The 70,966-nt window shown below is 51.7% G+C and overlaps 1 protein-coding gene and 2 long non-coding RNA genes across 4 annotated transcripts in view; all 3 read left to right on the forward strand.

The window, feature by feature from the left end:
- The first annotated feature begins 6,868 nt into the window (after positions 1 to 6,868).
- Positions 6,869 to 10,113, forward strand: LOC119564981. The gene is made up of 3 exons (XR_005223723.2): positions 6,869 to 7,823; positions 8,527 to 8,645; positions 8,977 to 10,113. It is a non-coding gene; the product is annotated as an uncharacterized LOC119564981 (long non-coding RNA).
- A 5,866-nt stretch (positions 10,114 to 15,979) lies between these two features.
- On the forward strand, positions 15,980 to 21,297 carry LOC119564979. 2 transcript variants are annotated; one of them, XR_005223722.2, is made up of 4 exons: positions 15,980 to 16,083; positions 16,569 to 16,634; positions 18,362 to 18,484; positions 18,985 to 21,297. XR_005223722.2 is itself a non-coding variant. In XM_037888733.2 (2 exons), exons 1-2 carry the CDS (start codon positions 18,232 to 18,234, stop codon positions 19,335 to 19,337), a joined length of 606 nt encoding a protein of 201 aa, XP_037744661.1. In that variant the 5' UTR covers positions 18,018 to 18,231; the 3' UTR covers positions 19,338 to 19,783. The 2 variants fall into 2 exon arrangements, 1 of the variants encoding a protein (XP_037744661.1); XM_037888733.2 differs by lacking the exons at positions 15,980 to 16,083; positions 16,569 to 16,634 and having other exon boundaries at positions 18,018 to 18,484; positions 18,985 to 19,783.
- Positions 21,298 to 70,625: 49,328 nt separating this feature from the next.
- LOC122463680 overlaps positions 70,626 to 70,966 on the forward strand; it is a 4,243-nt gene continuing 3,902 nt past the window's right edge. Inside the window, exon 1 of the long non-coding RNA XR_006287265.1 lies at positions 70,626 to 70,966. This exon is cut by the window's right edge and continues 508 nt beyond it. This is a non-coding gene — a long non-coding RNA (uncharacterized LOC122463680).

A 70,966-nucleotide genomic window follows, 5' to 3' on the forward strand; every position in this document is an offset into this window, starting at 1 on the left:
TAACAAATTTATCTGAGCATAAGCTTTCGTGAGCTACAGCTCACTTCATCAGATGCAATGCCTAGCCTGCTTGATGGCCGATTAAGGACCATCAGCTACACAATTGACCCATTTCAGAGTAACAGCCGTGTTAGTCTGTATTCGCAAAAAGAAAAGGAGGACTTGTGGCACCTTAGAGACTAACCAATTTATTTGAGCATGAGCTTTCGTGAGCTACAGCTCACTTCATCGGATGCAAACTGTGGAAATTGCAGAAGACATTATATACACAGACACCATGAAACAATACCTCCTCCCACCCCACTCTCCTGCTGGTAATAGCTTATCTAAAGTGATCGTCAAGTTGGGCCATTTCCAGCACAAATCCAGGTTTTCTCACCCTCCGCCCCCCCACAGACCAACTCACTCTCTTGCTGGTAATAGCCCATCCAAAGTGACTACTGTCTTCACAATGTGTATGATAATCAAGGTGGGCCATTTCCTGCAGAAATCCAGGTTCTCTCACCCCCTCACCCCCCTCCAAAAACCACACACACAAATTGAGAGAAGGCAGACAAGCCTTGAGACTCAGCACGGTGTGCAGGGACCTGCCTATGGACAGACCTTGGAGGTTTTTCCAGGCCACGTGGTGGACAGCTTGTCTTGGGACAAAGAAAGAAAGACCACATGGCAAGAGAATATAAAAAGCTGCTGCAGCTCCTCCATCTTGTCTTCAGTCCTGCTTCATCCCTCCGGAAGGACTTTGCTACACTGAAGCTTTGAACCAAGAACTGAAAGACGCATCCCAGCTGTGGATGTTCTCCAAAGACTTGATTTGAACCTGCAGTTTATTCTGTCGCTGCCGCACGCCTGAACCAAGAACTTGGCCATGACTGTATGTCATTGATTCCATTTCACCAATTCTAGCTCTCATCTGTATCTTTTTCCTTTTATGACTAAACCTTTAGATTTTAGATTCTAAAGGATTGGCAACAGCATGATTTGGGACAAGATCTGATTTGTATATTGACCTGGGTCTGGGGCTTGGTCCTTTGGGATCGAGAGAAACTTTTTTCTTTTCCTGGGGTATTGGTTTTCATAACCATTTATCCCCATAACAAGTGGTACTGTTGGTGATACTGGGAAATTGGAGTGTCTGAGGGAATTGCTTGTGTGACTTGTGGTGAGCCAGTGGGGTGAGACCAAAGTCTGCTCTGTTTAGCTGGTTTGGTTTGCCTCAGAGGTGGAAAACCCCCAGCCTTCGGCTGTAACTGCCCTGCTTGAAGCAGTTTGTCCTGAACTGGCACTCTCAGTTGGGTCCCGCCAGAACCAGCATCATTACACCTACGGACAGATTTCACGATGCATGACAGAAAGGGGCGATGACCGGGACACACGGCAGTTTAGGATCAAAGTGAAGGAGCTGCGGAACGCCGACCACAGGGCGCGGGAGGCAAACCGCCACTCCGGTGCTGTGCCTATGAGCTGCCGGTTCTCCAAAGAGCTGGACATGATACTCCGCGGCGACCCCACCTCCATTGCTAACACCACTGTGGATACTTCGGTGGCTCGCATGTCAGTTGAGAGCGGACCGAGCCAGGAGGAGGAAATCTTGGAGGAGGATGTGGAGGGGGACCCAGAGGCAGAAGATGACTCGGAGGTCAGAGATGAATGCAGCCAGGAGCTCTTTTCTACCCCGGATGTTGGCGAAGCGCAAAGAGGAGAGGAGGCCCCTGGTAAGTGGATTTGATTTTGGGACTCGCTGAAGTGGGTTGTTGGGGGCAGGAGGGTTGCAGAAAGCAGGCTTGTCTCCCACCGCATGCCCCCCTGCCGGAAGCAGAGGGGCAGGACAGGAAGCGGAACTATAAAAGGCCGCCCCTCCAGCTGAGCTGGGAGAGAGCTGCTGGAGGAGCAGGACGTCTCTTCCCTGCTCCCCTAATGGAGAGCGCTATCCTGACAGAGAGCCAGAGGGGCTGCCGGAGCTGCCAGACGCCGGGGACTCCAAGGAGCTGGTGGGGCTGCCACTAGCCGTCTACCCCAGTGAAGCGAACAACAACCCTGGAACCCATGTACACACGGAATGGGTGTGTAGCAAGGAGCCCAGGGCAGCCGAATCGGGTTCAGCTGTGTTACTGACTACAAGCCGGCCAGCGTGTTGTGATCGGATTTTCTCCTCTGACCCAGTGGCAGACCACTCCGCTGCTGTTTAGGGCCCTGGGTGGGGACGCAGTGGAGCGGGAAGGCCTGGGTTCCCCTACCACCGCCACGCCACCGACAGGAGTGGCAGGCTCCCCACCTGGTTGCCAGGAGGCCTGATTGGTCTGGCACCCGCCTGAATCAGGACGCCAGATGGTTGTGCTGACTCTCCCACCAGAGAGCTAACCTCCCCTAGACGGCGACGGCTCTGCCGGACTATAGGCCAGAGCCCCCCTACTTGATTGCTGCCCCGCCCTGATCAAGGGCCAAGCAAATGGACCTTCTGCTGCTCTGCCTGCCTGACTGTAGGCCAGAGCCCCTACTTGACTGCAGCCCTGCCCTGAATGAGGGCCCCGGGCAAACAGACTCTCTACCGTTGGTCGGCCTGACTGCAGGCCTGAAACATTAACACTGGGCTAATTTTCCCCTGAACCAAGGTACCCCGGAAGTATCGTAGCAAGGAGCGTGGTCTCCCACCCTGATGGATAGGGAGGGAGACGCCAACCCATTACAGCCTTTCTTTCTACTTGTTCATACTTTTTCTCTAAATATGTCAAAACACAAGAACACAACCTTCCCCCGGCCAAACACAGAAAACAATACAAAATAAATGTTCAAAAGGGCCGACGGCGCCAAAAACGTACATGACCGGAAACGGGGACGGAGGGCGGGACGTAAACCCTACACGGGGCGCGGAAACCTGTCAGAAAGTACACGGTGATGAAAGCTCTCGAGCAGTTAACTAGTCACGTGCAATCCCCCCTGTACATAGCAATCCCCCCTGTACATAGCAATCCTCTGTTTCATTTTGATGCTGTTTGATGTATTGTTCTGCTTTTATTCGATATATTAAATAACTGTATTTACAGTGATACATTGAGGTATAAACGATCTACACGCCTTGTCCTGTACAGAGCACACAGACGGCTCCCCTGGATCCCACAACCCACACAGGGAGAAAGCTGTCGCTAGCATCGGCATCTCCAAAATCGTATCAGGGCAAGAAAAGGCACCTGCTATTTCCCACCCTTGTACAGTGTAGACATGGGGTGAGGGCGAGACTCAGTGACCCCGGTTAGTCCTGCTCCATCTCTGCCGTGTGGGTTTCCATCGACAGCTGTTCACACTCGAAACGCAGGGCGGGGTGAGGTTCGCCCATCAGCCAAAGAACCTTAATGTAAACCAGCGTTCTCCTGCCAGTGCCCGTGGCAGATCCCCCATTCGAAGGGTGTGATCATTTCCGCCCTGAGACGGACGAGACCTCGTGTCCTGGTGTTAGGGGACGCTGTGCTCTGTACCCCCACATATCCCCCCTCTCCCTGCCCCCCAGCCTGGTGTTAGGGGATGCTGTGCTCCGGATCCTACATATTCCCCCAGCTTCCAGGCCCCCTGGCCGGCGTTAGGGGGCGCTGTGCTCTGTACCCTACACCCTCCATCTCTCAGCCCCCCGGCCAGGTGTTAGAGGGCGCTGTGCTCTGTATCATATGCATTTCCCAGCCCTCCTGCCCGGCCTTAGGGGGTGCTGTGCTCTGTACCCTACACATCCCCAGCCCCCAGCCTGGTGTTAGGCAGTTTCTAGTGTCTGTGAACTTACTGCATGTACCGGAGTCTATCAGCGCATGCTGGGTGCCACACGCTGTGGGTATGGACAGGGCCAGACGCTGGAACCTGACCTGAAGGTGGGATTGGCCACTGTCCTGGTGGTTAGGACACAGGCAGGTAGTAGAGGGGCTCTGTGCGGGGACCCGATTCTGTCTTTCTGTCTGGCCGATTCCTTCTAATGAGGCTCAACCTGCCCATCTCCCCAGACTCAGCATAGCACAGGACTTGCGGGGCACCTGCTGGCAAAGTGGCCTCAGTCCCCACCGTACAGGCAGGGGTCATTCAGCTGGTGATAGCCCTTCTCTCAAGCCCCCAAGCACCTGTGTGTCATGGCTGCCTGCAGGAGTTCAGGGCCAACAACTGCCTGGGGGGAGGGAACAGGGCCTGGCTAGGCAGGGGCTCAAACCGGGGAGCGTCAGTTTGGAACCCCAGCTAGCCGTAGGGGTGCAACATGCGGCGGGGGCGGGGGAGATCAACTCCAGCCAGTTCATCATAAACCCTGTCCCTGAGGCCTCAGTAGAAATGGGGATGTTCCCCTGGCAGTATGCAGGTGCGAAAGACTTGAGAGGGAGGTGGCAGACGTACCCTTTTGATGGTGGTCCCTGAGCACACGGGGAGAGCAGGGGGCAAACGTCTGTTGGCAAATGTTCCTTGGCAAACGTCTGCGACTCACGGGCCCTGGGTGCACACACCCCTACAGGGGAACATGTACAGGCCCAGCCCAGCCTGAAGAACACCAGCTCCTGTGTAAGCGAAGTCACCGCTTTTTTCTCAAGAGCGGGAAACTGACGTTGGATAAGCCAGGAACTCCTGATGGGCACTTTCGTCCCTCCGGGAGACCAACCCATCTAGCACAGAGAACGGGGGGACATAAAGGCTGAGCTGAAGCTAGATTCATGCTCTCCAGGATGCTGGGGTGCCCTCATGCTTGAGCTGAAGACGGCCTGGGGGTTCCCAGCATTGCCCTCCTGCCGTTTCTCGCTGGGAGCCCTCGCCCTGCACCTTGGCCTGTGTGTTCTCAGGAGGCTGCATGCTGCCAGGTGCACATCCCTCCTCCCCATACTGTGTTGCCCAGTGCAGCAGTCTGGGAGCTGAACTTGTCTGTGAAGACTGAGGCAAATAAAGCATTGAGTACTTCACCTTCTTGCACATCATGTGTCACTAGGCTGCCTCCCACTTTCAGTAAGGGGCCCACACATTCCCTGACCTTCTTCTTGTTGCTAACATACCCGTAGAAACCCTTCTTCTTACCCTTCACATCCCTTGCTAGCTGCAACTCCAGTTGTGCCTTGGCCTTCCTGATTACACCCCTGCATACCCAAGCAATATTTTTATACTCCTCCCTAGTCTTCTGTCCAAATTTCCACTGCTTGTAAGCTTCCTTTTGGAGTTTAAGCACCAGCGCATGGGGGCAGCCCAAGCAGAAATCCCCTCCCCCCCGACACACATGAGAGAGGTGCTGGGGGCCGTGCTGGGGGAGATGACAATGGGGTCAGGCATCAGGGCACGTGGCTGTTGGGTGCGTTGCTGGATTCTGGAGAGACCTCCCCTTCTGCCACCAACCTGCCCCACTGGAGCCCAGCACAGCGCCCTCTGCTACCCATGTCTGCCACCATCTCCTGCTCCACAAAGCTCCCACGACCTGCCTGGGGCAGCGACAGACCCTCTTGCTCCCCAGTTATAACACCTGGTCCTGAGCTAGCCCCTTTCTCCAGCAGATCTCAACGCCCTTCACAAAGGAAGTTGGCCTCACTATCCCCACTTTATAGATGGGGAAACTGAGGCACACAAGGGGGACGTGACTCAACCAAGGTCACTCCACAGGCCGGCCATGTCTGTATGCAAAAGCCTGAGGACTTTAACTGGACCGGTCTAGTTAAAACATTACAACACCCCCCAACCCCATCCATGGGGATGCCATTATACCAGTACAAAGGTTTGTTGACTGGTAGAAGCCAAATTACTATCAGACCTCAGGCCAACTGGTGACCCAGACTCCCAAGATGCTTTGGGAATGCTGCTAAACTCTCACAAGCTGTGAAAAATGCCAGTTTGCTAAAACTTGTAGCCTAGCGCCCTGTTCTTTGCGTTGCCACGCAACTGTGCGAGAAATGTACTAACCACAAACAAATGGAAATGTATAAATAACATAGTGATGGTAAAAGTTTCTGCTTAAGCAGCAGATGTGTGATTGTGTGCTGGGAAGTCTATGATATTTACCAGACACAAATTTTGCAGGCCACAGACTGATCCCCGTGATGTCTTTTGCCACGGCTTGCATACAGCTTGGACTACTTATAGGTAACTTAGTTCCAGCTTATCTCTTCCTCTTTCCCAATGCAAGGCTGTATGCAAGCCGTGGCAAAAGACATCACGGGGATCAGTCTGTCGTTTACGTCAACGGCTGCAAAATTTGGTTCAGCAGACTTGGTAATGGATCTGCCTTTCTGTTTGAGCGCTGTACTAATAACTAATAAATACTGGCCGGGGCTTGGGTCCTTGAGGTCTCTTTAAGTAGGAAGTAAGATCGAAGCTGAATTGGTAATAAATCTGCTTCCCTGGGGGATCCTCCGACCCAAGTTTACTGGCTGGAACCGGACTGGGCAGGGTCACAACCTCTGTGTCGGGAGTAAAGACCTAGCCGTGTGTGGAGACTCTGGCTGGGACGGTCTAGGGGCCTACAGGGGAGGGGGAAAGTTTGAAGAAGAGATGTAAGACTAGATCCAGCAAAACGTTAACTCCATCAAGAGGAAAATGCGGGCGAAGAATGGCCGAAATAGTAAAGGAGGGCTTGGATTGTTTGTAAAGAAATGTGCTGTTATGCATGGAGGATCTGGGGCCGCACAGCGTCCGGCCTGCCCGTGGGATCACACGTGTGCGCTGCTTGTCTCTGAGGCTGACCAGAGAGTGGAGGGGAAAGCGTGACCCGGGGCGGCAGCTCAGCATCGGGCGCACGAGGCTTTTAATCAGAAGCTTAAGGAAGTGACAGAAAATGCTCAGAAAGGGAAGCCGCAGAATGGGGAAGTCAACGGGCGGCTGGCGAGCGCCGCAAGGAAAGGGGAAGGCGGGCGAGGGGAAGGAGCCGAGGAGACAGTGCAGACTTGGGGTTGTCAGAAACGGGTGGAGGACGGTGGAAGTGCTCATCGGCCAGCACAGGAGCAATTGGCTGCGGAGACACTGGGAGCACCGGGGAAGCCGGCTGAGTGCAAGGAGGACCCGGAGGATGTGATGGAGCAGGACAAGCCTCATCGTTAATAATGCAGCTGAGCCGTGTCGGAAGTTAAGAAAATGAACTGCGTGCTGGAAGGAAAAGGTTTGGGGGCACCCCGAGTAAGGAGGGGCGTGGGAGAGATCGGCCCAGGGGCTCTAGAGAGAACTGGGGTAGGAGGCTGCCAGCCGACCGGGCGGGTTTGTGAAGGCCGGGTGCTGGCGTGATGGCAGAATGCTTCTTAAATGCAACGTCAAAACGTGACATTGTGACAGGCCATAGCAGAAATGGCAGGCAGAGGAGAAACCTGTCCAGGCACTAAGTCAATGGGTTCCCCAAGGGTGCCGGACAGCACTTGGTTCCACCCATTTCTGTAGGGGGAAATGGGCCAGAGACGGCAGTTCCCTCCCAGACCCTGCACAAAGCTAGTTGGACGAAGTGTGGGTATTTCCGGAGTTCATTGTATTACAAATGCAAATGGGTCTGGAGTCTGGGGGGATGGGACGTGATTCTTCTGGGGGAGACGTGACTCCAGCAAACCCTGGGAAGGGTCAGGACCATCACAGGACACTTGTAAAACGACCGACCAGCCAAGGCGGGGATGCAAATTCCCACCTCTGCCCCCAGCCTTTCGAAGCGACACCCTGGGGAGCGAGACACTGGCTGCGAATGACCTGTTCCCAGATCGAGGGACCGGCCTGCGGCACTCACAGATTCCCAGGGGTCATGTTCGCAGCAGAAGCTGTGCTGAGCTTGGAAGCACTGAAAAGCCCGTGGGTGGGTTTGACGGGCTGCACCCCGGCCGGAGCCCTGGCTGGAGTCAGGGGAGGGATCCCTGGTAAGCCCAGTAGCAGGCGGGTGGGTTCGCTGATTGCTTTAACTTGTGTTCTCGGCAGTGCTGTCACCGTAAGCACCGAGGATTGTACCCCCACCGGGGCTGTAATGTGTTAACTAGCCTGGTATAGTTACACTCCTACAGCATTTGTGGGTGGGGCTGGAGCCGTGGCAATGGGGTGGGGTGGGGGCCAGCAAAGGCCTCTGTGACACCGCCCCATGCCGGCGTTATTGACACGTTTCCCTGCAGCCGGCCTGACGCCCCGCAACGAAAACCTGGCCAGAGATTTTGCTCCGTGAAATGTTTTGAGATGGTGCTGTCGGGAGATGGAAACCCAGCTGGGAATTTCCAGCAGGGCAGCGGCTCCCAGTGCTGTTCTCCTGCCCCACATCTGGGCCCGCTACAGCCCTCACTCCACCCCCAGCTCTGTCCAGGTGGGGCCCTTGGTGCCTTCCATAAGGGGCGTTACACACAGCGCCACCTAATGGCCAAACAGTGCAATACAGGTTAGGGCCCCTCCATTCCAGTCCTTTTCCTCAGTGGGTCTTTAGCTCCATGGCAGAGGATTGAGCTTCTAGCTCTGATGGTCCCAGGTTCAAACCCGGGCCGGGCCAGCCACGACCCTGGGGGAGCTGCCAAGAGCGATGGGGAGGGGAGGGTGCGGCCGACATGCCTGTGCAGATCTCACACTGCGCTCTGCCTGCAGCTTCCTGATCGGCGAAGATGACAGAGTCTAGGAGGGCAGAGGTTGGAGCACCATGGGGGCCCATGCCAAGAACTGGAAAAATAAGTCACTGGGAATCAGCTTCCTGGGCAGCTTCTCCAGTACGTGGTTCCCGTCTGTACGGATTTCCCTGCTAGGCCCCCAGGGAACTAGGAAGTTCACAGCTGCTCTTGGTTCCACCACGGTGGGGCACTGGGCTGGGGCACAGGGTCAGGAAAGGGAGGGGGAGGGGGAGCGTGGCGAAGCAAATGTGTGTGTGGAGGCGGGGAGACGCATTACCAAACACAATGGTGGGGGGGAGACACTGACATGGCCAATCAAGAACGTGGCTAGAGAGTGTTTATTTACTCAGGCCACAGTCACATCCCCTGAGCAGCAGAGAGGGGCCAGGGGCATGTGTGAAAGTAACAGGGGGCTGCTGGTGTCCTGCAGAAACAGCCCCTGACAACACCACCCTGACCGTTGCCAAGAGCCTGATCCAATGTGCTGTCTCCGGGGGCTTCCTGAGTGAAAGCTACACCCTGAAGGGGCATCGCGACGTGAAGTCAACCCAATGCCCTGGGGACGCCCTCTACGAGGCCATAAGCCAGTGGCCTGAGTTTGAAGCCTGAGTCCCTGCAGCCTCGGGGCAGCCCCTGCACCCATCGCTGACCCTGCCCACAGCTTCTGCCTGCTCGAGCAACACCTCTGCCCCCCAGCAGGGGGCAGCCTCCCGCTTCTCGCCCACCTGCTGCCTCCTAGGGCCCGGAGAGCAGGGCTCTGAGAGTTGGGGTTACGCTCCCGTCTCCCCTGGGCTCTGCTGCCCCCCCCCCCCCGGGGCTCAGATTTCTAATGGCACCTGGGAGCCACCTGCCTCCCCCAGGCTGCTTCCTTTGGCAGATGCCAGGCCTAGCCCCTCGCTCCTGCCCGCAATGGGCATGTCAGCTTAGCCCAGGTCCACACACAGCCAGGCCCAGGGTCTTACAGCGTCCAGGGGGGTGGGGCCAAGCCTCAGCCAAGCTCTGTGGCGACGGCCCTGCCAATCCTTGGCCAGCTCAGGAAACGTCGCCTCCATTCCCGTGTGAAACGTCTGAGCAATTATCAATTCCAGAGTCAAATCCGCCTCTGCCCCCAGCCCCCCTGAGATCTGCAGCGAAGGTTTCATCTGGAATCCCCCAGAAATCGGTCGCTATTTAACCCCCCCACAAAGGGAACCCAAGTGTCCCCAAGCCCTGACACTCGGCTCTGCCTGGCCCCCGCAGGGTCTGGCTATCAAAGCTTTCAGCCCTCGCCCCTTTCGCCCCAACAATCCATTCCCGTGAGCCTCTCTCACCGAGGGGGGCAAAGTGTTTGGATCTTCACACAGCAGGTGCCTGGGAAGTAGCCGTCGGGTGGGTCACAGAGTCCCACAAAGGGGTTTTTAATTCAAGTGCAATTTGCCTTTAACCCAGTGCCCCTGCGGCTTAGCGCTTGCTTTGCTTGGGAGCTACTGAGCAGTGAAAATAAACCAGCTTCTAGCACATGAAAAGTTGAAGCGCCGGGAATCATTTCATCTCCTGTTAAACCATAACCACCACCACCCTGCCGCTGGGCTGGGCTGGGCGAGCTGAGAGGGTGTGATTATGGTCTGTCAGATTAGCACTAAGAGGCCCCCTTGGGCTAGGTGCTGGACACACAGAACATGAGACAGACAGTCCCTGCCCTAAAGAGCTCACAGTCTAATTAGACAAAGGATGGGAGGGGAAACTGAGGCACAGGGAGGGGAAAAGGGTTTTACCCAGACTCACAGGGCCAGTTAGTGGCAGAGCGTGGAACAGATCCCATGGGTGCAGTCAAGTGCTCTGCCCACTAGGCTGTGCTGCCTCTCAATCCAGAGGGAGGAGGTGGAGAGAAACCAAGGGGGCGCTGGTTCCGCATGGGTCACACACAGTCAGGCCCGGCAGCCCTGAGCTGAAGGAAGGGGAGGGGAGCTGGGGTTTGCGCCTGCTGATGGCAGCTGGGGCTGCGGCTGGAGACTGGCAGGAGGGGCCGGAGCGGAGGGAACAGCCATGCCAGGAGCAGTGTCCCAGCCCCACAGTGCCCAGGGCTGCCCAGCATGTGGGAAGGGGGCAGCAGCACTGACGGGGCAGCTCTTTGTTACAAGAGTCGCTGTGGAGCAGCCCCCGAGCGAGGCTGGGAGCCCAGCACCCCAGGGCTGGACGGGCCCTGTAAACAGGAGCAACCCCTGGTGGGCTGGCAGCTGGAGGCCGTGCTGCAGAGAGTGCAGGTCTGGCCCCCCCGCAACCCCCGGTGTCCTGCCCCTGGCACAGTCCAGGTTCAGCCCAGTTATTTCTGCTTCTGAGCCGTGGACCCCGGGGGACGCGACCATCTGGGATCCAGACTCCCCGTTGGGAAGAGGCTAGTCCAGGCCCTGGCGGCTGGAGCTCTGGAGGGCATGTAAAGCCCAGGAAGGGGCTCAAGGGGTTCAAGCAAGAGGTTTCACTTCTGGGCCGGCCACAGCCCTGCTGCAGCCCCGGAAAAGACTCAGCACAATCTCCCTTCCCATCCTCCCAGCATTGTAACACCTCCCCAAGACCCTGCGGGGCTGCCACAGCGCGGGCCCCCCAAGCCACTTTGCCTGGTCCCTAGGGTGTTTTGGCTGCTGGCCCCATGGAGCTCGGCCCAGGAAGGGTAAAGGATCCTGTAAGGCCCAGGGAGGGGTTGGTTCCCTCGCCAGGGGAGGCTCTGGGTAGTCACAGCCACAGGTACTCGGCCAGGAAGGCAGCCAGGATCTTGCAGAGGTTCTCCACAGTCGGGGGGTGCAGGTTCTGCTCCGTGTCCTCCATCGTGTGCCAGACCCACGGGAAGAGGGTGGCGATGAGGTGCAGCACTGGCACTCCTACGGCCAGATAGATACATGGATAGTCAGCAGGGATCCAACCCAGGATCTGCATCACTGCAAGCACCAGCCTCTACTGCTGGAGCTACAAGAGTAATTCCACTATTGTCAGCAGTAGTAGACTATTAGCCCCATGTGGCCCAGCCACTAGTGGGCGACGTGCGACATTCTAAATGCGCACACTGTCTCAGTAGATGGAGCCAGGCCCTCAGGCACGACCTGACCTTACATCTAGGAGCCATGTGCTCCCCTGACCTAGCAATGAGCAGCTGGCCAGGTGCATTATGGGAAGCAGATTGGCCAGAGACATCAAGCGAGTCAGGGCCAAGTGACTAGATAGCAATGATATGTTTATAAAGTCTTTCACCCCCAAGGATCCCAGAGCCTAAGTTCAAAATGCAGCCACCTCTGGGGTGAAGTGTGCCAGGCAGGCAAACATCATCTATAAAGCATTTTACCCCTTTAAATAACACCTAGCTCTTGCATAGCCCTTGTCCTCAGGGGATCCCAAAGCACTTTACAAAGGGGGTCAGAGTGATTCCCCCCACTTCACAGATGGGGAAACTGAGGAAGACAGCGCCAAGGGGACATTAGACAAGGAGAGGCACCAGAATACCCCTCTGTGGGACAGAAGGACAGACTGAGGGACAGGGTTTGTGTCTCCCGCTTTGAAGTCCTGTGTCTTTGTGCATGCAGAGCTCTGTGCAAAACCCACCATCTCTGTGAGCCCCAGGGCGGATGATGGCCCTGGGAGGAGCTGTGACCATCCTTTGAAAGAGTCGGTGCCAGGGCATAAGGGTTGTTCTGTACAAAGGAGGAGATTAAACTCCTCTGCAATACATATGTAACCCTTCTTCCAGTTCCAGCTCTGGCTTCAATATATAGGGGTTCCTCTCAAAATTACAACACAACACTGGCTTGAGCTCCCACCCAGAAATCTGGGAAAACTGAACACCAGCCCTGGGTGTTTCTAAGAAGCAATACTTCCTGTCTTGCAAGCACTGAGTCTGTGTGCGACAAAAGAAATATTTTATTAAGGGGAGAAGGAAGAATGGCATTAATTTGAGAAAACATGACAACAATGACTCAAACGTGTGCAAACAACAAGTAAATCCCTGGCCCCAGGTGGAGCAGTGGCTTTGCCTCAGTTTCCCCCTTTCTGAAAGACCAGCGGACAAATGTCCCGTTAACACACCACTCCCCTTTCTGTCCATGACACCGCACTCTTAGTTTCTGTCCACCATAAGTGAAGTCCTAGGGTCTAGGGGTGCCGTTAGGTGCATTCAGCTCCAGCCTTAGGGGAGGAATGCAGGAAAATCAAATGATGCCTCTGCCCACTCCGGTCACTGCCCACTCTGCCACTGCACACTGCTGTCACCTTCTGAAGTTTCTGCACTGGTCCAGCCCCAAGTGTTCGCAGCTCTTAGGTTATGGCTACATTGCAAAAAATACCAGCAGCCACAAATCTCAAAGCCCAGGTCTACAGACTGGGGCTCTCATTATGGTACTAAAAATAGCCATGTAGTTGTTCCTACTGGGACTGGAGCCCAGGTTTCGGAGCCTCAGTAGGAATGTCTACACAGCCATTGTTAGGGCCGAAGCACAAGCCTGAGTCTGTAGACAAACCCTCAGTGATTTCACTGGGTAGTGCAGAGCTCCAGCTGCTGCTGCCGTTTCTGCACTGTCTGGACAGCAATTCTGTCCAACAATAACGAAGGCTCAGCCCTTAATCTAGCTTCTCTCAGACCAAATCATCACTGAGCAAAACCAAAAGCCCCGTTGATCACTATCAAGTGTTTCTCAAAACACCAGAGGAAAAGAATCACAATTTTCCAAAACCCTAGAAGGAGGGATCACACCACCACACTGACGGAGCGAATTAGGTTCATCTTAAGGTGACCACATCTCTTAGGGAATGTTACATACAGTGCTGCTGGCCTCTAGTCACACTGTGTATTGTGGGCCAAGCATAGTCGTGGATTAGAAACACAGACACGTGCGCACAGTGACTGATTCTGCACTGCATAGAGAAAAAACGTAACCCCATATAACTGCAAATTCAACATAAGCAACTGCTTAGGTGTAACCCTTCTGCCGGGGGGAGTCAGCAGCAACCAGGGCTGGGTTCCTTTTGACAACACAACACAGAACCAGCTCGAGCCCCCACCCAGTAATCTGAAAAAAATTACACCCCCTACTTGGTACCTCTAAGAGCCAGTACTTCTCCTCTCACAAGCACTAAGTACATGTATAGAAGAGAAAACTTTGAATAAAAGGGGAAAGGAACCTGGCATTACTTGGGAAAACACCACAAGCATGATTTGAAAACATCAGACCATGAATAAACACCCACCCCAGAGTACATTGGCAGCATCCGTTTCCTCAGTCTCTCACCTTGCAGTGTGACAGTCCGACAAACAAATGTCCCTTTAACACGCCAGTCCTCTCTCCCTCCACCGCACCCCACTCACAGTTGTCCTTGGTCAGTGAAAACCCAGTGTTTGGAGGTGTGTTTGCGTGAGTTAACCTCCCACCCCGGAGGGAGCGGGGGGGGCAGCACTGAGCAGTGATTCAGCAGCCGTCGCTGTGCCGCTGTTCACTCTGCATCGCTGTCTGCCTTTGTTCACTCCATAGCCGGCCACTCCACCATCATTGACTGCACCGCCAGCCACCCCCCAGTGTTCCCTCTGCCACTCTCCGGCGCTCTGCCACCAGTCACCCTGCCACGGCCCTCTCCACTGCAACCTCTGGGATGCTTTGAACTTCCACCACTTAACTCAGCTCTCAGCAATTCCAATGCTCAGTGATTCCAGCAGTTAGCGAGGCAACCTCGTTCACCAGAGACACTGTCCCACAACGGACCTAAGGCTTCATATTTAGACTGGGCTATCAGTGATGTCAGCTCGAGTGATCCAAACCAAGACACTCTCAACTGGGCCTTAAGAAGCTCTGTTATTAAACAGTGCAGAGTCAAATGGCACGTAAAGCCAGATGGGCACAAATACCCTCTCACATCTCCACTGGCCTTTGGCACCCCTACCTCCTGCTTATTGAATGCAGTTAACTTGAGAGTGACCCCCTCATTCATGGCATACCAAGGCCAGTTCTGCTCCCTTTGATTCACAAAAGGATAACCACACTTTATTACCTCTGCCTCCTCAATAACAAAGTGATTTGCCATCCAACACCAGATAAAAGTGATCATTTGGGCAAAGCAGCCCCATCATGTTGCTCACCTAGGCAGAGTGGGTGTGTCTATTCAAACATGGTCTGTTCCTGATGTCTTCTCCCCAGCTCATCACTAGGTGTTGGGAAAGCTCATTCAGAGCCTGCTTACTTAAGAACCTATAACTGCAATTTCACATAAACAGATTGAACACTCTGCGCAATGCGTTCAAATGCATCACACATCCAATGAGGCTAACAACATTTCCTTATCCCTGGATCCAAGGGGATGCCTAGCTAGGCATGAGATAATATGATGGGTGACTTGTCCAATGAAGGGGGAGCAATAGCTGTTGATTTGGCAGAGGCAGGGGGGAACCCTTCCCCCAGGGGGAGCTGCAGAGCTTCCCAGGAGGATGCTCCTTCTCTGGGGACACACACAGAGGTCAGGCCCCGGTGACTACAGCATCGGCACTGCACCCTCCCTGGAGATTACAGTGACCATAAATCTTGAGCTGTGGGGGGAGAGTCCCAATTGCTGAGTCATTGTTTCCACCTTGTCACTCCCCCTGGGTGCCCATTTCACCCCCTGCCCCAACAGACTCTCATTCTAATCCCACAGGTAGAAACTACTCCAGTGGGCTTGAAACATCATCGACTCCAGCCAGCCCGGGGACCCCACACACAGGTAAAGTGGGGCCTCAATGGCGACTTTGTGGAATCACAGACTAATGGGGTACCTTATAGATTTGGGGGGGAGAGGGAGGATCCCTGCCCCTGGGAGTGCCGCAGAGCAGGGAGGCCTTTCATAGGGGGATGCTTTCCTTGGCTGCTCCTGATCTGGGGATGCACAGAGGAGTCGGGACTTAGGGGCTGCCCAGCCAGCTCCTACCTTGTCAGAGTTGCAATCATTAATAGATCAATAGGTAGGTAGGTAGAGAGATAGATAGATATGGGGCAATGAATCAGAACCCATCTCTGACCCCACTGCAGTCACGAGGTAACTCCAGATTTATACTGGCAGAACTGAGATCAGAATCCAGCCCAGATACTTCCAAGAACTCCACAGACCTGTGCTGTTGCTGGGTTTATAATGCAGGGAACATTAGACAAGGGGAGGCAGCTGAATGCCCTCGGGCTGGGCACAGAGAGATCAAATGACAGACAGACAGACTGAGGAGTAAGGGTATATGTCTCCCCCATAGAAGTCCTGTGTCTTTGTGCATGCAGAGTTCTATCCCAAACCCTCCATCTCTGTGAGCCCCAGGGAGGTAATGGCCATGGGGTGCACCGTGACCATCCAGCGTGAGTGTAGGTACCAGGGCTGAGGGTTGTTCTGTACAAAGGAGGAGACCACGCCATGCTGCATCACATGGAAAGTCCTGCAGACATGACTGCGTTTCCCATCCGCAGTGTTATACAGGATGATAACAGGAGCTACACCTGACGTTATGGCAGCACATCACAAGCCTTCATCTGGTCAGATCCCAGTGACCCTGTGGAGCTGGTGGTGAGAGGTGAGGGGCCTGGTTTGGAGTCCCCGCTCTCAGCCCTGTACCCAGCCCAGCCTTCACAGAGTCTATGCCCCAAGGAGATGCTCACAGCCAGGATCTGCCTGGGGCCTTACAGAGGGGATGCCCAGTGTGGGATCAGGAAATCAATGGATTTGTCATGCAGCCGGGGGAAGCTGCAGCAGCAGCTGTTGATGTAAGGCAGAGGGAAGGGGGTGCCCTGCCCCCAGGGCAAGCTGCAGAACAGTGAGGCCTTTCCCAGGGGGATGCTCCCTCTCAGAGTATGCCCAGAGAAGTCAGGGCCAGCAGCTGCAGAACCAGTCCCTTCCCCAGCTGATCAAATCCACTAACCCCCTGGAGGTTAGAGTGACCATAAAGGCGGAGTCGAGGGGGGAGGGGCCCAACTGCTGAGTCGCTTTTTCTACCTCTTAGCTCCCCCTGATTGCCCATTTCATCCCCTGCCCTGACAGGCTCTCATTCTAAACCTACAGGTGGAAACAACCTCACTGGGCTTGAAACATCACCATATCCAATCAGCCCAGGGACCACACGGACAGGTACCTGAGTGGGCAAATCATGCCTCGGGAATCTACTACAATGCTTTGAAGGGGTCCACAAGATGTGGACAAGGGTGATCCAGTGGGTATAGTGTACTTAGATTTTGAGAAAGCCTTTCACAAGTTCCCTCACCAAAGACTTTTAAGCAAAGTAAGTTCTCATGGGATAAGAGGGAAGGTCCTCTCCTGGATCAGTAACTGGTTAAGAGATAGGAAACAAAGGGTAGGAATAAATGGTCAATTATCAGAATGGAGAGAGTAAATAGTGGTGTCTCCCAGGGATGTGTACTGGGACCAATATTATTCAACATATTCATCAATGATTTGGGAAAAGGGGTAAACAGTGAGGTGGCAAAATTTGAAGATGACACAAAACGACTCAAGATAGTTAAGTCCCAAGCGGACCATTAAGAGTTACAAAGGGATCTCACAAAACTGGGTGTCTGGGCAACAAAATGGCAGATGAAATTCCATGTTGAGAAATGCAAAGTAATGCTCATTGGAAAACATAATCCAAACTATACATATAAAATGGTGGGGTCTAAATTAACTGTTATCATTCAGGAAAGAGATCGTAGAGTCATTGTGGATAGTTCTTTGAAAATATCCACTCAATGTGCAGCGGCAGTCAAAAATGTGAACAGAATTTAGGGAATCATTAAGAAAGGGATAGATAATAGAACAGAAAATATCATATTGCCCCTCTATAAATCCATGGTATGCCCACATCTTGAATACTGTGTGCAGATGTCGTTGCCCCATATCAAAAAAGATATGCTGGAATTGGAAAAGGTACAGAAAAGGGCAACAAAAATGATTGGGGGGCATGGAACAGTTCCATATGAGGGAAGATTAATAAGACAGGGACTTTTTAGCTTGGAAAAGGGACAACTAAGGGGGGGGGATGGTAGAGGTCTGTAAAATCATGACTGGTGTGGAGAAAGTAAATAAGGCAGTGTTATTTACTCCTTCTCATAACACAAGAACCAGGGGTCACCAAATGACATTAGTAGGCAGCGGGTTTAAAACAAACGAAAGGAAGTACTTCTTCACACAACACACAGCCAACCTGTGGAACTCTTTGCCAGATGATGTTGTGAAGGCCAAGACTATAACAGGGTTCCAAAAAAAAACCCAGATAAATTGATGGAGGATAGGTCCATCCATGGCTATTAGCCAAGATGGGCAGGAATGGTGTCCCTAGCCTCTGTTTGCCAGAAGCTGGGAATGGGTGACATGGGATGGGTCACTTGTTGATTACCTGTTCTGTTCATTCCCTCTGGGGCACCTGGCATTGGCCACTGTCCGAAGACAGGTTACTGGGCTAGATGGACCTTTGGTCTTACATAGTATGGCCACTCTTATGTTCTTATGGGATGGGGACTCTGTGGAATCACAGATTAAAGGGGCAACTCTAGATCTGAGGGAGGCGGAGGCAGGATCCCTGACCCCAGGGTTAGCTGCAGAGCAGAGAGGTCTTTCAGGTCTGTTCCTGTTCTGGGGGCGCACAGAGGAGTTGAGGCTCAGAGGCTGCCCAGCTGGCCTCTTCCATCTATCCTTCATTAAATAGCTAGATGGGTAGCTAGATCCAGGGGTAATGGATCAGAATCCGGCCCTCAACCCATTGCTGTCAGAGGGTGACTCTGGATTAACCCTGGAGGAGCTGAGTTCAGAATCCAGCCCTGATACTTCCAAGAACTCCACAGACCTGTGCTGTCCTTTCACAGCCCTCACGAGGCGCCTGGATTTCAGCTGGGGCAACATCCTCCGTCTGGGTCTGGTCTCCGGGGTTCTGCTGGCCCTGGTGCTGATCATGGCCGAGGCTGGTTACTGCTGGAAGGAGACTCCAGGTGACATGACCCCCCTCTCTTATCCCTTCCCCCACCCCAGGACAAGGCCCCCCAAGTCTGCCAAGCCCCTCTGAACATGGGGGTACCTCATCTGCACATAACCCTTGGGCAGCTGGCCCAGCTCCTGTTCCACCTGTCAGTGGGGGGAAGAGTCACACCAGGGTGTCCCCTGCACACACTGAGGCTGCTATGAAGGGTGTGTGATGTCCAGAGATGCCCCTTCCCACTGTGAGCTGGAGCCACCCCAATGCCTGGCCCTACCCCACTCTGAGTGCCCCAGGTGGGTAGGTCTGTGGTGGCGGGTGGGGGGGTGGGGAGCAGTGCACACAGACACTAGGTCTCTTTCTGGCCAGCAGCTCCCACCTCTCCAGCCCCTGGAAACCTACCCACCCTGGGCTGCTGTCTTGTGCTCCCCTCCCCTCAATCCCATCCCAGTCAGGGGGCTTGGGCCTGTGGGGTGACACTGGCCCCTCTAACCCGCCGTCTCTCTGTGCTTACAGGGGAGCCTGGATCCAGCCATGCAGAGACGAAGATCTCCCTAGGGAAAGAGCCCTATCTGCTTGGAGGGCTCCACAGGGCAGAAAAGCCACTCTCCCTTCCCCCAGGAAATCCCTGCTTCAGGGAATCTCACATTTATTCCATGGTGCTCCCAACTCAACAGCTGGACCCTTGGGAGCAAACTCTCGACCCCCGGCACCGAGCACACCAGTCCCTGCGTCACCAGCTAAGGGAGCACCTGCCAGGGCCCCAGGGGGTGGGGAAGCAGGGCCGTAGCAGAGCCCCGTGCAGGGAAGGTGCTGCCTATGTCTGTGGGAAGCCCAGGGTGGGGTGTGGGGGGCTGGGCGCTGTATAGGGCCCCCTCAATAAATAACCCCTTCCCTGCCAGATTCCCTGCTCCTCCTGCTCCCTGCTGGGGATATGACCTGAGAAGATGAGGGAAGGCCGTTAGTGCTTCCTTAGCCAGAGCATTTGCTTCCCGACCTCAGGGGATGAGCCGGATCCCTGAGTATGCCCCGGAGCCAAGGTCAGACTAGGGGGGTGGAGCAGAGCGAGATTCCCTGATCATAAGAATGGCCATACTGGGTCTGTTCAGCCCAGTGTCCTGTCTGCTGGGGGGAGCGTGGGGCAGGGGATCTGGGTGCAGGGAGAAGGGGACAGGAGACACCTCGGGGACATGTTAATGCCGGGGCCATTTCTCCCCAGACTCAGGAATCGCTCTGATACCAGAAAAAAGAAAAGGAGTACTTGTGGCACCTTAGAGACTAACCAATTTATTTAAGCATAAGCATCCGATGAAGTGAGCTGTAGCTCACAAAAATTTATGCTCAAATAAATTGGTTAGTCTCTAAGGTGCCACAAGTCCTCCTTTTCTTTTTGCAGACACCGACTGACACGGCTGCTACTCTGAAATCTGATACCAGAAGGGATCTGCTGGCCTGAGCCCGGCACCGTCCAGCCCAACATGTGGCTCTCCGTGCACATGCAGCCAATCTGTCACCTCCAGGGAAAACAGCCACCTCGGCCAATGTGTGAGCACGACCCAGCACCCACTTGGGAATGGGATGGGGCAAAGAAGAGCCGGAGACAGCCCTTCCTGGATGGGCACCGACACTGCCATTGCAGTGCAGGGATCCCAGCACACAACCTGTCCCGCACACAGAGCACCCCAGAACCCTGCAATCCCTCCCTCCGCATTGCCAGGCTGGGCTGGGAGCCAGGACCCCAACCCCCAGGGGAGAAAAGAGCCAGGAGCCTCTGTGTACAGGGGAATTGTCTCCCCCAAAGCAGAGCAGGGTCCCAGCCAGAAGGGGTGGCTCAGAGATGTTATCTCCCAGCAGGGCAAGGCTCCCGAGGACCCCATCCTGCAGAATCCCAGCTCCTGAGATAGAGTGACCGGCCCCCTGTGCATGGAGACATGAGGTCTGGCCCCTGGCACGGAAATAAAGTCATTTACTGCTCCCCCAACCCCGGGGTGTCTGTCCTGGTCTCTCTCTGGAGCTTCAGTTCTCTGTTGCCTCAGTCCCTGCAGTAGGATCCCCCACTCTATACATCACCCGGCTCCCTCCCCCAGCTCTCACCCCCTCCCCAGTAGCTGATCCCATCTCTGTAGGGATGGACCCTACTGTCCTGGGTCCCATCTGCCCCCTTGGACCTTCTCCCCAGCTCTCCTGGGCCCTGCTGGGTCACCAGGAGGATTTTTCTCCACCCCGCCTCCATCACCCCTCCTCAGCCTGGGGTGGGGGGAGTGTCTCCCAGCACCCCAGTCTCTGAAGAGCCCCCAGAATCCTCCCAGAATTTCCAGAGCATTCTCTGCCCTATATATCCCCTGGGTGGCTCCTGCCCCTACCTATGGAGCTGCCCCTCAGGCCATCGGGGGCAGAATTGTTCTTCCCAACCCTGCTGAGCCATGGCAGCATGAGCTGGTGTGTGTGTGGGGGGGTGATGCTCCGTACCTCGGGGGAACATCCTACACCCCCATGTTCATCCTTGTAAAATGACTGTGTGGTATCCAATCCAAAGTTTGTCAGGTCGGCTGTCTTCGGATGGGGAATCCAGTATGTCCTTTGGTCCATTGTTCCTGTGTTAATTTCTCTCTCTCTTAACAAATTGTTGCTGTATTTTCAGTCTGAATTTGTTTGGCTTCAACTTCCAGCCAATGCATCTTGTTATAACTTTAAAAAGCGTTGCATTCTAATAGTTGATGTTTAACATCCTCGCTAGGTGCAACTGGAATAGAAAGTATTTCACTATTACTGTAGGATATGGATACGTCATTCCACTTCTTCCCAAATACAGAACAGAAATATTTGTAATACTTCTCCTTTTTCTGCATCATGATTTACAGTTGTACCATCCCTCATCTCCAACTGCACAAAACTGATTGCTAGGATATTTTGTTTTCCATATGTTTCAAGAACTCCTTATTGTCCTTATCTTAAAATGCCATAGATTTTTCATTGATATTATTAGATTTTTCTTATCAAGTGTCTACAATTCCTAACTCCTCAGTTGCACCTATTGAGATGAAGTTCCCCATTTCCTAGTTGTTTAATATTATCATTTGTTATTTCTGCTTTCACTTCACTGATAACCAGGATGGGGGTTTAGCTGAAGAAGCCACTTTCCCAATTTGCTGAATTTTGTGTTTTGGGGGCATCTGATACATCTTAAACCACGCCCCAGCATTGGTCACATTTAGGGTTGCCAACTTTCTATTTGCAGACAACCGGACCTCCCTTCCCTGCCTCTTTCCCAAAGTCCCTGCCCCTTTCCCGCCGCTTTTCACAAGACCCCGCCCCTGCCCCATCCTTTCCCTCAAGCCCCTACCCCTGTTCGCTCCTCTCCTCCCCATCCCCCCCCTCGCTGCTCTCTCTCCTCCCCCTTCCTTGTAGCTGGCTCCTCTCCTCTCCACTTCCCTTCTCCACTCCCACTGGGATCCCTCTGTCACCGAGCTGCAGCCTGACATGAAGTCTCCTGCCTGCCCAGATGCAGGTAGGAGGCGGCCCCAGCTGAGCGGGGTCTGGCTCGGGTTGATGACCCGGCACCTCTCCCTTCCCGCCCGCAGTAACCAGACTATTGGTGTCTGGTCAGTACATCTGACTGGACACTGCCAAGTCCCCTTTTTGACCGGACTTTCTGGTTGAAAATTGGGTACCTGGCAACCCTAGTCACATTTTAATCGGTCAAAACAAGGTCTAATATCCAATTACCTTGACTAGGTTGCAATATTTATTTTTATTTACTCTGGGATGAAAGAAGCGAATGTAGCCGTCAGGGACTCCAGAATGACCTGAGGGGAGCTAAAAGAAAAGGAGTACTTGTGGATGCATCCGATGAAGTGAGCTGTAGCTCACGAAAGCATATGCTCAAATAAATTGGTTAGTCTCTAAGATGCCACAAGTACTCCTTTTCTTTTTGTGAATACAGACTAACACGGCTGTTACTCTGAAACCTGAGGGGAGCTGGGATCAGAATCTAGCCCTGTTGCCTTTGCAGGCGATGGGTGACTCTGGCTTGATCCCGGGCAACCTGATCAGGGTGCAGGATATTGTTTCCATTTTGGAGTGAAGGTTCAGGTCTCAGCTCCTCTTTTCCCTGACTCAGCTCCCCATTATTAATACAAACGTTCCCCCAGCCCTCTGGCCCCTTTGGTACTCAGCGCCCAGCCTCTCACGCTGCCTGAACAGGCAACTCACCCTTGTCTCCGATCCTGCCCCACTGACACAAGTGCTGGCCTCAGACCCTCGCCCCCAGGCACAAGCTGGCACTCATGGAGAAAAAGGGCAGTGAGCTCACACCACATGATGGGACAGCGAGGGACCCCTCAGTGCTGCTCCAAATACCCCAGTCCCCAGCTCCACGGAGCCTGATGCCCCAGGAGCTCAAATGAAGAACTGAGCAGGGGGCTGCAGGCACAGGGAGCCTGTGATGCTCAGTGAGAGCAAACCAAGGTCCCTGCCACTCCCAACAAACCACATCCCCATAAACTGCTGCCCACGTCTCTGTGCTGCACAGGGGACACCCAGGGGAACTGGGGGGATGAGCTGTGTTAATTCCACCAATCTGACCAGACCAGAATCTGGGTGCAAGCTGTTACCCCCAACTCTGCTGGATCTGGGACTGTAGGGGTCTGGTGGTCAGAGCATGTGTTACACTGCCAGACCAGGGATGGTTTTAAAAATGGAATTTTATTAAACTTAATGTCCAACTCCCCAAACAAACAAACAACTCTCCCGCTGGGCCCCCCGGAGAACAACAGAAACCCTCCTGGGGGTGCAGCTTGCATCCCCACTGTTCCTCTTTAGCCTCGCTAGCAGATCTCCAAACCCTTAAAGGGACAGGGCACAGCCTTAGAGATACAGGATGCAGGTATGTAGAACCCTGACATTCCCATATCAGTGCTACACTCCTCCTGTGGAAATATAATATCCCCCAAATACTCCCATTAACAAAATATAAAACGTTCCGTCCAGCCATTTGGCTTATTAGCAGACACCTACGACTTCCACAAGCTCGTGCTTTCGGTCTCAGATGAGCTTTTGTCTTGCTCCTTTTTCATCAGATCTGGAAACTTTTGCATCTCTCTTTGGTTTAATTCACATTAAGCAGGAAATGTCTGTGTCAAGGCTTGTTCCATTGCCCAACCAAATCGCCAGTTCTGAACAGTTTAAATCCCCAGAGATCCTCAGATCTTATGAAATACCAGCTCCCACATGGTAAGTGGTATAACCATGTAACACAAAGTCATTAGACATAAAAAACATCTACTCAAGAAACATAAAACTAACTACGTAGCGCTATCGACCCCTTTTGTAGAGCAATATCCAACACCAGAACCCAATGTCTCTTCATTTACAATAATCTTGGAGAGAATGCAGGATAAGATACAGGAATAGGTACTAGGTACAGCATGTAAACACAAGGATAAACCCATGGTGCATGCACCAGTAGCTGGAATTAGACACTGATGAGTAGGTTCATAGGTCAGTGTCTGGGGGGCTCTTCCCTCTCTAGTCAGAGGACCTCATGTGACAATGGGTTGTTCTCGAGATCTGTCCTCTTGTGCACTGATGGTTTCCGGGTCCATGGTCACATTTTGCCATTCATGTCTTTCATTGGCTGATGTGGATGTCACATCAGACTAGTCATCTGTCTTCAAGTTTACAAGATCAACAACACCCCATTTCCCAGCCGTGGAAGGAATGTTTCTGCCTCTGAATTCAGAGTCACCACGCCATGGGTACCATGTTGTTTGTCTTTGCTCTCACTATCAGAATCACTGGAGTCCAAATTCTGTCCTTAGAGAGGCTTGGTCTACACTACAGCCTACTTCAGTATCACTTACGTCGCTCAGGGGTGTGATTAATCCACACCCTCTGAGTGACATAGTTATACCGACCTTAACCCCCTGTGTAGACAGTGCTCTCCCGCCAACATAGCTACTGCCTCTCGCGGGGTGGACTTATTATGCTGACAGGAGAGCGCTCTCCCATCAGCATAGAGCATCTTCACCAGATGCGCTACAGTGGAGCAGCTGCATCGGTGCATCTGTGCCGCTGTAGCGCTTCTAGCAGAGACTCGCCCTTAGATTTCCAGTTTTGCTTATTTCCCTTGATCTCTGTATCTTCTGCCGTGGTGCTGTGCAGCACAGTGTCATATCCAAGGGCAAGAAAACCCAGAGAAGCAAAAACTTGTGGTGACAAACTCTATCACCTCCTTCTCCACCTTCTGCCGTTACTCTGTGAACTCTCCCCTTTCCTTTCAGGTTCTAACATGAATTTTATCTTCCCAATAGGATGTTAGTTTGCCTGGTCCCCTTCCTGACAAGTACTCCTGTCCCCTGGCCAGAGGGCAGCACCGTACACTTTCTGACCATAATGATTCTTACCACGAATAGCAGAGTTTTGAGAACATATTGAGGCCAGTTCATAAACGTCTTTCAATTGCTGTTTCTGTGTCTCAGCATATTCTTTATGGTTCCTAGGTACAGAGTTCATAGGTAGAGCAAATGCAATGACAATAGACAAATGTGATTATCTTCAAGATAATAAATAGAAGGGTGGGAACTCGTAGCATCATTTTGTGTACAGTTATAGGCATAGATGGTCTTATGGTCTTATTAAGGGAGTCCTTCCAGTCTGATTTTTGTTCTTCTGGCAAGGTTATCAATGTAGCCAGCAGAATTTGATTCAGCCTTTCCACTTGCCCATTGCCCTGTGGGTGGTATGGGGTTATGGGAGAAGTTTAAATCTTACTGTAGTACTCTACCCTTTGGAGAAAAAAAAACTATTTTCAAACTCTGCTCCTTATTGATGATGGATTCTTTTGGGGAAATCAAATCTTAAAACAAACTAATTGAAGATCTTGTCTGTCACTGTCTTTCCTGAGTTTTTGGTGGTAGGGTAGACTTTGACAAACCAAGTAAAGTGATCCACCGAGGCTCAGATGTATTCCTATCTTTCTTTGCTTCTTCCTAGATGGAAGAAGCCTATGGATACAAGTACAAATGCTTCTGTTGTAACTAAGTGAGTAAGGTGCCACCAGACTCCTGGTTGTTTCTGTGGCTACAGGCTAACACGGCTACCCCCTGGTACTTGTTGTAACTATGGTAGTTAGATGAAATCTGGTACGCTGGTGAGGTTTCTTTTGCTTGGTGCACACACAAACTCTAGTGACACAATGTTCGATGTACAACATCCTCCTGTGTTCTCTTGGTTATTTGGTTTGTGCCCCAAAAACTTATACTGAAGCATTTTAGCAATAGCTGGATCTTTCTTCTGAGTTGCCAAAATGTCTTCTCCTGGAATAAGTTTTATGGTGGATGTAATGCCCATGAAGGAGACTTCTACTGTCAAAGGATTGGTAGTAAAAACTACTAACCTGGACACCTTGCCATCAGTTTGTATATCCAAGGAGTTTGACTGCTTTAACAACACCTGTGCTCTCCTCTCTTCTGTGCATCCTGTCACTATCAAGGGGAATTCCTGATAAAGCGTTAGATTTCCCTAGATGATATTTAACTACAGTAGAACCTCAGAGTTACGAACACCTTGGGAAAGGAGGTTGTTCGTAACTCTGAAATGTTCGTAATGCTGAACAAAATGTTATGGTTGTTCTTTCAAAAGTTTACAACTGAGCATTGACTTAATATAGCTTTGAAACTTTACCATGCAGAAGAAAAATCCTGCTTTCCCTTTATTTTTTTAGCAGTTTATGTTTAATACACTACTGTACTGTATTTGTTTTTTCTCTCTCTGTTGCTGCTGCCTGATTGTGTATTTCAGGTTCCAAATAAGGTGCATGGTTGGCTGGTCAGTTCATAACTCTGATGTTCATAACTCAGGTTTTCTACCGTATGAAGTTAAAGTCAGCTAATTCTGCAACCCACCGGTGCTCTATGGGGTTCAGCCTGGCAGTGGTGGAGATGTAGGTTAGCACATTATTATCTCTGTTAACTGTGAAGGATTGTGCATCGCAGATTTAGTCTACTAAATAAATAAATGGTCAGTTTTCGGAGTGGAGAGAGGTAAATAGCAAGGTCCCCAGGGATCTGTACTGGGACCGCTGCTGTTCAACATATTCATCAATGATCTGGGAAAGGGGGTACACAATTTTGGCAGGCTCAGCTTAGTTTTTCACTCCAGCTAGCTCCTGAAGCTCAATCCTGGGCAAACTGCCCTGATGACAGTTTCCATTCTCTCTGTCTCAGTGGTCTCCTTGGGAACACCATTTGCAATTTGATCAGCCAAACTGCTTTGGTTTAGCCTGTCCTTTTGCAGGGAGTTCCTAAACTGTCCTGTTATTTTAAAGTCTTTCTTTAACACTGGTTTTCTTTTCTGGGATGGGATTGACAGATCTTTTGCTCCTCTTTTGCTGTAGCAATGGCTTGTAAAATCTTCTCTCTTAATGCCAGCAATGTAAGACAATCCCTGATTTTCCAGCGGGTTTGGCTCTTCACTATTGAAATGAATTCTTGTATATTTGGGTAAGGTCAAAGAGCTTTTGGCTGCAGTTTCACTGTGATGTGTCCCAGAAATGCCCAGGGAGTCACAGACTTCTCTTAAATGCTCATCCTTTAGCTGGTATCAGAGTCCTCCTACCTCCACTACTGGTCTTTTAACTCTCTCCCAGCCATAGCGCTTGCAACCAATGAAATCTTCCCTGGCAGCTTTCTCTGGAGCAGTCTGCAGCAGTTTAGTGGGTTCATCTCTTGGAGAGGTCAGATCATTGCAATTCAGCCCCTCCTGTCTGGGCTCACCAAATCTTACAATCCCGGAGCAGGGGCGGTTTGAATAGTGGAGTCTTATTAAACTTAGTATCCACAGAACAAACAAGAGCTTCAAGCCTTTTCTGGTTCCCTTGGGAGTGCTACACTGCAGCTGAATTGAGCCGAGGCGAACGTATGGCTCCTCTCAGAGAGTGCACAAAAGACACGAAGTGATGGGGCTTGTTTCCCTTCTGGGGAGCTGCATTCACTCAGCTGGCGGGGGAGGGATAGCTCAGTAGTTTGAGCATTGGTCTGCTAAACCCAGGATTGTGAGTTCAATCCTTGAGGGAGCCATTTAGGGATCTGGGGCAAAAACTGGGGATTGGCCCTGCTTTGAGCAGGGGGTTGGACTAGATGGCCTCCCGAGGTCCCTTCCAACCCTGATATTCTATGATGCTAGAACAGGCCAGCAGGGGAGCATCTCCTCTTGTGCAGGGAGTCATCTCAGGAGAAGCACAAGGAACAGAACAGCCTTTGGACTGTACACATCTGTCCTAGACTACACAACACCTCTTCTCTCCTCCTCGCTTCATCTTCAGTGAGCAGTATTTTCCTGCACACCGTCTGCTCTGACCCCTTCTGTTGATACACAAAAAGTGTTCATGGGAACATTGCTGGCGCCAGGACTGCCAGGGCACTAGCGCGTGTGCACACTTAATCACCTTTGCCAGCGCTGGGCGTTTCCACAGCAACAGGCTGCGTCGGCAAGAGGTGTGTGGCTCCGGGGTCGTCATCCCAGCATCCCTCATGCCGCCACCAGGCACGTTGTCTTGTGTGGGCTTTTTGCAGTGCATCGTGGGATACGAGCACCCCTCTCAGGGAATTTTAGCATTTAGGGTGCGGGACAGATATGGCAATGTCCTGGCACATCCTGGGCGAACCTACCTGAATTAAGTGTAAGTCACTTTGGAGTCCATTGTATTAAAAATGCAAAGTTTCTGTATTATTGGGGGTTGTACAAAATTTCTCTAGGGGGGAGGCGTGGCCAGTGTAAACCTCCAGAAGCATTATGAGCTTCAAAGGACTATTTCAAACAACTCGCCAGACAAACAAAGTTACATGGGGTTCTGGGGAAATACCTGGGGGAGGCAAATGCACGTTACTAGGCATGGCAGGGTGTAGAGGATTCATGCATGAGTCCCCACTGACAAAAAAAACAACCACTTTGTTGGGAGCTGTTCTTCGTTTGGTCCCTGTAAGAGTTGCTTTGGCAGGAAGGGGCAGAAGAGGAATGGAGGAAGGACCCAATAGCCATCACAGCCAAAACATGGAGTAAAAACAAAGGACAGATTTGTACCCACACATTCAGAACACACGAGATTACCAGTCCATTGCTTTAATGACTTGGCTAACTCATCATGCGAAAGGACCCCATTGCCACCAGCTGTCCTTTGATCAGCCAAAGTCAGGAATAGAAGACATGGCCGTTAAAGCCTACGGTGGTGCAGAGATATCTAGTAAGAGTCCCTGTGATAAATGAAGGTGGGGGGAGCTCCCTTTTATGGACACCCAGCCAGCCAGTTAGCTATGAAGTCCCTCTTGGTGGCTGTTCTCTGCTTGCTTTACCTGTAAAGGCTTAAAAAGTCCCCCAGATAAAAGAAAGGGAGTGGGCACCTGACCAAAAGAGCCAATGGGAAAGCTAGAACTTTTTAAAATGGGGAAAAAACGTCTGATGTTGTTCTCCAGGAAAGAGGGGGACGGGGAGCAGTTATGCTATGAGAAGCTCTAAGCCAGATATGATCATAGAGCATCAGATCATACCTAGAACAACTTATTTGGAACCCCCAGATGTGTAAGTAGATCAGGAATGTTTAGAAAGACACAATTAGGTTTATTTCTGTTTATTTCTTATGGCTAGTGGACTCTTCTGTGCTAACCCCAGGTGCTTTTGTTTGCTTGTAACCTTTAAGCTGAACCCCCAAGAAAGCTATTTTGGGTGCTTAATTTTTGGAATTGCTCTTTTAAAATCTAGCAAAAGCCTAAGTTCCAGATGTATTTTCTTTCTTTTTGTTTCTAATAAAATTGACTTTTTTTAAGAACAGGATTGCGTTTTTGGTGTCCTAAGAGGTTTGTGCATGTTTTTTAATTAGCTGGGGGCAACAACTAGTTTCCTTTGTTTTCTTTCTCAACTCTTCTCCGGAGTGGGTGGGGGTGAAAGGGCTTGAGGGTACCCCACAGGAAGGAATTCACAAGTGCGCCTTCCTGGGCTCTCAAAGGGGTTCTGCACTTGGGTGGTGGCAGCATCTATCCATCCAAGGTCAGAGAGAAGCTGTAACCTTGGGAGTTTAATACAAGCCTGGAGTGGCCAGTATTAATTTTTTGAATCCTAGCAGGCCCCCACCTTGTGCCAGAGTGGGGAATCAGCCTTGACAATCCCAGTCTTTCAAGCAGGATTCAAGTTCCGCTTAGTACAAGCCATGCTATGGCATCCGTTTTGTTGGAAGTTTTTCTTCTGCTGTTTATTGTAAGAGTTGCTTTGGCAGGAAGGACCAGAAGAGCAATGGAGGAATAACCCAGCCATGGCCAAGATAAGAAGCAAAGGCCAATGACCACAAGGGGGGTTCGAACGCAGCCATACAGAGCACAACGGATTAGCAGTCCATCGCCTTAACCAGTCAGCCAGGCCATCAGTTAAAAGGGCTCTGGTGTCACCAGCTGATCTGCTGAAGACAGTGCTGAAGCCTGTAATCATGCTAGTGTTGGGGAAGCCTCCTGCAAGATTCCCATTCTCGAGAGGTGGTTGTGAGTCCTGGCGGGTGAAAGACATGCTACGGCAATTGCTCCCTAGCTGCTGCCACCAGAACAAGGAGGAAAGGCCAAAGATAAATGTGGTGTTTGAAATCACATGGACAGATCACAATGGAAGTGCTGGGACATCAGTTGGGGTCTGTGTGTGTGTGTGTGTGTGTGTGTGTGGCTGAGTCACATGACTGACCCCATAACATGTGCTGTGTCTGTTTCTGGAGGATGCCCCAGGGTGGCTCCCGCAGGTCCCAGCCCTGGGTTATAAATAGGCTTCATAGAACTCAATTTTTAATTTTTTTTCTTTATAATTTTGACAATGTCAGTGTTGATTTTTAAGGGTTTTTAAATTTTTGTTATCAGTTTAAATGTCCACTATTGGTTAAAATCATGGGTTTTCAGCAACGTTTTTATATTTATTGATTTATATTTCACAGTGGAGGGAATTAAAGGGGGGGTGTCAGACAATAATTATTTAATGGCAGTAGATGTTGAGATGCAAAAAGTTAAAGCTTTCTAACCATTAAGACACAAATTGGCATAATCACATGTCAAAATATACAGTAAATATCCCAAAATCAACCTCTAACAATGTCTCAAGCAGCATTTCTCTTACCTTGCTTATCTGCAAATGTATGATTATTATCGATGGAAATATTTTCTTGTGGGTTTGTGTGCATGCAGGGAACTTGATGTTTACTGATATTTACCAATAACAATCTCATCCATCCAAGCCTAGTTCTAAACAGAGCCCCGCGCTATGCTTGAGATGAGCACGAAGCGTGGTCTGTGGTTGCAGGCTATGGCCCCTGTTCCCAGCACAGGAGTGTCTCCTCCCCCAACCCCAACCCCATCCCCTCGGCCCTGGCAGTATTTATAGACACACAGCCCCAGGGAGGGCAAGCAAACAGCACCCTCTGGGACAGGCCCACAGCTCTCTCCTGCTGGATCCGGCTCCCTCTCCCCAGGCCAGGCCCTGCAGGAATGAAAATTAAACCCTTTTGAAGTGAATGTGTCACTGCTCACACACGGGGCCGGACTCTGTCCTGGGGACAGGAGCATGATCCCAGAATGACACTGCTGCAAGCCGTGGGGTTCCTCTGTATTTACACACACACACAGAGCAGTGTGACTGAAGAGCATGGGCTGGGGTGTGTGCGGGAGGGCCATTTTACATAGTCTCCTCGCAGTCTCTCCAGGACATGGGCACAGAGAGCGGGAGCTGCCATAGCAATGTTCCCTCTAATTTTTTCCATCCATGTGCAGAATAAATTTTGTTATGTGCACCGAGGTATGTGCCTATGCGTGCCATCAGTAGAAACAAAAAAACTAGATATAATATATATTTTTAAAAAGTTACCATAGGGATAATTACTCCAGCCAGGACAGGTTAGGCATTTTAGAACTCACTACTCAAAGCATTAAATTTAAGGGTAAGAGAAATGAAAAATATGACATGCACAAACCAGTCAAAACACTAAAATAACACACTTTGAAAGAATAAAATTACAGAGAATATATGTGCATTACAGGAAGTACGAAGAAGTAACAACAACAATAATGTGTTGGGAGGTGAGTGTGAAAGAGACAGTGTGTGTCTGTGTGTGTGTGTGTGTGTGTGAGAGCGAGAGACAATGTGAGCTGGCTGCTGGGGAAATCTCAGAAACAGTGCACTGTCCCTTTAAGAAAGGCACTCAGTCACACTCACCGTTCAGGGCTCTGTCTTTAAGGGCTTGTCCACACTGGTACTTTACAGCGCTGCAACTGTCTCCCTCAGGGGTGTGAAAAAACACCCCCCTGAGCACTGCAAGTTTCAGCGCTGTAAAGTGCCAGTGTAGACAGTGCACCAGCGCTGGGAGCCGTGCTCCTCCATGCTATTCCCCTCGTGGAGGTGGGTTTTTTAGAGCGCTTTAACGTTGCCAGTGAAGACACGCCCTCAGATAAAGTTCAGATCTCACCACAGAGGAGCGCCTGCGGGCTGCTTCTTGGAGCTACTTCTTGTTGCCCCATGTTTATCAGTTACACCCCCCCCCCCCATCTATTCTCATTAGTGAGTTACTCCCCTTGGCCCCGAGTCTCATGGACACGTCGCTGCACAATTACGCAGCCCACAGACCCCTCTCTAATCCCAGCCGCCCTCTGGTCTGCCCCGGTGACCCAGGAACTTCTTGGTGCCAACTGACCGAGGGCAGAGGGGTGCAGAGAGTTTTATGGGATCCCCTGGGTGAGATATATGCACAATAGCTCACCAAAGGGTGGCCTGAGAGGTCTCTACCAAGAGCCCGTAGCCCACTGGGCATCATCATTGCTGCAAGGTGTTTGTATGGGACATAGCTTAAGAGAGATGTGAAAAGTAAGAGATTAGGCTCCAGAAGTGTTGAAGAAAAGCTCGTCTCCTGCGCCATGGCAATCCCTTCGGCTGAGCCAATCATTACACAGAACAAAGCACAGCTGTGGAGACAGGTTATATGCACTGTCTGGGCCAGATGCGGGCTTGAGAATCTACAAAGGGCTTATAGATCATAGAATATCAGGGTTGGAAGGGACCTCAGGAGGTCATCTAGTCCAACCCCCTGCTCAAAGCTGGACCAATCCCCAATTTTTGCCCCAGATTCCTAAATGGCCCCCTCAAGGATTGAACTCACAACCCTGGGTTTAGCAGGCCAGTGCTCAAACCACTGAGCTATCCCTCCCCCCAGCTACACTTATAGTGGCTTGGCTACACTTACAGTGCTGCTTAGTGAAGACGCTACCTATGAGAGAGCTCAGCGTAGGTATTCCACCTCCATGAGAGGTGGTAGCTAGGCCAAAGGGAGAAGCCCTCCTGTCGACACAGTGCTGTCTGCACTGTGGGATAGGTCAGTATAACTGCGTAGCTCAGGGATGTGGATTTTCCCCACCCTTGATCGATGTAGTTAGACTGACATACACTGATAGTGTAGACCAAGCCTAGGACAAAGGACCCCCAGGATAAGTCTCCGAAAAGAGACCTCCTCTGGGAAGAGACAATGGTCTCTACCTAAAAAGAAAGAGGAGAGGGGACAAGAGCTCCCTTTCACCCAGGAGGCGGCTGACAGTGTTTGTCTCAGGAACAGGAGATCACAGCCAAGCCTGGAGTAAAACCCTGGAAGGACTGTGGGGTGAGCGTTGCTCTACCAGACAGAAAAGTATCTCGTTCAGTGAGTCTAGGCTCTAGTCAAGGTGGTTTGATTTTATTGGCCATGGAACCATTTCTTTCCAACCCTTCTCTTTGCTACTCCTCGAATCTCTACACTCTGTGAAATCACTTGTCTTTGGTCACTATGAAGGGATCTAGAGCTGTGCGTTGATCGGGGTGGTGATTGGAGGTGGAGCTGGTCAGCTGGGGGCCCTGTTCCTTTGGGAGCAGCGGATCTATGACTGCTGTGAGTGCCCTGTGGGACAGGGGCTGGGTGCTGCAGGGGGATGCTCAGAGGGCTGGGGGCTGGAGTGTGCCTATTGCCAACCTGGAGAGAGGCCACCCCACGAGGCCTAGAGGGCACGGCTTGTGTGGCCTGTAGCCAGGGGAGTCGGAAAGCTGATCCCTGGCGGGCACAGACAAGGCTTCCTCATGCCAGGGGCAGCTGGTAGTGAAGTGCCTCACTGCCCCGGGTCCCCCCAGGGACCATCACGGGCCCCCAGAACCTCCAGCCTCCTCTTCTTTCTCCTCCTCCCCACCATTGCCCTCAATATATGGGGGCTCTCCCCTGCCCTTCCCCGCAGGCCTCTCCTGTCGCTCCAGGTCAGGCTGAGCGACGGCTCTTTTCTCCATGATGCAGGTGATGATCGGGGCAGACGTCACGAGGAGCAGGACCAGGGTGGAGCGCAGGATCCAGACCCAGAGCTGAACAGCAGGTGCTGGAACATGGGAGAGAGCAGGGTGAGAGGTCACGTGCCATGGGGCTGAGTGTGGGAGCAAATGCACAAGACAAGCCTCACTCCCTGCCTGGATGGAGGGGTCTTTGTTGAGTGCTTCCTCCCCACACCACACACACTGGGCGTGTGTTGGGAAATTTCACCCAGCAATGACACATCCTGGACAAGCCAGGGGGAGGCCTTTGACTGACCCTGGTCTTACTGGTTAGAGACCTCATGTAATCCTGCCTGGCCCCGCTCCTGCGAGGATCTTCCTCACTGCTGCCTCTTTGCCCCCGGGTGTCCAGCCCTAGTACCTGGTCAGCTGGTGTCAGCCCCCTGCTCTGCACCCTTGGGGCCCTTTCTGAGACGTGCCCGCAACTGGAATCTGGGCTGATACATTGGGGACTGAACTGGGGACGTCCAGAGCCGAAAACATCAGCTGCCGTTTCATGAACTAAAGAACCAAGCCTCTGACATCGTCAGCTGTAACAAGCCACAGCCTCTGTGGCTAGGCAGTGAGAGAAACTTGTAACACACTCACCACTGGGTTAGGCTGTCTCCCTGGGGCTGCTCCCAATTAGGACAGGCCAAAATTGTCTAATCTCAGTGCAAGGCTTCCCCCTTCTTACAGAGAAATCACACAGAACTAAAGAAAACCGGTTACCTTTGGCAGAAGCTTCCCCTCCAGAGTTACTGGCCCCAAGTATATCTGTAGGGTAGATGTACAGTAGATTATGGTTCCCTTCAATAATCTGAAACCTGTATATAAATCAGAAGCAAAATGTCAGAAATTACCACAGAAGTACGTGGGCGTGAAAGCAATAGACTGGGGTTTCTTTCTAGGACACAGGCTTCGTAAAATCACCCCATAAATCTTAGATTCTATTCCTCAGTGTCTGACTTAAGGAACATTGACATCACACAAAATGTCAGGTGTATATGCCTCCCCCCCCCCAAAAAAACCTGAAACTTTGTGTCATGTCAATGTATTAAACCTAACAACTAAGATAATGCTATATAAACATATTCCCCCTGGGTGTGCAGGGGGGAGGGAGGTGCTGGGGGGGATGGCCTGGGGGGCACTGCGAGTGCTGAGGGGCAGCCCAGGGGGTGCCATGAGTGCTGGGGGGGTGGTCTGTGGGGGCTCCGCGGGTGCTCAGGTGGAAGCAGCCCGGGACCCTCGCTGGTGATGTGGGGGGGGATTGGCGGGGCTGACAGGCTCCCTACCCGGCTTCTCGGAAGTGGTGACATGTCCCTCCCTAAGCTCCTAGCTCCGCAGGCTACCAGCTCCGCAGCTCCCATTGGCTGGGAACTACAGCTAATAGGAGCTGTGGAGGCGGCGCCTGTGGGCGGAAGTAGAGCACAGAGCTAGGCGCTGAGAGAGGGAGGGACATGTTGTCGCTTCTCGGGAGCCCCCACAAGGTAAGCCCAGAGCCCTTCCCCTCTCCCATCCCCCAACCCCAAGCCCTGAGCCCCCTCCACCAAGCAGGGCATTACTGAAGCATGTGGAACTCCACTTGAGTTCCGTGGGAATTGCTCCCATTATGCCAGTGGCCGAACTTGGTCCTCACCTGATGCCAAATTGGTGCAAATTCCACTGCTCTGCCGCGTACAACCTTTCATCTATTTTCAGATCAATTTACACCCGATCCCGTGTGCTGCCATTTACACTCCCATGGGATTCGGGGCCCCCGCACTCATCCCGTGGGTCTGACTCTTCTCCCACTGAAGTCACAAGGAGTCGGGCCCAATGAATCAGCGGCAGGTTTTTTTACAGTCAGTGGCAATATCCAAAGTGTCCCCCATGAGACCTGATTCCTGGTGCTCTGCCCCACCCGCCGGACACACAGGGCCTGCTTCTCATTTACACTAAAGCCCCGTCCACGGGTAAAGTGAGTGTGAATTTACACCCTCTGTTAGCCTCCTTACACTGCCCAAGTGCTATTAAGAGGTCTTAGTGTGCCTGAGGATCGGGCCCCTCTGTTCTATAATTAACGTTGTTACACGGCACCGACACTCACCGGGAGAGCGGCAGATTTCCTGACTTGCAGCCAGCGCCCCTGTGCACTAAAATATAAATTCCCATCGTTAGTGCAGCCAGGTCAGTTGGGAGCTTATCAGAGCTACACAAATTTAAAATACATGGAGCTTTTGCCATTATGGTAATGAGCACACGGGGCGTCCTCCTGGTCTTGCGCTGCTGAGCGTCTCTGGTGGGAATCTCGTCCCCAGGCAGGTTTCCTCCACTACAAATTTGTTCTGTCCTCCGTCAGTTCTGCCATCTTCCTAGTCAAGCACCTGCACCTCTCCTCTCAGATCAACAGCCACGCCCACAACCCCAGCCCTTTAGTCACCCTCCTCAGATTTTCCCACTCCCGCCTCCTCTTCTCTCTGCACAGGGTCTCACTAAGGTATTTAGAGGGAAAGCTGGCACAATATGATGTGACCTTCCCACTGCTTCCTTCCTCCCCACATCCTACAGCTCTCTCCTTCTTCTCCCTGTCACAAACACAGAAGTTTCTCATCTACTCATCTCATCCCAGCTTCTAATCGCTCATCCCCTCCCTCCCTCTTCCGCTTCATCTCTCACTCTCTTCTGGCTCTTTCCCCTCGCAGTACAAACACTCATTAACTCTCCCAATAACCCCTCTCTTGTCCCTACACTTGGGAAGAATCCCCATAAACATCCACAAAGCTACCTCAGTATCCTCCAGAGCCTGCCGTGAAACTCTCCATTGTCACGCTGCCTACAATAGACCTGACAATGGTGAGGCTGCTGGTGAGCTGAGACTGTATCGTCTCACTGGGTCCATCTACACTGCAGCTGGGCAAGAGCTTCCCAGCACGGGGAGATGGACACGCGCTCGCTCTGCTCAAACTAGACTTACACCGAATGAAAATAATCTAAGTTAATATAAAAATATAAATGCTGCATAAATCCTGCTGTCATCAGTACTAAAACTCATCTTTCTGGGTTACATGACTGCAAACAGAACATATCAGAACAAATCAGACATCAAGAATTATAACATTCAATAACCAGTCGGAGAACACTTCAATCTCTTTGGTCACTCGATTACTGACCTAAAAGTTCGCAAAAAGAAAAGGAGTACTCGTGGCACCTTAGAGACTAACCAATTTATTTGAGCATAAGCTTTCGTGAGCTACAGCTCACTTCATTGGATGCATAATGTGGAAAATACAGAAGATGTTTTTATACACACAGACCATGAAAAAATGGGTGTTTATCACTACAAAAGGTTTTCTCTCCCATTCTCCTGCTGGTAATAGCTTATCTAAAGTGATCACTCTCCTTACAATGAGTATGATAATCAAGGTGGGCCATTTCCAGCACAAATCCAGGGTTTAACAAGAACGTCTGAGGAACAGTGGGGGCGGGGGAGAGGGGAAGGAATAAACAAGGGGAAATGGGTTACTTTTTATAATGAATCAACCATTCCCAGTCTCTATTCACACCTAAGTTAATTGTATCCAATTTGCAAATTAATTCCAATTCAGCGATCTCTCTTTGGTCAAACTGGACAGTCTCTACGTAAAAGAATAAATGGACACAAATCAGATGTCAAGAATAACATTCATAAACCAGTCGGAAAACACTTCAATCTCCCTGGTCACGCAATTACAGACATGAAAGTTGCAATATTACAACAGAAAAACTTCAGACACAGACTCCAAAGAGAGATTGCTGAATTGGAATTCCTACACCCCACCCCCACCCCTGGTCCTCAGACGTTCTTGTTAAACCCTGGATTTGTGCTGGAAATGGCCCACCTTGATTATCATACATATTGTAAGGAGACTGATCACTTTAGATACGCTATTACCAACAGGAGAGTGGGTTTTGGGGGGTGGGGTGGGGTGGGGAGAAAACCTGGATTTGTGCTGGAAATGGCCCACCTTGATTATCATACACATTGTAAGGAGAGTGATAACTTTACATAAGCTATTACCAGCAGGAGAGTGGGGTGGGGGGAGAGAAAACCTTTGGTAGTGATAAACACCCATTTTTTCATGGTCTGTGTGTATAAAAACATCTTCTGTATTTTCCACAGTATGCATCCGATGAAGTGAGCTGTAGCTCACGAAAGCTTATGCTCAAATAAATTGGTTAGTCTCTAAGGTGCCACAAGTACTCCTTTCCTTTTTGCGAATACAGACTAACACGGCTGTTACTCTGAGACCTATAAGTTGCAATTCTTCAAAAAAAAAATTCAAAAACAGACTCCAAGGAGAGACTGCTGAATTGGAATTAATTTGCAAACTGGATACAATTAACTTAGGCTTGAATAAAGACTGGAAGTGGATGGGTCATTACACAAAGTAAAACTATTTCCCCATGTTTATCCCCCCCTCCCTCCCCAACCCAACTGTTCCTCACAGGTTCTTGTCAACTGCAGGAAATGGCCCACCATGATTATCACTACAAAAGGTTCCCCCCCACCACCCCTGCCACTCTCCTGCTGGTAATAGCTCACCTTACCTGATCACTCTTGTTACAGTCTGTATGGTAACACCCATTGTTTCATGTTCTCTGTGTATATAAATCTCCTCACTGTATTTTCCACTGCATGCATCCGATGAAGTGAGCTGTAGCTCACGAAAGCTTATGCTCAAATAAATTTGTTAGTCTCTGAGGTGCCACAAGTACTCCTTTTCTTAGAACATATTTGGTGGCATTTGCCTCTGAATCAAAGCCAGCAGCAGAAATATGAGTTGGAATGAAGCACTGAAATCATTTTACAGTAGCTAAACATTGTGATTATCTAGTCTGATGCTCAGCACAGTCCAGAGAACTTCCCTGAAATAATTCCTAGAACAGATCTGTTAGAAAAATGTCCGGTCTTGATTTAAAAATTGCCAGTGATGGAGAATCCACCGCAACCCTTGGTAGCTCGTGTCAATGGTAATTGATGGAGCTGTGGAAGCTAAAAAGAGGAGACCTTGAACATTCCTCCTAGAAATAATTAAGTGACTCATTAGCAGTTCTCAGTCCTCCCTTAAAGCCAAGCTAAACCCAGCCAGTTGTGTCCATACTCACAGAGCAGCCAGAGGCCCAGCGGCAGGAGCATTGGGAGAAGTGGTGAGAATTGCAGCAGCCCCTCAGGGATTCGGCAGAAGGGAAGGCCTGTCTCTCTCTGCTCCTCAGTGTCTCAGAGAGAGACGTCTCTGTGGCTCTCTGATCTGACCTCTCCCTTTCTGATCTGCAGGGAGCATAGAAGCTGCTGGCGCTCTCTGATCTGCCACGTGCTCCCCGCGGTTCAGAGAGAAGAAAAGCCACAGACCTTTGAGAGACATGGCCGTGTCTGCTACCGGCCTTGCTGCGGCCAGAGGGATGCTGCTCTCCCAGCTCTTGTCACAGGCCTTACGCTGAACATTGTGGTTTTAACATTGAAATCAGACCCGAACCAGGGTCACACCGGAGAGGAATGACAGCTGGGTGGTCACCTCTCCAGAGTTCAAGTTGCAGATCTGTCCCTGCTTAAAGCTGAATTTGGCACGTTTTTTAAACCCCTATGAAAAGTCAGAGTGGTCTGAAAATTGGTAAATCAGGTCAGGGACTGGGGTAGAGATTGTGAGAAAATTGGAAGGGAATTTAACAAGACATTCCTCAGATAGCATCCATTCCAAAGCTGCAAAGTCCTTCTAGCAGCTACTAGACAAAAATTGTCAAAACCTTGAGACTAGGGAGGGTCTGTGATGGTGAGAACTTCCACTGATGCCCATGGCCAAGCTCTCACTGGCAGCTGTCAGATCAGGCCCTTTCTTTGAAACTTAGCAGAAGCGTTCAGTGTCCCTTCAACTTCAGTAAAGTCTCACTTATGCTTAAATACTACACCCTGGGCAGCATTTCTTATGGGCATTGCACTGTGGGTTTAGCCACACATCCTTGTGTTTACAAGTTATTGAAGTCCTCTCCAATTGCTTGCTTACAGATTTCAAGTCTTTACGTGAAATGATCTTAGTGGCCTAGGAAAGAGAGAGCTCCCGAATCACTTCCCTGACGAATATGCACTTACCAGGGCAATTCTGGGCAACTGCACCTGTGTTCTCCCACTGTGGTCCATTAAGAGCACCTGCTCTAGGCTTCTGACTCCTGAACCATCACCTTTCATGCGTGGAGATCCCAGCGTCCCTCCTTGCTGCACAGTTCCCTGCCTACACTGTGCTACCCCCAGCAAGCCAGACTCCCTAAAAGGCCAACGTTTGAGCTCTGCTTTCTCTCCGAGGGCTATGGCCAGTGTCTCGCCTGCAGTTACAAGTTGCCACACAGCTACTTCTAGACCACCACATTTATTCTGAAGCTGAAAGAGAGAAAACAGATTAAAACAATCTATGAACCTACACACAAGGCTAAAAAGTTTAACAGAGATCAACCCCAGCTCCAAGCTAAGAAGAATATTACCAACCGCCTAACTAGGGTGGTGATGGTGACTATGAAATGTTCCAGGAGGTTACAGAAGGTATAAACATAGTAAACTCAATAATAATGGGGGATTTCAACTTTCCCATATTGACTGGGTGCATGTCACCTCAGAACAGGATGCAGAGATATAGTTTCTTGATACCATAAATGACTGCTTCTTGTAGCAGCTAGTTCTGGAAATCACAAGGGGAGAGGCAATTCCTGATTTTGTCCTAAGTGAAGGACAGGACCTATTACACTAGGGGACTACAGCTGAACTGCTTGGTAATAGCAACCATAATATAATTCAATTTAATATTCTTGTGTGTTGTGGGGCAGAGGGGGACACCAAAGAAACCCACCACAGTAGCATTTAACTTCAGAAAGGGGAACAATACAAAAATGAGGGAGCTAGTTAAAGGGAAATTAAAATATACAGTCGCAAATGTGAAATGCCTGCAAGCTGCACGGAAACTATGTAAAAACACTGTAATAGAGGCTCAAATTCAATGTATACACCAAATTAAAAAAAAACATAGTAAGACCACCAGAAAAGTGCCACCGTGGCCAAACAACAAAGTAAAAGAAATGGCTAGAGGCAAAAAGACATCCTTTAAAAATTGGAAGTTCAATCCTACTGAGGAAAAGAGAAAGGAGCATAAACACTGGCAGCTCAAGTGTAAGAGTAGAATTAGATAGGCCAATAAAGAATCTGAAGAGCAACTATCCAAAGATTCAAAACCTAGCAGCAATTAAGATTCCCACATCTGAGCCATTATTTTTAGGGGACAAATCTGAGGAACTGTCCCAGATGGAAGTGTCACTAGAGGAGGTATTGGAACAAATGGATAAATTAAAGAGTAACAAATCACCAGGACCAGATGATTTCACCCAAAAGTTCGGAAGTAACTCAAATGTGAAACTGCAGAACTACTAAGTGTGATCTGTAACCTGTCATTTAAATCAGCTTCTCTACCAGATGACTAGAGGATAGCTAATGTGATGCCAATTTTTTTAAAAAAGGCTCCAGAGCCAATACTGGCAATTACAGGCTGGTAAGCCTAATTTCACTACCAGGGAAATTGGTTGAAACTATAGGAAAGAACAGAATTGTCAGACAAGTAGACAAACACGATTTGTTGGAGAAGAGTCAACATGGCTTTTGTAAAGGGAAATAGTGCCTCATTAGTCTATTAGAATTCTTTGAGGGGTCAAGAAAAATGTGTACAAGGGGGATCCAATGGATATAATGTACTTGAAGTTTCAGAAAACTTTTGATAAGGTCCCTCACCAAAGGCACTTAAGCAAAGTGAGTGGTCATGGGATAAGAGGGAAAGTCCTCTCATGGATCAGGAATTGGTGAGAAGCTAGGAAACAAAGGAATGGAGAGACATAAATAGAGGTGTTCCCCTGGGATTGGTACTGGGACCAGTGCTGTTCAACATATTCATAAATGATCTAGAAAAGGGGGTGAACTGTGAGGTGGCATAATTTGCAGACAATACAAAATAACTCCGGATCAGGAAATCCAAAGCAGACTGCGAAGTGTTACAAAGGGATCTCACAAAACTGGGAGACTGGGCAAAAAAATGGAAGATAAAATTCATTATTGATAATTGCAAAGTAACTCACATTGAAAAACTAATACCAACTATACATACAAAATGATGGAGTCTAAATTAGAAAAAGATCTTGGAGACATTGTGGATGGTTCTCTGAAAACATCTGCTCAGTGTGCAGCAGCAGTCAAAAAGGTGAACAGAATGTTGGGAACTACCAGGGAAAATATCATAATGCCTGGATATAAATCCATGGTACGCTCACATATTGAATACTGCGTGCAGTTCTGGTCATCCCATCTCAAAAAAAGATCTTTTAGAATTGGAAAAAGTACAAAAAAAGGACAACAAAAATTATTAAGAGTGTAGAACAGCTTTCATATGGGGAGAGATTAAAACGACTGGGCCTTTTCAGCTTAGACAAGAGATGACTGAGAAGGAATCTGATAAAGGTCTACAAAATCATGACTAATGTGGAGAAAGTGAATAAGGAAATGTTATTTATTCCTTCAAATGGCACAAGAACCAGGGACCACCCAATGAAATTAATAGGCAACAGGTTTAAACCAAACGAAAGGAAGTACGTCTTCACACAGCACACAGTCGGTCAGTGGAACTCGTTGCCAGGGGTGTTGTGAAGGCCAAAAGTATAATGGGTTTCAAAGAATCATTAGATAAGTTGCAATGGGGGAGGTTTAGATTGGATATTAGGAAAAACTTTTTCACTAAGAGGGTGGTGAAACACTGGAATGCGTTACCTAGGGAGGTGGTAGAATCTCCTTCCTTACAGGTTTTTAAGGTCAGGCTTGACAAAGCCCTGGCTGGGATGATTTAACTGGGACTTGGTCCTGCTTTGAGCAGGGGGTTGGACTAGATGACCTTCTGGGGTCCCTTCCAACCCTGATATTCTATGATTCTAAGTTCCTGGAGGATCGGTCCATGAATATTAGCCAAGATGGTCAGGGATGAAACCCGATGCTCTGTGTCTCACTAGCTTCTGACCACCAGCAGCTGGGAGTGGACGACAGGGGACGTATCACTCACAAATTGCCTGCTCTGTTCAGAAGACAGGACACTGGGCTAGATGGAGCATTGTTCTGACCCAGTCTGGCTGTTCTCATGTTCTGATGTTCACCTCAGGCTGCGGAAGGTGTCAGTGTTTCCAAACTCACAACTGGATTTTCCCTGAGGTTACGAATTTTTGACTGTTTCATAACCAGAACCTAGACAGGGCAGATCAGCCTGTTTCTTTATGCAGATTGGGCCTTCGATTTCAGATTCCAGTAACAGATAATCAGTATATAATCATCTTCTCCTGAGCACGTAGATGCCCCTTTCCCACCCCTCATCATCTGCTGACTCTAGTGCCCATTATATAATATAGCCGCCTGTTACAACCTCCGGTTCCCTATGCTTTGGGGTTATGTATCTCCTGCCACCACCAAGCTTCACAAGTGGAAATTTTACTTGTGTCTTCCCCCACTGTTCTACCTTATCCCAGACCCCTACCCCCAGGAGTGGGATACTCGCTGATGAACACGGTAGGTGCTCTTCAAAGCCCGGGCAGGAACAGACAGTCACCATAACGCTACTCTGGGCTTGTTTAACGAACTCTTACTTTATTACTTGCACGTAAAGCCAGGAGTGAACTCAGTGACTGTCCATCTAGAGGTGCCCTCTTTACCCTCTTGAACACGGGAAAGTCTCACTGCAGATCCCAGGGCAGACGTCCTTCTCAGAAACTCCTGGGTCTTACGTCCTCAGAACTTGGTCTCAGTGCCGCCTTCCCAGTTGCCTGGACCATACAGCCCCCCCATGGACTAGTCTCTGGTGTCTTGAGCGTCCCTTCCTGGCACCTTCAGCCAGGCCCCAGAAAAAAAACATCTCTAGCCATCAACCCTCAACTCTCTCTTTGCACATTCCTTGCCCACCCGCTGGAACTGGCATGAACGTGCTACGGGGGCTCCTAGCAACCCAATCGACCTTTCCAGAGTCATCAGATATTAAACTGCTGTCTCTTGTCCAAACCCAGGTTTTACTTCCCACAGCTCCAGCCCCAGTAACATGAATTCACCACATTATTTGTTTGTCAGGCTTGTCAGTTCTGTGGCTGGCTTGCCCGGGTTGCCCGACTGAGGCTGCTTTTCTCTCTGGAACGGGGAGACGGCATTCTGGCTTGGCCGTGTCTAGCTAGGTGCCCTCACCGCTGTAGCATCTCAGCTCCTCCCAATCATACCTGGATTTCTCCCTCCCCACACCTCTGGCAGGCAGGGGAGAATTATTCCCATTTTATCAGGCCCAAGGAGATGACGCCACTTGCCCCAGTTCCCCCCGTCGGTAGCTGACTCTAGCAGGAATTCTCCCCCATGACAGGGGAACACAACACCTGCTCTGGGGGTGTCTGCAGAGAAGCTGCTTTAGCGGCATAGAACAGGGGAGGACACACTTGTGAGAGCTGCTTCTGGATCAGTCACTGACAAAACACGCTGGTAACGCAGGGTTCAGGGGCCCGGCGATAGCTCCTGCCCTGCCAGGGCTCTGAGTCCAGCACAGCTCAGATTGTCAACCCCAGGAAATGCAGGGTTAAGGTTAATGCCCACGCACCTCACCTCTGCTCTCCGGGAGCTGGCAGCAGCTACTGGGAACCATGGGCCTGTGCTCCGGCTGCGTTCCTGCGCTAGGTGCGGCTGTGTGAATGGTGGAGGGGTTTGTCTGAGAAGCGTGGCAGGGCTGTGATGGGCTCGGAGTCCACGGGGGACGGGTGGTGAGCGAAGGCCCAAGAGGTGTTTGTACTTGAGAGACCCAGTTTGCCCTGTGCAGCGCTGCGCTCTGCAGGCTGTGCCAGTCGCTGGGCTCGGGGGTGTTCTCGGCCCGGGGACTGTCAGCAGGGAGGTGGGGGTGGGGCTGCTCTGTGGGTTTGCTGGAGGGCGAGGGAAAGTCGAGCATTAAATGGCATTGTGCGCGTAGGAGTGAGGGGCTGGGGGAAGGGGTGTAAATGTAGCAGAGGCGGAGTTCTTGGGGTGGAGCAGGCTGGGTCTGTGAGCGGAGAGCGGGTGCCTCTAGCTCCTGTTTGCTACAGTGCGAAGGCAGAGCCTGGGCGTATTGGGGCATCGATCAATGAGGGCAGAGTTAAGGTTGCACAGGCCTGACCCTTCCCTCGGTTTCCTGCTTTTAGGAAGCCTGAGTGTGAAATACCTGAACTCGGAATGTTCTGGGTTTCAGACGTGTGAGTTTGGCTGGTCTCAGCGTTCTGGACGGGAGCGAGATACCCCGGGGCAGCCTCGACTCTGTGCTAATGAAACTGTTTGTCAGAGTGTGTGTGTGTGTGTGAGATGGGGGCGGGAGCGGGGAGGAGGGAAAGGGGAGGGGGAGAGAGAGAGAGAGAATGTGTGCGTGTGAGAAAGAGGGAGAGTGTGTGTGTGAGTGTGTGTGCGTGTGTGAGAGAGAGAGAGAGATCAGGCCCTGTCCCCCTACATCAGTGATGTTCACGACACTCTGTATCTGGGAGTCTCTGCGGCCCCCGTGGGGATGAGAAAACGCTGCTTGAACCGAGTCTGTGTAACCCCAAAGTTTCCGTGAGGCCCCAGTGGACTCGGGGAGGCAATTGCCGCATGTGTGTCTCACCGTAATGCCTGGCCCCAGGTGATGCTGTACGACGCTCCCAGGAGGCAGCTTGGGCAGAGAGAAGGCAAATCACTTTATTCACTGCACAGGAGCCAGCTCAGACCCAGCCTGCCAGAGACTCCTTGGGACCAGGTCTTTAAAGTGACTCAAGCACCTAACTCTCATTGACATCCAGGGGAGTTAGGCACTTCAATACCGTCAAAAATCTGCCACCTTGTTCACCCTGGACATGCTCAGAGTCTCAGCACAGACCCCAGCACATCCCCCCGATAGCAACATTCCAGCATGTTGCTGGCACAGCTACGCCCACGCAGGCATCCCCGCGCTGCCCCTCTCCCCACCCCCACCATCAGGCCGGCACCAGAGAGACTTGGCTCAGCATCTGCTTCCTGGACCCTCAGTAAATGCAGGAGCCATTTGGGTCCACATTTTGAACCCATTTGGGACCCTGCATTTGCATTTCCCACAAACAGGTGTGCATGTCAGGTGTCCCTCCGCATGAACGGTCTCCGAGGGCTGGGAACTTCAGCCAGGAAGGTTCTGCCATAACGAGAACAACGGGCTGTGACGCGAAGTCTAACCTTGGCCACACCCAAGAAGAGTCGGAGCTTCCCCCGTGTCATCGATTGACCCAAACGCTGGTTCTTGCTGGCTGGTTAACAGGCTCCATCACCATCTCCTTCCCTGGGGCTCCAATCAGGCTGGCAGCTAGTGTGGGGCTCATGCAGGCTTGTGGGGCACTGGGAATCCTGTGGGGAAGTGAGAGGGAATCCCAGTGACCAGCTCAAATGCGGCTGCTGCCCACCCCTTCCCCAGTAGCTCCCTGAGCGCTGGGCAGGGAAGCATTCCCCAGCAATGGGCTGGGGACAGCCCTGGGCATACTGTGTTATCTGCCGGTCCCCATATCTGCAAGGAGAGCTGGGGGAGTTCCCTGCTGTTGAGCCCCCCTGCTCAGATGCTGCTCACTCCCCAGTCTGAGCCCCTGCTCTTTGGGGTTATAAAATGCTGGGGAAGGGCAGGGGCTCAGGCTCCAGGTGAGTGAGCTCTGGGGCCTGGCAGGTGGAGCCAGTGAGTGGTCTCAGCACAGATCTTGGTAGCAGGTGTGGGAGATGGAAGCTCTGAGTTGGCAGGGAGGCTGGGTTAGATCCTGCACCCCCAACCAGTCCCTGCACTGGCTTTGTGGGGAGAACAACCCCCATCCCACGTGGGACTATTCACAGAGTGTCGCCCTTACCCAGTGCTACGGAGCCGTCCGGGATTCCCGCACTTGAGAGCGACCCTTTCCTACCACCGCGTACGTCACTGCAACATCCCCGTCCATTCTGGGCTGCTGGGACATCAATACATTTACACAGTTAAACATTTACACCCTGCTTCCAGTCTGAATTTGTCTACAAGGGAACACCAGGGAGGGAGCCCTGAGCAGGGCCCAGGGACATGGTGAAGGGGAGGGGGAGGAACAGCTCCTCCTTAGACCTGGGGCAAGGGAGCGCCATGCTCAGGAGGGTGCTGGAGCACAGGTCTTAACTTTAACCACCTGCCTCAGTCCTACTGGAATCAATGGGAGGGATGCAAGCGCTTGGAGTCCCCATAGGATCAAGGGCTCCCATCAGCTGGGGCTTCCGGGGATGAGACAAGCCATGGGTCAGTCAGGGAAACTCCCCCAGCTGAGCTGGGATGTCATCAGGGACCCACAGACAAACCCTTCTCCTTTCTTCTATTGCATGTATGGGCCAGATCCCCAGCTGGTGTAAATCAGCATCACTCCATTGCTGTCACAGGCGTGAGGCTGATTTACACTCACTGGGGATTTGGTTCATTGACATCAATGAAGCTACAGCTGATTTACACCAGTGCGGGATCTGATCCCATTGACTCCAATGGAGCTACAGTGATATGAAACTGGCTGGAGAACTAAACTCAGATTCTTCAATTCTTTCTTCCTTCATGCCAAGACGGTCACTATTTATTCCCCAGGGCTAGGGTCACCCCACAGCGACCCTCACTACTGGCCAGACCAGGGGTGCTGGCACTGGGATCAGCCCAGGGGGTTCCCAGGTTTAGCTGTAACTCCTGGTGCCTCTTTCCATGGGAACGTTCTTCCCAAACCTGGCAAACTGCGGGCACCGGCACGGCGACTCACCTGGTCAGCGTGGGCTCCAGTGACCACGGTGTCTGGGGGAGAGAACTGAGGTCAGTGCATCCTCACCAGCCGCCCCATGCCCCGGAGAGACACTGCCCTGTGTCCCCCAGGGCCCCAGACCCTGACCCCAGCAGGGCCCATTGAGGAGAGACAGCGGCGGGCACCGCAGTGTGAGCACTAACGGGCTGGCTGGCCCAATGGACACTGGGTACCCAGCTTGCTGCCCGTGTTGGATAGGGTTGCCAGGTGTCTGGTTTTCGCTTGGAACGCCCGGTTGGAAAGGGACCCTGGTGGCTCCAGTCAGCACTGCCGACCAGGACATTATAAGTCCGGTCAGTGGCACAGCAGGGCTAAGGCAGGCTCCCTACCTGCCCTGGCTCTGTGCAGCATCTGGAAGCAGCGGCATGTCCCCTCTATGACTCCTATGCATAGGGGCAGCCAGGGGGCTCCGCACGCTGCCCCTGCCCCAAGTGCCAGCTCTGCAGCTCCCATTGGCTGGGAACCGCAGCCAGTGGGAGTTGTGGGGGTGGCACCTGCAGACGGGACAGTGCACAGAGCCGCCTGGCAATGCCTCCACATAGGAGCTGGAGTGGGGACATGCCACTGCTTCTGGGATCTACTTGAAGTAAGCGCCACCTGAAATCTGCATCCCTGCCCCCCTGCAAGCCCCAACCCTTTGCCCCAGCCCAGAGCCCCCTCCCATACTCTGAACCCCTCGGATCCACCCCCCAGCCTGGAGCCCCCTCCTGCAACCCTAAACCCTCATCCCCTGCCCCACCCCAGAGCCCACATGCCCAGCCAGAGCCTTCACCCCTCTCACATCCCAATCCACTGCCTCAGCCCAGAGACCCCCACTCCACCATGAACTCCTCATTTCTGGCCCCACCTTGAAGCCCGCAACCCCCAGCCGGAGCCCTCACCCCCACCCCAATCCCCCTGAGCCAGCCCAGTGAAAATGAGCTAGTGAGTGAGGGTGGGGAGAGCGACAGAGGGAGCGGGGATGGACTGAGCCGGGGTGGAGCCTCGGAGAAGGGGCAGGGCCTCAGAGGAGGGGCAGAGCAGGGGTGGGGCAAGGGTGTTCGGTTTTGTGTGAGTAGAAACTTGGCAACCCTAACGTTGGGGGAGAGGAGAGGAGAACTGGGCCAGGCCCCATGGATGCTGGGTGCCCAGACTGCTCCCCATATCAGCAGGGTGAGAACTGGGACAGGTCCCATGGACACTGGCTGACCACAGATAACGGGGCGATGCTGTTTGTTCCTGTCATGTGTCTCCTTTCTCCCCACACAGGGAGGTGTCTGCCCAAGCCCCTGCGCCCACCCTGCAGTTTGTGGCAGAAGCTGCCAGGCTCCAGCCAGTCCCGTTCCTGCCCATGGCCGACGGCTCCTGTCACCTTGTCATTGGGCTGGGCAGAGGCTGAGGAGACAGGGAGAACAGTCCCCATCAGGACAGGACTCTCTGGCCTGGCTACCCAGGGCCCCTTCTGGCCCCAACACCCCGGACTCTGACACCAGCCAACAGACGGACAAAAGGCAGGAGCCGAACTCCCCCCAGGGCAGTGCCGGAACAACAGGCTCTTACACTGGATCTGATCTTCAGCAGCCGGGCTGCTCCGGTCTGGGCCGGGTTCCCTGTGTGGAACGAGAGCTGCGTCAGTCCCACGTGCGGCAGCTGGTGCTGGGGCCCTGCTGCCGTTAGTGATGGGGCAGCAGCACCATCGCCATCACTAGGGCGGGGGGGTTACGAGGCTTCCAGACAAGGGTCAGGCCCCCGCAGAACCCCAGGAGAATTTCAACTGTGGGTAGCCGGGGGGTACGGCCCAGGTCAGCTCCCCAGGGCGGAGTCCCAGACAGGGCAGCAATGGTCCCCCCCAGACCTGGGCATCACCTGGGGAGCAGCCCCAGAATGGAGCTGGGGGTCAGGGCGAGGTTCCCTCCTACCTGTGAGTCCTGCAACGTGACACAACTACGGAGAGAAAGAAAAGAGCGTTAGGGAAGCTCAGCGCACGTCACGGCCTGGGGCGACTGTCGGGGCCTGGCGGTGTGCACCTCTGCCCCCGATGTGCTGCACCTCCCCGCTGGTCTGTGGGGTCTAGCTACCCACAGAGCCCTGCAGCCGCAGATCCACGGAGGCAGCACAGGGCAGTGGTTAGTGCCGGGGACAGCTGCCCAGAGACCTCAGTGCTGGGCGATCTCAGACCAGTCAGTTCTGCTCCCCGTGCCTCAGCCAGGTTACAGCCGGGTTATAGCCTTTCACTGCCATTGGAGTGAGATTTAAGATTTCAGAGCGATGCTCTGGAACAGCCGCCCATCTCAGCTCATGCTCCACCCCACCGGCACCTACCTGTCTTCATGAGAAAACAGCCCAGCAATGCCAGAGCCAGGCCGGCCATGATGGCGAGTCCCACAATGGGTCCCAGTCCTAGAAAACCATTGGAAGAGCCGGGAACAGAGAGAAAAGCAAGGGATTAGGCTGGGGCAGAGGAGCCCAGGGACTGATGTGGGTGGGGCTGGGAGCATCCAGAATACAGAGGCAACACAAAAGGGATCTAGGATGAAGGGTGAACCCCAGGGGTGGGGATACAGGATGGGGGAGGGGAGGTGAGCCCCAGGGGCAGGGATCCAGGACCAGGGATGAGCCCCACGGGCCAGGGACACTCGAACCAAGACCCCTCCTCCCTTTATGGGATCTCATTGATTAGATCTCTTACAGGGCACCAAATTTCTCCATCCCTGGTTCTGCTTTGATTCAAGGTTCCCACAGGCCTCCTTCTGTGGCCTGCGGAAGCTGCCTGTAACTTTCCCCCTTAGGAGAGGAATATCACAGCCCTCTTTCTGGGCTCTGAGCTGACATCTTGGGGAGGGAGTTCCCCTCCTGGGAGTCAGGAGTCCCACAGCCCTCGTTCCCGTGGCTGCAAGGGATCATTGAGGCCAACTTCAGCCCTCGCTCAGCTTCTCTGCGCCAGCCCCTTTTAACCCAGGCCGGCCATCTAGGATGACCAGATAGCAAGTGTGAAAAATGGGGACACTTTTTTTCCCCCCAGTGGGGGGGCGGGGGAGTATATTGGCCTATATAAAACAAAGCTCCAAATATCAGGATGGTCCTGATAATATCAGGACTTCTGGTCACCCCACATCCATCCATCTTCTCCTCCCGCCTTTGACTCCCTGGAGGCTTCTGTTATCCCAAGCCTGGACTGACTTAGCCACATAGCCGACCTGGCACAGGGCTGCGATAATGTTCCCTAGCAGGGGAGAAGTGCAGAGAGGGGCAGGACCAGTCACCTCATCATGGGGCCAGTCGCCCTGGGACACCTGGGCTGCCATCACATTTCACAGTGAGATAACAAGTTGGCTTTAGCCATCTCCTTGTGAAATACCCTATTGCTCCTCATGGATTCTTACCCTGCAGCCCCTGCCCATCCAGGTGCCTACAGCAGGGTAATGGTCTCGCCACTGAGAGTGGTGGGTGCTCTCCTGTAATTTCAGATCAGCTCCCCCTCCCTTCCCCCCCACACACAGGGAAATCCCGCAGCATTGAGCCAAACCCATAATCTTGGGGACATGCCTCCCCTCCAGAGGTGTCACTCCCCGAAGGGCTGGGTCCATCTGTGGGGCAGACACAGAGCGATCACAGATCCCCTCAAACAGCTGATACCCCAATGTAGCATGGCAATGATTGCCAGTGAAATACGTGCGACCAACTCTGGAGCCATCACACAGGGACATGGGAACATTCGATTAACAAAGTAATAAAGCACTCAGTAGAGTGGATAAAGCACTGGACTTGTACTCAGGAAACCCGGGTCCTATTTCAAGTTCTGCGGCTGGGTAACCTCGGGTAAATCATTTCCTCGCCCCATGCCTCAGTTTCCCCATCCGTACAATGGGGATGATGATGCTACTGACCTACTCGGTAAAGGGCTTTGCGATCTATTCATTGAAAGAATTGATCGGCCTGATTACAGCGCTGCGGGTGTGACATTTTTCACAGCCCTGCACGGCATAGCTAGGTCAGTCTAATATGTCAGCTTATACCAAGCCTCGAACTGCACTTGGGTCTGGGTTGATTTTCAAATGTTAAAAAAAGTGGGGGGGAAACCCCAGTTTCACAAAAAAAATTCAGACTATTGATGTTTCTGTTTTACAGGATTCAAATAGAGTAATTAAAACAAATATTTCAGTACGTATGCAATACTGACACCTCGGTGGGTCGTCACCAGTGGGGCTTAAACCTGGGACCTCTTGATCTTAATGCATGAGCATGTACTGCCCTAGCTGAAAAGATAAAAGCCAGTTTACCTGCGAGGCACTAGGCTCCTCACGGTCTCGCTGGCCTGTCCACCACTAGAGGGGGACAAAGTGCCAGACCGGGCAGGCAGGGCTTACACATATTTGTTCAAATCATAGAATCATAGAATATCAGGGTTGGAAGGGACCTCAGGGAGGTCATCTAGTCCAACCCCCTGCTCAAAGCAGGACCAATCCCCAACTAAATCATAAATAAATAAATGTTGAATGCTTGATTTTGCATTTCCCCCCCTTTTTCTCTTTCCCCCATTTTTGGTTTTGCATTTTCCCCCATTTCCCCCCCCCCCCCCATTTTTCTAATTTCAAACTTTTTCTCTTCTTTCCCCCCCTCTCCCTTTTTGCCATAGAGTGTGATAATATAAACCATGGCCAGGGTAGGATTTTTGCTTTTCTCCTCTGCTTTTTCTGGGCCCCCCCCCCACACACTTCTGCTCTGTAACTTTTCAGAATGGCTCCATGTTTGGAATAGTTACCCAGGGGCCAAAGGGAAAATGAGAGTTGGGCCCAGACCCTCCAAGGTATTTAGGCACCTAACTCCCACTGAAATCACTGGGCCCTTAGCGACCACCTATGCAGATAACCCCCTCAGCGTAGCTTCAGATATAGCGGGGGGAAGAGTGTTTCTGTCGGTGTAGCTAACACTGTTTGGGGACATGGTTTCCTCCACAGGGAGAACAACTGCTTCCGTCGGTGCACGCTGTGTGTACACTCGGAGACTATGTTGGTAACGGTTCTGTAGTGTAGCCAGAGCCACGCTTTCGTTTTCCCGTTCAGTGATTTTGCCGGCGTTGGAGATGTTTTGAAAAGTTACAGAGCAGAAAAAAGAGAAAAATAAAAAGGTAAAAATGAAAACAAAAAACCACCCCGGTCATCATTCATTCTGCTGCACTCGGGCAAAAAAAGGGGAATGGGGAGGCAGGGGCAGGGGAAAGAAATTTCAAAAAAAGCTGTGATTTTTTAAAATGGAAATAAAAAAAATTTCCATTAGGAATGAAACATTTTTGGCTATTTTGGAAAGTTCTCATTTAAAGCAAAATAAAAATGTCAAAAATAACATTTTTCAGTGAAATTTTTTTTTATTAAATCCTATTTTTTGGGTGGAATGTTTTTCAGGCGACATACTTCCAGCAATTCTAGTTTGGCATCGGTTAGTTCACAGCTTTGTTTTCTGAACTCCAGCAAAGCACGTGCAGGAGCAGCTGAATCGCAGCCAAACCGACAAGAATCACACCTGCCACTAGCACCTGTGCAGCAACCACGCTCCGGGCGCAAAGGTTCCTCTATTTACCTGCTACGCCCCCAAAACCCCTTCGCCCTGGGACAGAGGCAAGCATGGAAAATGTCCGCACAAGAGATGGAAGTTTCCCAGAGTGAGGAGTGACTGACGACAGGGGGTTATAACGGAAAGTGATTTCCCCGATTCACCCTTGTGTGATGCCAGCTTGACACCAGGGCAACACACTGATTGCAACAGATGACTGCGATGGAGTGACACCGATGGCAATCTGTGAGGGCACAGAGGTGAGCTGAGCCCCCCGACTATAGCTGGTGCTGCATTAACGGCCACTATCTGAATCCTCGTCACTTGGGCTGAGATTCTGTGCGAGGGCCAGGACAGGGCACCAGCTCAGTCCCTCTTTGCCCCTCTGCCCAGCAGGGTCTTCACCCCTTGTTAACACTAGCTGAGAGCATTACTGGCCACGAGCACATACCGGGGCTCACTGGGGAGCAGATGGTGGCATGTGGGGCTGCCTGGACATTTTACATTCCCCACATGGAGGTGAGCCCATGGCCTCCTGCCCACCCAGGCATGTGCTCCCCCCTCCTCCCAGCCCAGCCCTCCAGCTTTCCTACAGGGAAATCCCACAGCACAGAGCAAAACCATTTACCTTGGGGCGATGCGTCCCCTCCAGAGCCATCACCACCTGTGGGGCAGATACAAAGGGATCACAGATCACTTCAAACAGCCAAAAGCCTCATACAAAGGAGGGCTAGAAGAGCAACCTCAAGCAGATTTTTCTCAACTTTTTGATTCACTGAAAATTTTGAAAAAAAAATATTGTTTTCAAGTCAATCTGAAACAAGTTTCCCCACCCCTGGATTTTTTGAAATAGCCAGTGAACCAAAAAAACCAGCTAGTCTTTTGCTGCTCTGTTCCGTACTTGTATTTCATGAAGGTTTTAGTAAAGTAGACCATGATGACACTAATCCTGCCAAATATCTGTGTATCACACTCTGCCCTTCAGAGAAGATCGCGATATTTTGTCTTTTAATTAGTGGGAAAAACCTTCTCTTCCTCACCATGAAACTCAGCAATGGCTGAGAGGATGACGATTAGTCACTAAAAAAAACCGTTACATGCCCTCAGGGACAGAGTTCTCACCTGGGAAATGTCGGGGAAGAAGAGGGAAGTTTTACATCTTAACTCTAGATATCACAGTATGTCCCCAGCCCGTCCCGGCTCCCTGACCCTCCACACCAAGCCCACCTTTAGTGCTTTGCATTACCATCCACATGCAGGTACCGGGGGTCACTGGAGAGAGAATTGTTCTCCTGGTTGTTGTCATCCTTGAGCTGGTAGAGGCAGGAAAAGGCCCCTGCACTCTCCTTGGACACTGTGTAGGGTGAGTCGTAGACTACTGTGTTTCCTCCCTTGGGCTGGACAGAAATCTCCTTCCCATCTTTGCAGAAGACAATGCGGGTCACTGGGATGCCACAAGGGACTAAACACGACAGCATGGCCGTGTCCCCTTGGTGTGCAGACAGCCTGTCCAGGAACAGCCGCGGGGCTGGAAGAGTGCCTGGGGAGCAAACACATCAGTGCTAAACATCTGGGGCCAGATCCCCCGCTGGTGTCAATCAGCAAAACTGCATTTGCTCCTTTGGAGTGGGGCTGATTGACACCAGCTGGGGATCTGGCTCCATTGACTCCAATGAAGCAATGCTGATTACACCAGCTGGGATCTGGCCCCTTGGTGGTGTCGCTCTCTGAGGCTGCAGTGTCTGGAGGGAGGGACAGGATGCACTGGGAGTGCGCAGAGTTTTTAGCTTTGCTTGTTTCACTTTGGGGCCCGATGCCCCAGTGCATGCTTCCCTTCCACGCCAGTGCAGTGCTATGGATTACAAGGGTTCAGCCAGGAGACAGGCAGAGGGGCAGAGATTGCTATTTGCCCCCATTTGGGATTGGAAGCCCCTGTGTGTACCAGCAGCTTTGTGCAGCTGTGTGAACCCACGTCAATGGGCCATTGCCGGTGGGATGGCAGACGCTGGGGGTCACTGGAGTAGCGCACAATGGCCAGAACATCCCAGGGAGCCCCTCACATTGGGGATGTAAAGGGTGTAATGGGATGGGAGGTGTGAGTGTTACAGGAAGAGCATCTCTCAGCTGTGTGCAAGGAAAAGCAGCCACCTCCACCCTCCAAAGAGATGTCTCTCTACCCACACTGGTGTAAATCAGGAGTAACTCACCTCAAGTGGAGTCCCACCTGAGAGAGGGGAGTCAGGCCCCAAGACACTTACACTGATGCTGCACCGACCCCAATACTCTGAGTCCTCAGGGTCAAACCCAGCTCTGGCCTAAGCAGGACAGGCACCCACTTACGCCAGTGGCTGAATTCAGTCCCCACTGAATACCAAATGGGTGCAATTTCCACTGCTCGGCAAGGTTTGATCTATCACCTCTTACTGGCCACCTCACGGCCCTCATGTGTCACAGTGCTGTCGACACGGCCACTGGATTTGGCCCTCAGTGGTTTAAATTCGGTGCTAAAACTTGATGGGACAAATTCTTCGTTGGTGTAAATGGATGCAGCTCCTGTGACTTCAGTGGAGCTGGACCTGTTTACACCAGCAGAGGATTTTTTCTGATCTTGTTCCCAAATTACAAGGAATTCTACCACAGGAAGCAGGTTTGGGCTTTGTGTGTCAGAGTTAGAAATGGAACCCAGGAGTCCTGACCCCGCAGTGATCTGCTCTAACCCACTAGACCCCACTCCCCTTGCCGAGTCCTGAATCCCAGCCCACTGCACTCATTATTAGGCACTTTTTCGGCACTCACCTGGAGAGCTACAAATTTCCTGGCTTTTAGCAAGCGAACCTTTTAAATAAAATACACCACATTCCTGTTAGTAGGGCAGACAGATGTGCTGTAGAACACTTAATTCAGTTTAAAATCAATGGACATCAGTCCCTGGAAAAATCATGGAGCAGGTCCTCAAAGAATCAATCCTGAAGCACTTACATGAGAGGAAAGTGATCAGGAACAGTCAGCATGGATTCACCAAGGGAAGGTCATGCCTGACTAATCTAATCGCCTTTTATGATGAGATTACTGGTTCTGTGGATGAAGGGAAAGCAGTGGATGTATTGTTTCTTGACTTTAGCAAAGCTTTTGACACGGTCTCCCACAGTATTCTTGTCAGCAAGTTAAGGAAGTATGGGCTGGATGAATGCACTATAAGGTGGGTAGAAAGCTGGCTAGATTGTCGGGCTCAACAGGTAGTGATTAATGGCTCCATGTGTAGTTGGCAGCCAGTGTCAAGTGGAGTGGCCCAGGGGTCAGTCCTGGGGTCGGTTTTGTTCAATATCTTCATAAATGATCTGGAGGGTGGTGTGGATTGCACTCTCAGCAAATTGCGGATGATACTAAACTGGGAGGAGTGGTAGATACGCTGGAGGGGAGGGATAGGATACAGAAGGACCTAGACAAATTGGAGGATTGGGCCAAAAGAAATCTGATGAGGTTCAATAAGGATAAGTGCAGGGTCCTGCACTTAGGACGGAAGAATCCAATGCACCGCTACAGACTAGGGACCGAATGGCTAGGCAGCAGTTCTGCGGAAAAGGACCTAGGGGTGACAGTGGACGAGAAGCTGGATATGAGTCAGCAGTGTGCCCTTGTTGCCAAGAAGGCCAATGGCATTTTGGGATGTATAAGTAGGGGCATAGCGAGCAGATCGAGGGACGTGATCGTTCCCCTCTATTCGACACTGGTGAGGCCTCATCTGGAGTACTGTGTCCAGTTTTGGGCCCCAGACTACAAGAAGGATGTGGATAAATTGGAGAGAGTCCAGCGAAGGGCAACAAAAATGATTAGGGGTCTAGAGCACATGACTTATGAGGAGAGGCTGAGGGAGCTGGGATTGTTTAGTCTGCAGAAGAGAAGAATGAGGGGGGATTTGATAGCTGCTTTCAACTACCTGAAAGGGGGTTCCAAAGAGGATGGCTCTAGACTGTTCTCAATGGTAGAAGATGACAGAACGAGGAGTAATGGTCTCAAGTTGCAATGGGGGAGGTTTAGATTGGATATTAGGAAAAACTTTTTCACTAAGAGGGTGGTGAAACACTGGAATGCGTTACCTAGGGAGGTGGTAGAATCTCCTTCCTTAGAGGTTTTTAAGGTCAGGCTTGACAAAGCCCTGGCTGGGATGATTTAACTGGGAATTGGTCCTGCTTCGAGCAGGGGGTTGGACTAGATGACCTTCTGGGGTCCCTTCCAACCCTGATATTCTATGATTCTATGATTCTATGACATTCTCCCAGCAAGGCAACATACAGACACAGGATGGTGATAGCTGTGGAATCCCCTCCTTTAAATCTCTCCTGTGCAATAAACTGCATTTGTTAATCGCACTCTTCCAACTAATCCCTCTCCCTTGCGACGGCTTCTAACCCACCAAACTGCACTGCTGAGTAAAGGGGTCCCTAGGCTCATGGATTCTCAGGCCAGAAGGGACCATTGTGATCATCTGGCTCTGACTTCCTGCAAAGGACTCTACAGAGAACCTGACAAGATGATTCCTGCATCTAGGCAAGCACCTGTGTTTGAGCTAGACACCATCTCTTAGAGACACATCCACTCCTCATTTAATAACTCCAAGTGACAGACAATCTTACTGCTTCCCTTATTAATCTGATCCAGTGGTAAACGAGCCACCCTCCCTACGTGGGCCTTATTCCAGAGTGAATTAGACTGACTTCTCTTTCCAGCCGTTGGCTCTCATTCAGCCTTTGTCTGATCGATTCAAGAAATCTACCATTGCTGTCAGAAATCTCCCTGCAGAGGGGCTTCTATGCTGTAATCTAGTCACCTTTTAACTTTCTCTCCCACCAGCTAACCAGACTGAGCTCCGTCAGCCTCTCACTGTCAGGCAGCTGTTCCAGACCTCGCATCATTCCTGTAGCTCTTCCCTGAACTCTCACCTTTCCCCCACCTGTGGATCAGGTGAATAAGTGATTTAAAATGGCCCTGGCAATATTCAGTGCTGGGTCCGTGCTAGGGCCAGGGCCTGAGATCGCACAGACATTGCAGTTGTTAAAATATGTGGATTTTGCCTGAAGGGTTGAAAGTGTTTTAAATCCCCTGATATAGAAAACAGTAAGCAGGGAAAAGTAACAGTGTGTGGCAGTGCTAGGGATGTACTGGAGACCAGGGGCATGTGAGGGGGGTGGGGGGCTGGCACAGGCCTCTCTGGGGTCTAGGGCAGCGATGGCAGTCTAACAGCCCACCTGGAACATGCCTCTCAGGACTAATTAAGCAAACAATTCTCTGCCTGTCTCATCTCAGCCTTCTCCTAAAACCCAACCAGGCTCGTTGTGCCCATACTCACAGAGAAGCCATAGGCCCAGCGGCAGGATCATGGGGAGAAGCCGTGATAACCCCACAGGCTGGCAATGCCACAGCGGCATCTGCCTCTCGGGGATCCAGGTGCCGTCTCTCAGGCTCTGCTCCTTAGTGTCTCAGTGAGAGAAATGCCGTGGCTCTCTGATCTGGCCTTTCCGCTGCTGATCTGCAGGGACCAGAGAAGCCGCAGGTGCTCTCTGATCTGCCACGTGCTCCCCAAGGTTCAGAGAGAAGAAAAGCCACAGCCCCTGTGAGAGACGGGGCCGTGTCTGCTACCGGCCTCGCAATGGCCAGGGACCTCACTCCCTGGTGAGAGGGGGAGGTTGTTTGCACAGCTCCTCTCTCATGGGCTGGGCAGTTTCTCTGTTGTTCCCAAATGCTGAGGATTGAGGGGTTGATACCCGATCAGACCAGCCCCTCTGAGCCCAACTCTCTACCTTTGGGGTTTGATAATGGATCAGACCAGCCCATCTGAACCCAACTCTCCACCTTTGGGGTTTGATACTGGACTAGACCAGCCCCTCTGAGCCCAACTCCCAGGCGAGCCAAGAGAGAGAATTACAGCGCAATGGTGGCTTCCCATAGTTATTGCAGCAACAAAGTTTCTGTTTAAAGCAGAATATTAAACTTTGCCTAAAATCCACAGGACAAGTCAAATCCACCTGAAAAGTGGAAGCCTGGGTGAGTGGCTGAGGCAGAGTGTGTGAAGGAAATCTGAGGCCCTTTGAGAAAGAGGTTCTCCAGATAAAGCCCCTAAAAATGCAGCTGTTTCCACAATAACAACATTATTTTAGGGTTAGGTGTTGAAAAGGCCCCAAAGGAGTCAGGCACCCCTCACTCCTGGGCTTTCATGGCAGTCAGCACCTCAGACACTCAAGCCCCTTTAGAAATTCCTCCCTGCATGTCCTGCTGTCACAAATGGCAGCCATCTTTACTAAGGGCAGCTTCCCTTTCACATCCCAAGGGTATAGCAACATGGCAGCTATCTGTCTAGAGGGAAGTCTGAGACTTTAATGCCATTATAGAAAAAGCCTGAAGCTGCCCATGGGGAAGATGGCTGCCATGACACTATGGCCTTGGAATGTGAAATTGAAGTTGCCGCTAGGGAGGTTGCCCCTAGTAAAGATGGCTGCCATTTTCCATTGTTTCCGCTAGGACTGAAGATGTAGGCTGCCCTCTGGGTAATGGTTATCATTTCCCTAAAGCCTTGGGAGGCTGCCCATGGCATAGATGTCCAATTTCCTCCTTGTTTTCAAATGGAAGTGAAGCCATAAGCTGCCCTCAGAGAAGATGGCCACCCATGTCCCTGATGTGGCAGAGAGGTTGACCTAGGTAAAAATGGCCACTCTTTCTTTTTGTGGCCTGCAGGATTGAAGACTGTGGCTTCATTCCCCTTAGAAACAATGGGAAATGGTGGCCATCTTTACTTGGGGCACCCTCCCTCTCATACCCGAAGGTATCACTGACATGGCAGTGCAGCTTCCCATTGTTTCCAATAGAAGCGGTGGCCATCCTCATAATGATGGCCTCCATTTGCCCTCATGCATGAGTACCATCTGCTCCTGCCCTCCCCCCCGAGAATTCATCCCATTCCCCAGTTTGTTCCATTTCCCCAGCAGGGCTCTCCAGGGCTCTTCATAAAGAAGCAATCACCCCCCTTCCCCCCCGCCACTGGACAATCCCCTTGTCCCTTTTCTAGCCATGTGGGGGTGACACTGTGCCCTCTCCTCACACTGCCCCCGTACCCTGGGAGAGGCCCCTGTTGAGCGTTTGCCTCCATCTAATTGCCAGGATGCTGGATCGAGAGCACCCCATGTCCCATCCCTCTCTGTATGCTTAGTTGCCCATGGGCAGATCACAATGAGGATGCTGGGACATCACTTGGGGGGTGTGACTGAGTCACATGACTGACCCCATAACATATGCTGTGTCTGTTTCTGGATGACATCCCCTGGTGGCTCCCGCAGGTCCCAGGCCAGGGTTATAAATAGGCTTCTCAGAATTCAATTTTTATTATAATTTTGACACATAATGTCGATAGTGATTTTAAAGGTTTTTTAAACATTTCTTATCAATTTAAATGTTCACTATTGGTTAAAATCATGGGGTTTCGGCAACATTTTTATATTTATTGTTTTTTATTTCACAGTGGAGGAAATTACAACGGGGGGTCAGACAATAATTATTTAATGACAGTAGACATTGAGATTCAAAAGGTTAAAGCTTCATAACCATTAAAACACAAATTGTCAGAATCTTATGTCAAAATATACACAGTAAATATCCTTAAATCAGCCTCTAATAATGTCTCACACGGCATTTCACTTACTTTGCTTAACTGCAAATTTCTATTATTATCGATAGAAATATTTTCTTGTGGGTTTGTGTGCTTGCTGGGAAATTGATGTTTGCTGACATTTACCAATAACAAGCAAATCCCTCCAAGCGTAGTTCTAAACAGAGCCCCCCGCCTGTGAGGTGAGCAGAGAGGGGCCTGTGGTTACTGGCTGTGGTCCTGTTCCCAGCGCAGGAGTCTCTCCCCCGCCCCCTGCGACCCTGTCCCCACAGCCCGGTAGTATTTATAGACACAGCCTCAGACGATGCTGCTCTCAAGGCACAATGATCCCCCATCACTTGTCTGCCGTGCTCATTTCTGTCTCAGGGATGATTGCAGTGCTGCATTCGCAGCATGGCTGAGGGGCTGGAAGAATAACCCCCAGTCCAGCCCCTGGTAGAGCAGGTGGCAGTCCGTATTGTTCAAGGTCTGGCCTGACAGAGTAAAACACCAAACCGCAGCTTATTTTCTGTAACCACTTTGAACAATTTCATATTTAGGCAACAAATATTTCAGACTCTTTACAGCACAAACTTGTAGAGCATGCCTGTAATGCAGAGCAGAGTGGGACTCGGAGCTGTATGGATCAGGGCTCATACTTCAGTGTCTGCCCCTATGCTACAATAACCAAGGGTAGAAATCACAGCCTCTGGGGAACAGTGTGTATGGGGGTGCGGGGGGGCGGGCAGGTTGAAAGAGTTCAGCCACTGTGAAAATTCCAGCTATCACTGGGAGCTCCCAGCCCTCCCGTCTGTGTGTGTCGTACCGGAGCAGGGCCCACAGCTCTGGCCTGCTGGATCCGGCTCCCTGGCCTCAAGCCAGGCCCAGCAGGAGTGAAAATTAAACCCTTATTAAGCAAATATGTCTCTGCACGAACACAGGGGCTGGATCCTGGCCTGGTGACACACGCGTGACCCCAGAGTAAAGCTGCTGCAGGCCATGGGGTTCTTCTGGATTCACACACACACACACACACACACACACACACACACACACACGCACACTGGTGTGACTGAAGGGCAGGGCAGTGTGAGGAGATAGGCCATCCTCACCACTGCTGTCCCAGGATACAGGCACAGAAAGCAGGAGCTGGCCAAGCCACCGGCCAGGGAAGAGGGGGTACTGGGTGGGTCTGGAGTTAAGCTAACGTTCATATCCCATGGCAGGGGAACCTACGGGGGCTGCTTGGTGTCCCATATTTATCAGGGACCCCCCCAAGTCTGATCAATGAGTTACTCCCCCTGAGCCTCATGGACACATTTCTGCACAATGGCATAACCCACAGACCTCTCTGTGATCCCAGGCGACCCTCCAACCTGCCCAGGACAGGGGGGGCACCCAGAGCCATCGGTCACCTCTCCTTTCTTTTTCTCCCTGCCATTCCACCCAGAGCCCTCCGGATCGTACTGAGCGATGGCTCTTTTCCTCTGGATGCAGGTGATGATCAGGGCAGCTGCCAGCAGGAGCAGGACCAGGACAGAGCGGAGGATCCAGACCCAGAGTGGGATAGCAGGCCCTGGGACAGGGGATGGAGCGGGGTGAGCAGTCTGAAGGTGGAGGTGAACTTGCAACACGAGTCCTGCTCACAGCCTGTCTGGAGGGGCCTCTGCCAAGTGCTGGCCCTTCTGCACAGGGGACATTGCACCTGGCCATGATACGTCCCTAACGAGCCTCGGGGAGCCTGTGAATGCCCAAGCCCAGCTGTTTAGAGACCTCATGCCTGGCTCCTAACCCCGCAGGGATCTCGCTCAGCCCTGGTTCTTTGCCACCCTGTACCCAGCACCAAGGCAGGGGCAGCTGGGGTCAGCCCCTCACCTGTGCCATGGAGCCCTTTCCAAGGGGCAGCACTGACACCATGGTCTGGGGTTACCATGTTTCAAGTTCCCAAATACAGGACACTACTGGGGGAAGGGGAAGCTGAAGGGAGAGGGAAGGTACAAAGTTTCTTTCTGCTTTGAATGGGGAGGGGCGGAGCCCTGCAGTGGGCTTAGCATTGCCTTCAGAGCAGCGCAGATATAAGGGAGGACCAAAAGAGAGGTCATGTCCAGGGAAACCTGGACGTATGGGAACCCTACCATGGTCTGCTGCTGACCTGCGCGGGGCAGGATCGCAGCCCGGCAGCCACTGACTCCCTGGCCAGATGTTTGTGCCTGATGCTGCCTCACAAAGCCAGAGCCCACGTGAACCCTGCCTCTTCCCCAGGCCCCTGCCCCATGGACACATGTCCGTCCAGGCCATCGCTGGGGGCTCTGTGATAGGAGAACTGGCTAGTTCGTTTATCTCCTGGCTCCGCTGCCTGCGGAATCCGAACCCCTGTCTCTGCCCCCGCCAGGCTCTGCACAGCGGTGGCCTCCATCGCCATGGGGTAAGAGCCCGGCTCCCTCCACACCGCCAGCCACAGCATGGGGACATGGCAGCCCCCAGCCTCCTGGGGAGCAGACGGTGGCATGTGGGGCTGCCTGGACATTTTACATTCCCCACACAGAGGTGAGCCCCGTGGCCTCCTCCCCCCACCCCCAGGCACATGCGGTGGGGTAAAGTCCCCCCATTGAGATTGGCATGTGCTCCCCCCTCTTCCCAGCCCAGTCCTCCCGCTTTCCTACAGGGAAATCTCACAGCAGGGAGCAAAACCATTTACCTTGGAGCAATGTTCCCTCTCCAGAGCCCTCACCATCTGTGGGGCAGACACACAGCGATTACACATCACTTCAAACGCCAAAAGCCTCATACCAATGAGGAGTAGAACAGCAGCCTCAAGAAGGTTTTTTTTCCAACTTTTTGATTCACTGAAAATTTTGAAAAAAATTGTTTTCAAGTGAGTCTGAAACAATTCCCCCCCACCCAATTTTTTGAAATAGCCAGTGAGCCAAAAAAATCAGTTAGTAATGCTGCTCTGTTCCGTACTTGTATTTCATGAAGGTTTTAGTAAAGTAGACCATGATGACAATAAAACTGCTGAATATCTGTAACAGTTTGTCCATTTTCACACGCTGCCCTTCAGAGAAGATCATGATCTTTTGTCTTTTAATTAGTGGGAAAAACCTGCTCTTCCTCACCATGATGAGAGGATGGTCCTTCTTCACTAAAAACATGTAACCATTGCCCCAGGGACAGAGTTCTCACCTGGGAAATGTTGGGGAAGGAGAGGGAAGTTTTACATCTTAACTCTAGATATCACAGTGTGTCCCCAGCCCGTCCCGGCTCCCTGACCTTCCACACCAAGCCCACCATTAGTGCTTTGCATTACCATCCACGTGCAGGTACCAGGGGTGACTGGAAAGAGAATTGTTCTCCTGGTTGTTGTCATCCTTGAGCTGGTAGAGGCAGGAAAAGGCCCCTGCACTCTCCTTGGACACTGTGTAGGGTGAGTCGTAGACTATTGTGTTTCCTCCCTTGGGCTGGACAGAAATCTCCTTCCCATCTTTCAAGAAGACAATGCGGGTCATGGGGGCGTCCAAAGGGACTAAACACGACAGCATGGCTGTGTCCCCTTGGCGAGCAGACAGCCTGTCCAGGAACAGCCGCGGGGCGGGGAGAGTGCCTGGGGAGCAAACACATCAGTGTTAAACACCTGGGGCCAGATCCCCCGCTGGTGTCAATCAGCAAAGCTCCATTCACTCCATTGGAGCGGGGCGGATTTACACCTGCTGGGGACCGGACTCACTCACGCCAGTGGAACGTGTCTGAACCCGAACCCTCCAATCCCTGCTGTGCTCCCAGGACCAGTCACTCACCGGGAGAGCTGCAGATTCCCTGGCTTGTGACAAGGGAGCCTGTGAAATAAACACAAAGGGTCTCAGTGCAGGAGGGGAGGTGGAACAGGGAATTATAGGGACTGGAGCTGGAAATACAGTCGCATCCTCTAAAGGAAAGTGAGCATCTCTGGCTTTCGCAGGCCCAGGCAAATCTAGCTCCAGCCAGTAGAGAGAAATTCAGTCCCAGCTGTTCCATACCCTTATTCAACTTTGTTGCCCTTCTCTGCACCTTTTCCAATTCTAATATATTATTTTTGAGGTGGGGCAACCAGAACTGCATGCAGTGTTCAAGATGTGGTCATATCATGGATTTATATAGTGGCATTGTGATATTTTCTATCCCTTTCCTAATGGCTCCTAACATTCCCTTAGCTTTTTTGACTGCTGCTGCACATTGAGCAGATGTTTTAGAGAACTACCCACAATGACTCCAAGATCTCTTTCTTGAGTGCTCACAGCTAATATAGACCCCATCATTTTGCATGTAGAATTGTGATTGTGTTTTCCAATGTGCATTACTTACAGAGGTGACATACAACTGTGGCTCATGGGGGAGCACAAATGAAATGTTCTGGGGGAGTCATGTCCCCCCCCCGCCCCGCATTTCTCAGCACACCGCTGGTGGGGATGCCTAGCAAGGAGGAGGCCGCACTCCCCCTGGCAGTGGCACTCTCCCTGTGTCCATGCAGAGCGGGGAAGGGAGGAAGCAGCAAGGTGACTGGCTGCTGACTGAGCCCCTCCCCTCCACATGGGGCTGCTTCATCTTCCCTGCTGCTGGAGTTCCACACCTTGCCTCTGCCTCTGCCCCCGACTCCGCGCATGGTCTGCAGAGCAGGCAGCATCGCTGGGACTCCAGCAGCGGGGAAGGAGAAGCAGCAGCTGTGAAGGGGGGGAGAACAAGGCCTAATTGGTGAACAAAATAGTGAGGGGGTGGGCTATGCTGCCCACCACACACTTTTGTGATCTTTTAAAGGCGGGGGTGGCAGGGGAGAATCAAGCTGTCTGTAGGCCACAACGCTGTCTGACGGAAGACCTGGAAGAAGCAAGCTTCACTGCTACAGCCGCTTACCCAGGGTGCCCGAAGTGGCGTGTCACTTTCGGGGACTATATGGGCCTAACGTGTTAACATGCTGATGTGACTCAGTCACTGTTTAATATTGGAGCGTGACCTAGCCATGTCAACGCCTTGAGCCCTTTGGGCCCCTTTGCTGGAGCCCAACGCCCAGGCCATAGGCTGTGATATTGGATCACGTTAGCTCCTCTGGGCTGAGCTCTTGTGCTGTGGAATTTGAAACTGGAGAGGTGACTGTTTCCAGACCAAACTGCAGCTCAGGGGCTAGCCATTTGGGGCCAGTCCCCGCAATGAACCCCACTCAGGTGCCTCCCTGGGAGCAGAGCACTGTGGAAACCCTGGCCCTGTGTCTATGGGGCAGCTCGAATAATGGCAGCGAGAATGGTTTGATCATTGGGGAATGAGCATTTTTCCATTTTCCTCCCACTCCAAAGCAGATCAGCTGTTTTTGCTCAAACTTTTATCTCTGGGCAGCGACCAAGCCTGGTAATTTTCACCCCCACCGCCGAATTCTGAGCGAAGCTACAACCCCCTGAAAACAAGATTTACAGCAAAGCTGTTTTGGAAGCTACTCCTGCCGCGAGTTCTGCCTGCACCGCGTCACACCTGATTGTGCAGTGTGGGAAAGTCACTGCCATCTCGTCCGTAACCAGGGCAGCTGGGGTTATAATACACTGGCAGGGCTGTATCAGATGTGCCCCTAGATTGCAGCAAAGCAAGTCTAATGGGGATTCATCTCTGGAGAGGCAGCGCCTGACCCAGACGGATGTCTATGGGGAGAGTGAGGGGGGAGAGTGGAGAGAGAGCAGGACATTTTGATGCTTTTAATAGAACATACACATGCAGCAGATGCTACCCCTTACAAATGCATCTAACCTACTGCCATGTGATGGCAGAGGGGTGCGACTGAGCTGGCATTGTATCAAAGACAGGGACTCTCAGAGTTATGGCACCTGCTTTAGCTGGAAGGTGGGTTCTTTGCTTTGATTTGGGGGGTTGGGGCTCATGTTTTGTAAATAAATAGAAATTTGGGGCTGGGTGTTAACAGGGGAGATGCTGAGAAATTTTGACTGTAGGATCAAAATATGAAATCTAAAACCAGAGTTATTTTCATGATGCTGTTTTGGCAGCAGTCACCAAGTAGTGACACTACATAGTCTGACAAGTTCTTTTGCATGCAAGCTGTCCGCAGTCATTGAGGATATGCTATATTGTTGTCAGCTTTATGATGCACGTTACTTTGGGGAGAGCTGTGGCAAGTGGCAGGAGAGTTTGCCCTTTGCCTTTATCTTTCTACATATTTGATTCTTGGAGCGGAGCTGGTCCCTGGAAACCAGGCACTGGTGTTGAGCTGAGATCCCTGAAAGAAGGGTTTGTCTGTGTGCCATTTATGGCCATCTCTGTTCCAGGACGGGTGCATAGAGTGTAACTTAGCAAGCTGCACTAAGGCTCCGTACAAAGTCAACATCTCTGAATTCTCCTCCAATAAGAAACTGATCCGCATGGCCCTGAGACCTGCCATCAGTTTCCAAAGGGCCACACTACGATGAAGCCTCAGAGGCCAGCTGGGAATACAGTGCCCCCAATATGGAGCAATCACAGTTGGGTCACACTTGGGTCAAATCCTGAGCCTATTGAAGTCAAGGGCAAAACTCCTGTTGATTTTAGTGGGGCCAAGATTTACCCCCTAGCTTTGGAGCTAGATTGCGTGCTGACTAATAGCAATGCTCTCACCAGAACCCCTCCCGATGGTGTTTAGTTGTTAGCGGGTTTTGTCAGCTGCAGATTGATGGACACCGGGGGTGCTGGAGTCACTTTAGAGGACTCCTCTGAACTGGCAGGACTTGGAGTTCAGGTTTTGTTTTCAAAAAACAGGCCCTTTGACTGTGGATTTTTGGGTCCCAGTCATTGTGTTAAGCATTGAAAGACACACACAGGGGACACTGCACTTTACACACATTGATTGCCAGGGCAAAACCACACACCAGCAGTAACAGCTGCGCTGCCCAGTGTGTTTCATTCCAAGACTGAGGATCTCCAGTGGAGGAGGCCTGAGAATGTGAAGCCAGAATCCGAGGGGCACCGGCAGAGCTGGGTGGGTGGGTGGCTGGGAGCCCAGCTCTGGGACAGCAGGGCACTGACTGTCAGGGTTGAGAAGAGAAAATATAACATGAGTAGAAATCGCAGGAAGAAAGAGCAGAGCCACAAGCCACCTATAAATAAGCCCAGGCTGAGCTGTGGTCAGGAAGCGAGTTGGTGCGACTCTGGAGACACGTGCTGCTGGTGCAATGCACAAACACAGAGACCCGGCCGCAGGCCAACCCTGGACTGTGGTCACTGTATTACCAGAGGCATCTCCAGTGCAGAGTTGCTCCCCCCGCCCCTTCCGGGCCCGGCTTTGCTCGCAGCTCGTAGCCCTTTCTACCACGGCACTGAGGAGTATTTTTAACAACACAGACCCGGAGCGAGGCTGCTCCTGTGACACAGAGACCCCTCCTCTGGGGTATCATAGAATCATAGAATATCAGGGTTGGAAGGGACCTCAGGACGTATCTAGTCCAACCCCCTGCTCAAAGCAGGACCAATCCCCAACTAAATCATCCCAGCCAGGGCTTTGTCAAGCCTGACCTTAAAAACTTCTAAGGAAGGAGATTCCACCACCTCCCTAGGTAACGCATTCCAGTGTTTCACCACCCTCCTAGTGAAAAAGTTTTTCCTAATATCCAACAGTAGGTGCAGCCCAGACCCTGAGTCCCTGTGATTCATTCCCTGGTGATACCTAGCCCCTGTCACTGGCTACTCACAGAAATTCCAGAGCCTCTGCCCCCCACAGGAGCAAGGTACCCCAATTTACTGGTTTTACCTTAACCACCCATGCCTGTAAACCACACAGCGCTCATGAGCACTTACAATAAAACCCAGGCAGGGTTATTTAAGAAAGGATAAAGATTGAACTAGAAACAAGAGAAAGTAATGGCAACAAATGGTTCTACCAGAGAACAAAATCATAAACGACAAACCCGGGTCTACACTGATTAAGTTACCTTTCCTAGCTAATAAAGTAGGCTCCCCTTATCTGAATGGGCCATTACCGAGACATATTCTCCCCTGGTGACTAGTTTCTACTCCAAGTCTGGAAATAAATTCATTATTCCTTAAATATTACCCGTACAAACATCTCACAATGATTATGAGTCGTGACAAGTTACTCGCTCTCTGTAGCTATCTTACACATTCCTCTTTATGGATAATATCCTCTAAGATGTATGTTCAGTGTTGTGAGTTTGTCTGAGTTGAGGGTTGTTTGCAAAGAACAAGGAACCCTTTGCCCAGAAGTCTCTGTGTCTCTGCTCTGTCTTTGCCCTTTGGGGCTCTGGGTGTATCCACAGGGCTAGACTGTGAGAAAAATCAGTGTGAGAGGCAGGGTGTTCCTTTAACCTGGCTCTGTCACACCTGGGGGACCCTGTGCCTGTCACATCCAGGAGGCCCTGCCCCTGTCACTCCTGGGGGACCCTGCATCTGTCACATGGGGGAGACCCTGTGCCTGTCATATCTGCATGGAGGGGAGTGGTGGTGTCCTGCATCTGTCACATGGGGGAGACCCTGCGCCTCTCATACCTGGGGGATCCTGTGTCTGTCACATCCAGGGGGGTCCTTCCCCTGTCACACCGGGGGGACCATGTGCCTGTCATACAGGTGGCCCTGCCCCTGTCACATCTGAGGGGCTCTGCCCCATCACACATGGGGGACCCTGCCCCTATCACACCTGGGGATCCTGTGTCTGTCACATCCAGGGGGCCCTGCCCCCTCACACCTGGGGGACCCTGTGCCTGTCATATGGGGGAGGGCTGTCTCTGGGGAACCAGCGTGTCTGACACTCCAAGACACAGCCCATCCTGAGCCTCACAAGAGAAGCATCTGAGAGTCATTTCCATCTTGCCTTAGTGGGGGAGGGCCCCTCTGGCCACAGACACACGTCAGGGCTGCTCCCAGACACACTGCTAGAGCCCACAGCCCATCCAGTTCCTCTGCTCCCCACCCCGTGGTGAGCCAATCCCCAGCTGGTGGAAGTCCATGCTGATGTCGGTGCCGTGTGCCCATTTCCACCAGTCGAGGCTCAGCCCCTGTATTGTTATATTTGTATTGATATTGTCTCAATTGCAACGGTATCTGCACTGGTGTGGGGGCTCCAATGGCAGGGTTAGGGCCAATTAAGTGACTGATCTTTCAATCAAATTCACGTGTCCTGTTGAAGGATTGGGGCCTACAAATCTTGCAATCTCCTTAACTTGGGGTTTTCTGGCTTTTATTTGCTTAACTATCAATGTTAACTTTGCCCCAGAGTAGCTGTGTGTATTGTCAGAGCCGCGGGGACTGCCGCTCACCGCTCTCTTGCTGTCTGGTGCAGGTGCTGGGGTCACAGGCCAGGAGCCCTGCAGCTCCCCTGGTGAGTGAGAGCATAAGAGACGTGGAAGAAGGGGAGACACAGAAAGGAGTGAAACTCCTGACAATGGCAACAAGAGGGCAGATGGGAAGGTGTAGGAGGGGGATGGGTGGGGAATGCCTCTTGCATGATTGCTGCCTGAAATCCTCTTCATCAAACAGTAAATTGGACTTCTCACAGTGCCACACCATAAACATGACTGGAAATGAAGCACACTTGGGCCAGATCCTCAGCAGGTATAAATCAGCGTAGCTCTGCTGACTCCAATGGAGTGGTGCCGATTTACACCAGCCGGGAATCTGGCCCAATGTCACTGGGATACATAGCTAACAAACTTTCCATCTGTAAATCTTGGCAGGCTTGGAGCTAATACAGGAGTGTATTAATGAGACCAGGGTACTGCACTAGACTGAATTAGTCTTAAATCTCCTGCTTTGCACCATATTTATTTTAATTTCAATGAGAAGAGAGACAGCTCGTTGCGTCAGCCAAGCGTGTTTCTCATCTAATTCATCACGGATGCCTAGTTCCCTGCCTGGCAGAGTTAAGTTATCCACCTCTGGTGACTCCCCGCGAGTTAGCCGAGCTCCTGCGAGAACAGCCACACTGCTGTGTCCCCGCTGGCTCTGCACTCGCTCGCACGTGGGGCTGTGGGTTCTGGGGGCCTGTCCCGTCGCTCTGAGCGATGAATTGTGGGAGAGCTTCTCTGTCCTTTCTGGGCACTCTAGGGGAACAGTGGGAGGGCACCGGAGGACTGGTGACACGCAAGTGGCACATGCCTGGATCCACGCTACAGAGGGGTTGTGTTGACA

Source organism: Chelonia mydas, chromosome 23, assembly GCF_015237465.2.
Source record: "Chelonia mydas isolate rCheMyd1 chromosome 23, rCheMyd1.pri.v2, whole genome shotgun sequence".
In the NCBI taxonomy this organism is placed as follows: domain Eukaryota; kingdom Metazoa; phylum Chordata; order Testudines; family Cheloniidae; genus Chelonia; species Chelonia mydas.

Bases quoted from the DNA above. Each gene is read 5' to 3' on its own strand.
- LOC119564979 (XM_037888733.2), top strand. From the start codon at position 18,232: ATGGATCAGAATCCGGCCCTCAACCCATTGCTGTCAGAGGGTGACTCT. The intron at 18,485-18,984 runs GTGACATGACCC...CTGTGCTTACAG, and splicing joins CTGCTGGAAGGAGACTCCAG to GGGAGCCTGGATCCAGCCAT.